Here is a 72,089-nt window from a genome sequence, read left to right on the forward strand (position 1 = left end):
CAAAAGTCAAGTAGTACCAGAATAATGCAACAGACAGTTGTGATGTTTCGGTTTAACATACGCTGACCAGACTTTCAATTCCTGCTTCCTCCTGCAGCTACATTTTTCGGCCAGTGTTATTTGATCAGTTTTCTTAAATATTACCATCACAAATTTAATCAATGCCAAATTGATGTTGATTGATTCCCCTTCATCCAAAATTTGCCACCACTCGTCGGTGTCTCTGGACTGATACTTTCTCAAGTTCTCTCTGAGAAATAGGTCTCTTTCTGTTCTCAGTTCCGGGCATATTAATGTCAGATGTTTTAAAGATTCCCTTGAATCAAGCTGATGACACAATCTGCAGGTGGAGATTCTGATTTGGGTTCTCCTCCTGTAAAACTTTTCACTTGTGGGTAAGACGTTAAAGTGAAACCGTATGTATAATGATCGAAAGTACCAGTTCAGGAAGAGTCTCAAGTAGCTTGGTAGGTCATTTCGTTTTCGGGGACCGGACCAGGACTCTTCATAGTTTTTGTACTTGTAGATTTCTACCTGAGTTTCTATCGAATCTCTTGTGTACAGTTTTTTTTTGATGTTGCTGGGATTGGATAGTAGATCCTCTTCTGACTCATTTAGTTCCTCTAAAATGGCCTTACACATTTTTTGCCAAACTATAAAAGTGGAAGCTTAGTAGAAGTGATTGGTGATTTGGTGAAAATCGGGCCAACTGTGATTCCAAGACAACACTTGCTTTAAGTAACACACTCTGGACAAAGGAGGCTCGCACCTCTAACCAGAACCTAGGTGCTCTTATGAAAATTTCACACTCTTCATGTATGAGACAAAGATGTGGATAAGGAGCCTTTGTCAAAAGCTTATTAAACACACAACACGGGTTAATTTCAAGACTGAAACATGCCTGGTCTGTAGAGCACATGGCGGGGTGCTTCGAAATAATGCTGCCCTTCACACATAGTTAATTATTATTTTAGATAGGCCTGACAAGATGGCAGCAATATTTTGGTAACAGCTGTTGCAAAATGTCCCTGAATGTGCCTCCATATAAAGTCCTTGTGACAGGAGGCAATAACATTCCTCTGTGGGGGTGAGGGTGGATAAATCCACCCGCAATGCACATACATAGACAATGTTACAAATAAGCACTGGGAAAGCAAACATTTTGCGATCAGTTTTTGCCATGCAGACATAGACCACATCCTAGACCAGGCTCGTAGCCTGAACGACCAAACAAGTTACAACACGTGTGGTTCAAGGGTACTTTTAGAATGCTTGTATGCATTCAAGCTTCTTCTTGAAGCAGAGTTTACATTTGCTATGGCCTTGGAAACAAACTGCATATGGTAGGTGTGAAGAGAGAGTGTGGATTGGCTTAAGTGCCAGGATTGAGTGCAGGACAGGGCAGATCTCAGGGGTTTTCGTGGTCTAGGGTTGTGGAGGACATATCCTTCAGTTTAATAACTCCTCCATTTTGAAGCTGTGACACTGTGTGGAATGCTCAAAGTCTGCTTTGTGAAGCCATAAACCATATACTGCGTTCGTTGAGTGCGGTTTTTGCAGTGGCGAGTTGTATGGCTGTAAAATTAAGTTCCTGCTGCTCATTTTTCACAACATATATAAGTTGTCTTTCAACAGTTAAAAATGTTTCGCATGAAAGTTAAGTTGTTATATGTGATTTTACTTTAATGGGTGTTTTCTTTTTGTGTTACTTGCGTGCTTCTACTTGTATTTTCTTGATATGAAAAGCCCTTTGGGCTGAAAGTATTTTAAAAAATCAATCACAGGCAAATTAATGCATTTGTTTCACTGGACCGTCCACAACAATATCCCATCATGTTCTCTCAATTATGTTAATTTCTAACCAACTTTCCTCTTCATCTCTTTCCACCTTACCCTAGCATATGACAGCAGTCTATTGTCAAATTCCACATTAAACTTCACAGAGCAATGACACTGCTCACATCTTCAATCCCTGCCAATGACTAACCTGTCTCTCAGCGCTGGCTGTTGTAGCTGAATCTTGGATGGCTGAATCTTCTATGATAAGCAAGGGGGAGGTGTTGTAGCTGAATAGAATGTGGAATGTTTGGTGGGTAGAACTTGGGAAGGAATGGAATGGAGAGGAGTCGGTTATGATATGGGAATAAAGGAGTTCAGACATGTAGGCTTACTCCTGTCATTATTTGATGAAGATATAATAATTAAAGTGATGTCCATGAGGCACACAACAATTGGCAGTGAGGTAGTGATTGACCCACTGAAACACTGATGAGCTATAGAGATGGTCAAGAGAAAGCATCCTGTGAAACTATTCGAAAAAATACAGTGGAAGTGGCTAATGAGAAGACAGAAATAAAGATAAAGGAAACAGCAGCCAAAGGAAGGAAAGAGTAAGAACAGAGGAGCAACGCTGTGTGGAATTGACTGGTATGACTTGCTAATATGGCATACATAAATAGATGAAGGAGAAGATTGCCAACGGGCTGTTGTGCAGGATAGGCATTTTTCGAAAAAAAGAGAAAAAGGAGAAACTGGAACTGTGATATTCACAGGTGTGCGAGGTCTAAGATTGTTGGAGGTGTCAGAGTCACTGGCTGGGACTCTATGAAGCAAAACTAAAGGAAGGCATTGAAAGGAAAGTGATGTAGTGCGAGTGCAACCAAATGAAGGACATTGAGCAATGAATAAAATGCTGTCATCTCATGAGTGATTGCACAAAGAGTGTCAAATAAGGAACATAATATCGAGACACTAACAAAATAAAACAAACAGTGAAATAAACTAAAATGTGTCATGAGTGCAAAATGGAAACTATGAAAGTTCAATTAAATCAAAGTGTGGAATAAAGAGCACAGTGGTGAGGCATAGACTACAACAACAACACAAGAAGTTCCCACATTTGGAAATTGTTTTCCATACTGCCTGCAGAACGGAAAATATAACACACAATTAAGGTGGCAAAGAAAGATACCAGTGAACAGACCACACCACAGCAGGTGAATCTGGGAATCTGGATGAAAGTGAACAAGTGGAATGCTACACGTATGAGCTAGTGGCACAAGGTCTGCTATCTCCCTGTATATAATCACAATTGTGCTGCTCTAGGACCTTGAACAGTACATTTCACAGGGGAACCAGCAAGGGATTGGCATTAAAAAATAGAGTATTTTAAGTGTTGCTAAATTGTAAGGTGCGCCTCATTTGCACTCACATACGGGTGCATAGAGCAACCTTATATTGTAACGGCCTGCGCAACTTTATACTGTAACACTGTTCAGAAAGAGATTATCATTTCATTTATGGTTATCCTGGTGTGAGAGCAACAAAACAAGAGACAACTGGACAAATGAAAGTTGCACAGATGAAATAATATTGACCAATAAAGGAAATAACATTATGCAATCAAGCAACAAAGGCAACTGCTGATGAAAGAAAGAGCGAAGCAACTGGGCCAGAAGTGAGTAACCATGTTCCTGAATATCACAAGTGTGAATACAAGATCATTCCAGAATGAGGGGATTCTGGTGAACTATCTACATTGCCTGAACCTATTTATACTTGGGACACAGGTGGGATACAAGATCATTCCAGAATGAGGGGATTCCGGTGAACTATCTGCATTGCCCGGACCTATTTATACTTGGGACACAGGTGGGAATACAAGATCAGTCCAGAATGAGGGGATTCTGGTGAACTATCTACATTGCCCGGATCCATTTATACTTGGGACACAGGAAAGACAGGGGCATCGATGGCAGGAATGGATGGAGGAGTTCAATGGCTTCTTGAGAGCAGCAGGGAATCAGGATGCCTCAAACAAAATGGACATATTTGTTAATTTGGTAGGAAAGGAGGTGAGAAATGTAGTAATGAGCATTCCAGCTCAGGAAAGAACAACATATCAACAATTGGTCGCTGCAATTGGTGAACGTTTGGTTGTCCCTCCCAATCGGGACTATGAACGATATGCATTTAATCAATGCACACAGAATCCACATGAAACAATTGACCAATTTGTATTACGATTAAAGAGAAGGGCAGAATTGTGAATTCGTAAGCTTTAGCGATAATGAGGCGATTAGGCTGAGAATCATTGAAGGGTGTACATCATCACAACTTCGAAGACATCTTCTAAGAGTGCCTCTCTCATTAAAAGAAGTCCTGGAGTTGGCACGAGTGTATGAAAGAACTGAAAGGCAGGCAGCCAAGATGGAAAACAGAAGTGAGTTAAATACCATTAACGGTATCAGAGATAACAGACATAGGCTATCTCAATGTTCAAACCTGTTCACCTGGCAAAGTGCATGGTATGGCACAGAAAGGAGTCAGCTGAAGAAGAAGTGCTATAGATGTGGATTGCATTTTCCTCATAGAGGTAGATGTCCAGCTTTTGGTCAGATATGCATGAGATGTGGGCAAATGAATCATTTCTGGATCATGTGCAAAGAGACCCCAATATCGGCAACAATGAGATCTAACAAACAATTGCTACCAAGGAGGAGGCGTGGCATGGTGAGATTTCCTGATAAGGAGAGCGTACAACCTAGTGTGAATGGATACGTAAAAATGTGTCAGTCCCAGCTGAGATGTGCCAAAGCAGTAACACCAAACCAAAGGAAAGATCTGGACATGAAGCATTTTGGAAATGGGAGGGGGACATAGACATGGTCATGGAAGAAAGAAGACTGCAGGCCAATGTGGATTGGATGAATCGCAAGAGGAGAATGGAAGAAGATCAGATGTCAGTGAATGAAGGTGAATTTATACTGAGTAGGCAAAAACAACAAAGCAAGGTGGGATTGAGTCGTGACCCAGATTCAGTAACAGTCATGGCTGTCAAAAGACGCATAGCAACTGTTGTGAGAGAGAATGGTGTAGTAACTGGGAAGATAGAAGATGCTTCACTCTTTCATGCAATGTTCCAGGAGGAGTTGGAAGAAGAAACAGGGAGAAATGGGGAACCTGTAAGGCTTATGTCACAGGATGTCTCAAATGTAGAAATGTATGGGGAAAGGAGGAGTGAAGAACCTGTTAGTCTCCTGTCCCTTAAAGACTCTGGACATTCGCCACCTTATTTAACCGGCAGTGGGCGCCCTCAATGGACTATACGTAAGCCTGTGCGTCTCACTGAACAAATGTAGAGGTGACCCTGTAAGACTGACGGCGAGAGTGAACTTCTATGATAAGCAAGGGAAAGTTGTTGTAGCTGAATCTTGGCTGGCTGAATCTTCTATGATAAGCAAGAGGAAGGTGTTTTAGATTAATAGAATGTGGAATGTTTGGTGGGAAGGAATGGAATGGAGAGGAGTGAGTTATGATATGGGAATAAAGGATATGAGGCATGCAGGCTGACTCCTGTCATTATTTGATGAAGGTATAATAATTAAAGTGATGCCCATGAGGAACACAACACTGGCCCTCAATTGATTGATATTGGGATCTCCCCTCCGAATGACCAGATGAAATGTGTACTCCAGAGTCCCCACCACAATCAATCTGGCCATCAGGATTGCTCATCTGCATGCACTAGCATCTCAGGGATGTGCCTCTGCCTCCTCGTTTATCATACTAACCACTTAACCCCACTTCTTTTTGCAGATCCACTCGCAGCCAGGCTTGCAAAGAGGCACATGTGCGCTAAACCAGACTTCTGTTCATTACATGACTATTTAGGTTATGTCCTACAGAAATCTATTCTGCTTACATTGTAATACAGGCACCTCACAAGCCCTGGATCTTTATAAAACAGCTCTGAGCTTGTGGAACTCACATAGTTGCTTTATAATTATATGTACATGCCTAAGCCCAAACATGCAATGTGCTTTATTCAGAAAATCAGGACTAGATGACAATGTGACCGTAATGGCTACATGGCAACCATGCGTTGAACCCATTTACTGTTGAATTAATCATTACCATCATCAGCTCCCAAAGAGTGATCTGCAACTGTTTGGTGTTGGTGTTTATTTGTATTCCTGTTAGTATTGATGCAAAGAACATCTGTGTCCTTCTAAATAGTCGGTGTTTTGCTGGTACTTCATCCAATGGTGCTTATGATTTTTATGAGAAGTAATTCCCACTCTTCTCACTCTGCTCAATTCTTTTGACTTCTCCTTCTGTGTCTCGGCTGTTGATGCTACTTGACTGATCTCTTCTTTTTCCTATTGTTGTCCATCCTTGGGAAGTCATCGAGCTTCACGTCCTTTCTGGGTACCACAAACAAAGGCATGTTGATGTGTACCAAGGAGCACACTCCTCCTCATTCAGGTGGCAGATTTTTATCAGCTTTTGATCCACATGCCCAGTAATGGTCCATCAGCAGTGCCGTGCCTGCTCTCATAGCCGGAAGCTGTTTGGCTCCTGCATCCCACTTTCTCTCCAACTTCCACATCGCCACTGTTCTGGACGCACCATGCTGGGGTCTTCAAGGGAATTAGTGCCACTGTTTCAGCTTCGTTATGCACCCATGTCAGCAGATTTGCACTCTTCTCCGATTCTTTCAGGCAGCTGTCATTTTCTTCCTGCACCTTGTTCACTGCTGACTGTGCTAAGGTCAGTGCTTTGCTTCCTACCACTCCATCTCCCCAACCATCATTCATGTACACTCGCCCATAAATTAGTATCTGTGGTCGTTCTCAACATCTTGGTTCTTCTCCTGTTTCCTTTACTCTTATCAAGGGACATGTTAGCTCCTTCAGTGTGATACGCTTTGTCTCTCCCTTCTCAGGTCTGTCAGTGATGTATTGCAATCCTTCATCTAGCTGCCAGTAATTGTTCAACATGTCTAGTGTCTTTATGTAATTCTCTTCGTAGGGGAAGGTCGACTTTGACATCCATCTTAATGTTGCTGTTTTCCCTTGGAATCTTCCTCGCGTTTGGACCATTGTGACATACATCAGGCAGTGTGCTCTTGCTGCAGATATTTCAGTTGCTATGAATGTTGTAGAAGTACTCATTGCGTAGGGGATCAAAAAGCAGATGTAACAGCTCTCCCTGGTGGTTTCCTTACCTGCTTTGAACATGTGTTTATACCACGTTGTTTGATATCTGTACTGTGTCTGTGAGATATGTGTCAACTCCCTTCATGTATGTGTCAACACTGCGCTTACCTCTACTTACATTATTAGCAGGGTCTTCTCGTCCACCTGACCGGTTGTTTCTCCAGCTTGGGTCAGGGTTCTGTTAGAAGGGGGTACAGCGATAATGCTTAACATTACATAGAGCTGCCACAAATCCACCCCAGTATGCCACTGCCAATCAATAAAAACACCATGACAAGGGTATTCTTTATTATCTCTGCCATGACCACCTACGCTGCTGGATCCTTGCAGCTGAAGAGATGATAGAGCTGCCCACCTGAATCTCAAAAAGAAAAGCGTTAGTGTCTTAATATGTGTCAGTATTCTCAAGCTTCACGAACTAAATAATCGCTAATCGCAAAGATAGAAATCTCCTCGCAAACTTTTCTTACTGTGGGGTAACTGAGCATGGGTTGAACTCAGAAAGCGCTGTGTTTAAGATCTGGGAATGCTTGTGCTTGGTATTCAGTAAAGATAAGGAAGCATACTTCAGGGGATCGTGCAAGATCGTCTGGATCTTCTGATGTAGTGTATATACTGATTAGAGAAACGTTCAGGGTGTTCAATGGGAGGTAACATCAGAGCAATAACTTACACAACCCTCTCTACATTCACGTAGACCTCTATGTGCGAAAAGGAAAAATAACAAACAGACAGTGCTTCAGCCGTCAATTTCTACAAGGGTGTCAGATGGCACTTCTGCTGCTTGGGATCGTCGGACCAGAGGATGGCCTGGTTTCCCTAATTCTGTTATATCTGCACAAACTTGTAGTTCATCGAGATCCTCAACATTGGCCCTGTCGATTACTGTTACTTTGTTGCCAGCTGAGGCCACAGCTTTGTAGGGCTTGACATTGTGCAGGTAGTTCCAGATGGTTTTCCCCTCGAGACGTACAGCTCTGTCCGTGACGGCTTCAACCACGTGGGGTTCTGAGAATCTGGGTGAGTTGCAGCAGCGGAGGAAATTCTTGAGGAGGAACAGGTTCCCCACCTTCAGTAAATGTTTTTGTTCAGTATTTACTGCTGTGTCAACAGAGTCTGTCTCTTCATTGTCTTCAGGCCTGCCCTGGGTCCTCTGTATCTGGTGATATATAAAGGAAGTGCTAGAAACCAATGCATACATTTTTAGTCCTAAGACATCTGCACTACCCTCACAATCCTTAAATGTCGTAGTGGGAGGAGCCAAGGGTAGATGCATGTGCTGTCCTGTCACCACCTTGTGGGGCATCAAGTGGTGGTCAGACCCTGGTTTGTTGCGCAATTCAAAGTGTACCAGAGGCAATCAGTGAAGCCAGTTCTTCTTGGTGCTCTGCTGAGTGTTGGCAATGCACTCCTTAGGAGTCCATTGAGGCATTTGCAAATTCCATTTGCTTGCGGGTGGTATGCACAGGCAAATTTGCGTTTGATGCCTAGCAATGTTGTAATGTGCTAAAACAGTTAATTGTTGAAAGTGAGGGCCATTGTCAGACCACAGGAACACACACATGCCCCATCTTGGGAAAACTTCCCGGACCAGAAATTTGGCTGCCCTGAAGGTGTCAGCATGTGAACAGGTCCCAGTCTCTATCTACCTTGAGAATGGGCAGACAACTACTATCATGTAGCGGTATCCTTGACACACTCGTATTATGTCCACATAGTCCACATGGATATGCAAAAATGGGCCTATGGGTCTTGGTATGGCTCCCCCTCACAACTCTCAAGGTATGTCCTGCTGTGAACTGCTGACATGTCAATCGGTTGCTAATGAAATTGGTTACATGTTAATATAAATTTGGGCAAAACCACATTGCTCCAATGCGTGTAGCAATGTCCTCCTTCGCTGTGTGTGTAGGATCATGCTGCTGTGCCAGTGCTGCTTTCAATAAGGCTAGTGGCATGACCACCTTCCCTTTGTTGTTCTGTCACCATAAGGCATCTGTTGGGGACATGGAGCATCCTCTTTTCACCCATAGCTCCCTCTCCTCCCGTGGTACCACTCCCTGCAATTCCATAATCTGTGTTTCGGGTATTGTGTTGTAACCTTCCCTCATCACTATGTTTCTCCCCCCTCCCTGTGCCTTTGGTCTCTCTTCTAGCTCCCACAGTTGTCCAAAATATACTGCACATTTTGCCTCATAGTATGCTACCTCATTCCCCCTTGAGATTGGGTCCTCCCTCCTGGTGTGGTCCTGGCACTTCACCAAGGACAACTCTCTGGGATATGCAATTACTTCAATCAATTTGCCTAGCAAGAGCGCATGCTGTACTGGGGTTCCATCTGCCCTTTTGAACCCTCTCCTGAGCCATCACGCCAGCCCTGAATGTACTGTTGATGTAACGTAAGCACTTTCAGAAAATGTCATCATGCTTTTGTCTATGCAGTGTTCTAGTATTAATATGAGAGCAACTACTTCTGCTGCTTGTGCTGAATAATGAGATGGTAATTGTGCACTCACAACCACCTCACTTGTCCAGTACTCCTTCAGTCTAACTACAGCAGTTCCAGTCCTCCTGATTCAATCTGTCTGGTTAACAGTTGATGAACCGTCAATGTACAGCACGTCTCCCCCACAAGGGCTTCTTCCTCCACTTTACGTGTGTTACTGAATAGTTCTATTTTCCTTGTGCAGTCGTGGGCATAGTCTCCTGGTTGGTAGACATCTGCAAAGGATGGTGCTTGGTTAACTGTCCTAACTGTCCTACATCTCACTATCTTCAGTCCCACATTTAGTAGGATTACTTCTTACCCTGATGCTCTCTCTGTAGTCAATGTGCTCTTTGGCTTGTGCAGTATTGCAAAAGAGGGTGTGTTCCACGTAGAGAGTGGAGGTACACCCCATTGTTACTGCTGATGATCGTTCCACTGCGAAGGCCGCTGCAGCCAATGATTGTTCACATGGATAATGTCCTCTCATCACTGGGTCAAGCTGTCCACTGTAGTAGGCAATTGGCTTATAGCTCATGCTCGTTTTCTGTGTCAGTACTGCCTTCATCACTACAGTCAATGTGTGAGAACAAGAAGAACTCCTTTTTATAGTCTGGGGTCCCTAACACTGGAGCTGTATCTATTGCCTGCTTCAATTCTTCAAAAGCGTCAGTCATCTCTCTCCTCCATGTCAGTGTTATGGTTCCCCTTTCAGTGCAGTCAATGGTGGTCTTGTGTATGTACAGTAGTCAAAGTCCCATGCCCTGCAATAATTGCACAACCCCAGGAACTGCTGCATTTCCCTTACTGTCTTGGGCTGTGGAGTGTTGAGTATTGTCTGTGCTCTCTTTGGGGCAATGTGTGGACCATCCTTAGATATCATCTGTCCAATGTAGATTACCTCCTTCTGACAGTACTGGAGTTTGGCCTTGACCACCTTGTACCCCTTGTCTGCTAACACTGTCAACATGTGCACTGAGTCTCTTCTGCATTCGTCTTCTGTCTCACTGCAAATCAAAATGTCATCTACATACTGTAAAATTGAGCTCTTGGTCTCTATGCTTCCTAGATCCATCAGGATCACCTTGTTAAAGATGGAAAGTGACTCAAAGTACTGTAATGGCAAACACGTATGTTTCCACTTCTGGCTGCGGTACATAAAGATGGTTCAGTCTTGTGATTCTGGGTGTAGGCACTGAAAATAATCAGTTTTTTAGATCAATAACTGTGAAGCATGTGGCTTCTCTTGGAATGCACACAGAATTGTTGCAGGATTTGCTGCTACTGGCTACTCTGCTTCTACAGTGTGGTTCAGAGGTCTTAAATCCTGAATGAAACGCCATGACCTCCCATTGGCCTAGCGCACGAGGTACACTGCCGTGTTGCATGGAGATTCTGATAATACCAGAATGCCTCTCTCAATGAGGACGTTGATTGTTTCATAAATGCCCTCATCTGCCACCTTGGTCAGAGGACACTGTTTTACTCTTGGCAGAATTGCTCCTGGTTTCAATTTGATCTTCACTCCCCCTATGCTTTTTATGCAGCCCACATCATAAGGACGGGTGGTCTACAACTTCTTAGGTATCTTGACTGTGTCCCCCTCCTAGAATGTGGGTGGCGCCTCCAGCGCCATCGCCATTCTCTGTGGAACCCCTCTGTAATGAATCAGTAACCAGAATGTTACGCTCATTTCGAACACCATTTCCAACTCCAGTCTTTCTTGTCTAAATAGTTCATCATCTGTTACTGTTATCAGCCTGCACCCTCTGCAACTGCAATGATTGTTCTCCATGCCCTCCTAGTATCATCTGTTGCATGTACTGCAATACAATCCTCTATTGCCAGCACTGCATGAATCTCAATGGACACTATAGTCCCCTGTGGCTCACCCAATGGTGTCTCTGGGCTGAACAAATATTCACTGGGCACCCGCCATACCATCCCTGCAATGCCTGGCATCCATGCAATAGCAATGTCTATCCCACAATATGCCTGAACAATCTGCTTTACATTTAACATGTGTCTGCCTGGGGTTGAGCATTTTATTCCTTTGTCTGTGAATGAAATGGTCATGATTAGTCTGCTCATGATATCACGTCCCAAAATGTTTACAGGTGCCTTTCAAGAATAAAGTAGAGGTAGTAATAAGTCGTGATCTCCTATAGATAAGGAAATGTTCTCAGTAAAAGGAAACACTTACCGAGCCCCAGAGAATCCTTGAGTGCCCATGGCATCACCTGATAATACAAATGTCCCTTCCCAAATAAATTACCCAGTTGCCCATGTGTCAACAAGAAAGGAAAATGTTTTGTCAACTATCACCACCAGTATGCAAGGTTCCTCCACAGGGTTGGGTGTGAGCGACAGAATGGGACACATCAAGTTCATCTGCGGGCTGTCCTATTGAGGGCACATAGATGATCCGTTCCCTGTAAAGGGGTTGTATCCCACCATGGTGACTCCTCCCATACCTCTGACCGGTACTGTCGCCACTGTGTCCATGTGTTCCCCTGTGTCTTCATCCTGTGTTTGTATTAGCTGTTGCGTGCTTCCCCTGATCTGGTATGCTTGCAAATACTGTAGCAATGGTGCTGCCATCGGAGGTACCTCTGCTGTGCCGGTTCCTGCATTTTTGCTGGTGGCAACTGCTGATATGTACTGGACATTCGCCACCTTATTTAACCGGCAGTGGGCGCCCTCAATGGACTATACGTAAGCCTGTGCGTCTCACTGAACAAATGTAGAGGTGACCCTGTAAGACTGACGGCGAGAGTGAACTTCTATGATAAGCAAGAGAAAGTTGTTGTAGCTGAATCTTGGCTGGCTGAATCTTCTATGATAAGCAAGAGGAAGGTGTTTTAGATTAATAGAATGTGGAATGTTTGGTGGGTAGAACTTGGGAAAGAATGGAATGGAGAGGAGTGAGTTATGATATGGGAATAAAGGATATGAGGCATGAGAGGTTGACTCCTGTCATTATTTGATGAAGATATAATAATTAAAGTGATGCCCATGAGGAACACAACACTGGCCCTCAATTGATTGATATTGGGATCTCCCCTCCGAATGACCAGATGAAATGTGTACTCCAGAGTCCCCACCACAATCAATCTGGCCATCAGGATTGCTCATCTGCATGCACTAGCATCTCAGGGATGTGCCTCTGCCTCCTCGTTTATCATACTAACCACTTAACCCCACTTCTTTTTGCAGATCCACTCGCAGCCAGGCTTTCAAAGAGGCACATGTGCGCTAAACCAGACTTCTGTTCATTACATGACTATTTAGGGTATGTCCTACAGAAATCTATTCTGCTTACATTGTAATACAGGCACCTCACAAGCCCTGGCTCTTTATAAAACAGCTCTGAGCTTGTGGAACTCACATAGTTGCTTTATAATTATATGTACATGCCTAAGCCCAAACATGCAATGTGCTTTATTCAGAAAATCAGGACTAGATGACAATGTGACCGTAATGGCTACATGGCAACCATGCGTTGAACCCATTTACTGTTGAATTAATCATTACCATCATCAGCTCCCAAAGAGTGATCTGCAACTGTTTGGTGTTGGTGTTTATTTGTATTCCTGTTAGTATTGATGCAAAGAACATCTGTGTCCTTCTAAATAGTCGGTGTTTTGCTGGTACTTCATCCATTGGTGCTTATGATTTTTATGAGAAGTAATTCCCACTCTTCTCACTCTGCTCAATTCTTTTGACTTCTCCTTCTGTGTCTCGGCTGTTGATGCTACTTGACTGATCTCTTCTTTTTCCTATTGTTGTCCATCCTTGGGAAGTCATCGAGCTTCACGTCCTTTCTGGGTACCACAAACAAAGGCATGTTGATGTGTACCAAGGAGCACACTCCTCCTCATTCAGGTGGCAGATTTTTATCAGCTTTTGATCCACATGCCCAGTAATGGTCCATCAGCAGTGCCGTGCCTGCTCTCATAGCCGGAAGCTGTTTGGCTCCTGCATCCCACTTTCTCTCCAACTTCCACATCGCCACTGTTCTGGACGCACCATGTTTGGGTCTTCAAGGGAATTAGTGCCATTGTTTCAGCTTCGTTATGCACCCATGTCAGCAGATTTGCACTCTTCTCTGATTCTTTCAGGCAGCTGTCATTTTCTTCCTGCACCTTGTTCACTGCTGACTGTGCTAAGGTCAGTGCTTTGCTTCCTACCACTCCATCTCCCCAACCATCATTCATGTACACTCGCCCATAAATTAGTATCTGTGGTCGTTCTCAACATCCTGGTTCTTCTCCTGTTTCCTTTACTCTTGTCAAGGGACATGTTAGCTCCTTCAGTGTGATACGCTTTGTCTCTCCCTTCTCAGGTCTGTCAGTGATGTATTGCAATCCTTCATCTAGCTGCCAGTAATTGTTCAACATGTCTAGTGTCTTTATGTAATTCTCTTCGTAGGGGAAGGTCGACTTGGACATCCATCTTAATGTTGCTGTTTTCCCTTGGAATCTTCCTCGCGTTTGGACCATTGTGACATACATCAGGCAGTGTGCTCTTGCTGCAGATATTTCAGTTGCTATGAATGTTGTAGAAGTACTCATTGCGTAGGGGATCAAAAAGCAGATGTAACAGCTCTCCCTGGTGGTTTCCTTACCTGCTTTGAACATGTGTTTATACCACGTTGTTTGATATCTGTACTGTGTCTGTGAGATATGTGTCAACTCCCTTCATGTATGTGTCAACACTGCGCTTACCTCTACTTACATTATTAGCAGGGTCTTCTCGTCCACCTGACCGGTTGTTTCTCCAGCTTGGGTCAGGGTTCTGTTAGAAGGGGGTACAGCGATAATGCTTAACATTACATAGAGCTGCCACAAATCCACCCCAGTATGCCACTGCCAATCAATAAAAACACCATGACAAGGGTATTCTTTATTATCTCTGCCATGACCACCTACGCTGCTGGATCCTTGCAGCTGAAGAGATGATAGAGCTGCCCACCTGAATCTCAAAAAGAAAAGCGTTAGTGTCTTAATATGTGTCAGTATTCTCAAGCTTCACGAACTAAATAATCGCTAATCGCAAAGATAGAAATCTCCTCGCAAACTTTTCTTACTGTGGGGTAACTGAGCATGGGTTGAACTCAGAAAGTGCTGTGTTTAAGATCTGGGAATGCTTGTGCTTGGTATTCAGTAAAGATAAGGAAGCATACTTCAGGGGATCGTGCAAGATCGTCTGGATCTTCTGATGTAGTGTATATACTGATTAGAGAAACGTTCAGGGTGTTCAATGGGAGGTAACATCAGAGCAATAACTTACACAACCCTCTCTACATTCACGTAGACCTCTATGTGCGAAAAGGAAAAATAACAAACAGACAGTGCTTCAGCCGTCAATTTCTACAAGGGTGTCAGATGGCACTTCTGCTGCTTGGGATCGTCGGACCAGAGGATGGCCTGGTTTCCCTAATTCTGTTATATCTGCACAAACTTGTAGTTCATCGAGATCCTCAACATTGGCCCTGTCGATTACTGTTACTTTGTTGCCAGCTGAGGCCACAGCTTTGTAGGGCTTGACATTGTGCAGGTAGTTCCAGATGGTTTTCCCCTCGAGACGTACAGCTCTGTCCGTGACGGCTTCAACCACGTGGGGTTCTGAGAATCTGGGTGAGTTGCAGCAGCGGAGGAAATTCTTGAGGAGGAACAGGTTCCCCACCTTCAGTAAATGTTTTTGTTCAGTATTTACTGCTGTGTCAACAGAGTCTGTCTCTTCATTGTCTTCAGGCCTGCCCTGGGTCCTCTGTATCTGGTGATATATAAAGGAAGTGCTAGAAACCAATGCATACATTTTTAGTCCTAAGACATCTGCACTACCCTCACAATCCTTAAATGTCGTAGTGGGAGGAGCCAAGGGTAGATGCATGTGCTGTCCTGTCACCACCTTGTGGGGCATCAAGTGGTGGTCAGACCCTGGTTTGTTGCGCAATTCAAAGTGTACCAGAGGCAATCAGTGAAGCCAGTTCTTCTTGGTGCTCTGCTGAGTGTTGGCAATGCACTCCTTTAGGAGTCCATTGAGGCATTTGCAAATTCCATTTGCTTGCGGGTGGTATGCACAGGCAAATTTGCGTTTGATGCCTAGCAATGTTGTAATGTGCTAAAACAGTTAATTGTTGAAAGTGAGGGCCATTGTCAGACCACAGGAACACACACATGCCCCATCTTGGGAAAACTTCCCAGACCAGAAATGTGGCTGCCCTGAAGGTGTCAGCATGTGAACAGGTCCCAGTCTCTATCTACCTTGAGAATGGGCAGACAACTACTATCATGTAGCGGTATCCTTGACACACTCGTATTATGTCCACATAGTCCACATGGATATGCAAAAATGGGCCTATGGGTCTTGGTATGGCTCCCCCTCACAACTCTCAAGGTATGTCCTGCTGTGAACTGCTGACATGTCAATCGGTTGCTAATGAAATTGGTTACATGTTCATATAAATTTGGGCAAAACCACATTGCTCCAATGCGTGTAGCAATGTCCTCCTTCGCTGTGTGTGTAGGATCATGCTGCTGTGCCAGTGCTGCTTTCAATAAGGCTAGTGGCATGACCACCTTCCCTGTGTTGTTCTGTCACCATAAGGCATCTGTTGGGGACATGGAGCATCCTCTTTTCACCCATAGCTCCCTCTCCTCCCGTGGTACCACTCCCTGCAATTCCATAATCTGTGTTTCGGGTATTGTGTTGTAACCTTCCCTCATCACTATGTTTCTCCCCCCTCCCTGTGCCTTTGGTCTCTCTTCTAGCTCCCACAGTTGTCCAAAATATACTGCACATTTTGCCTCATAGTATGCTACCTCATTCCCCCTTGAGATTGGGTCCTCCCTCCTGGTGTGGTCCTGGCACTTCACCAAGGACAGCTCTCTGGGATATGCAATTACTTCAATCAATTTGCCTAGCAAGAGCGCATGCTGTACTGGGGTTCCATCTGCCCTTCTGAACCCTCTCCTGAGCCATCACGCCAGCCCTGAATGTACTGTTGATGTAACGTAAGCACTGTCAGAAAATGTCATCATGCTTTTGTCTATGCAGTGTTCTAGTATTAATATGAGAGCAACTACTTCTGCTGCTTGTGCTGAATAATGAGATGGTAATTGTGCACTCACAACCACCTCACTTGTCCAGTACTCCTTCAGTCTAACTACAGCAGTTCCAGTCCTCCTGATTCAATCTGTCTGGTTAACAGTTGATGAACCGTCAATGTACAGCACGTCTCCCCCACAAGGGCTTCTTCCTCCACTTTACGTGTGTTACTGAATAGTTCTATTTTCCTTGTGCAGTCGTGGGCATAGTCTCCTGGTTGGTAGACATCTGCAAAGGATGGTGCTTGGTTAACTGTCCTAACTGTCCTACATCTCACTATCTTCAGTCCCACATTTAGTAGGATTACTTCTTACCCTGATGCTCTCTCTGTAGTCAATGTGCTCTTTGGCTTGTGCAGTATTGCAAAAGAGGGTGTGTTCCACGTAGAGAGTGGAGGTACACCCCATTGTTACTGCTGATGATCGTTCCACTGCGAAGGCACCTGCAGCCAATGATTGTTCACATGGATAATGTCCTCTCATCACTGGGTCAAGCTGTCCACTGTAGTAGGCAATTGGCTTATAGCTCATGCTCGTTTTCTGTGTCAGTACTGCCTTCATCACTACAGTCAATGTGTGAGAACAAGAAGAACTCCTTTTTATAGTCTGGGGTCCCTAACACTGGAGCTGTATCTATTGCCTGCTTCAATTCTTCAAAAGCGTCAGTCATCTCTCTCCTCCATGTCAGTGTTATGGTTCCCCTTTCAGTGCAGTCAATGGTGGTCTTGTGTATGTACAGTAGTCAAAGTCCCATGCCCTGCAATAATTGCACAACCCCAGGAACTGCTGCATTTCCCTTACTGTCTTGGGCTGTGGAGTGTTGAGTATTGTCTGTGCTCTCTTTGGGGCAATGTGTGGACCATCCTTAGATATCATCTGTCCAATGTAGATTACCTCCTTCTGACAGTACTGGAGTTTGGCCTTGTCCACCTTGTACCCCTTGTCTGCTAACACTGTCAACATGTGCACTGAGTCTCTTCTGCATTCGTCTTCTGTCTCACTGCAAATCAAAATGTCATCTACATACTGTAAACTTGAGCTCTTGGTCTCTATGCTTCCTAGATCCATCAGGATCACCTTGTTAAAGATGGAAAGTGACTCAAAGTACTGTAATGGCAAACACGTATGTTTCCACTTCTGGCTGCGGTACATAAAGATGGTTCAGTCTTGTGATTCTGGGTGTAGGCACTGAAAATAATCAGTTTTTTAGATCAATAACTGTGAAGCATGTGGCTTCTCTTGGAATGCACACAGAATTGTTGCAGGATTTGCTGCTACTGGCTACTCTGCTTCTACAGTGTGGTTCAGAGGTCTTAAATCCTGAATGAAACGCCATGACCTCCCATTGGCCTAGCGCACGAGGTACACTGCCGTGTTGCATGGAGATTCTGATAATACCAGAATGCCTCTCTCAATGAGGACGTTGATTGTTTCATAAATGCCCTCATCTGCCACCTTGGTCAGAGGACACTGTTTTACTCTTGGCAGAATTGCTCCTGGTTTCAATTTGATCTTCACTCCCCCTATGCTTTTTATGCAGCCCACATCATAAGGACGGGTGGTCTACAACTTCTTAGGTATCTTGACCGTGTCCCCCTCCTAGAATGTGGGTGGCGCCTCCAGCGCCATCGCCATTCTCTGTGGAACCCCTCTGTAATGAATCAGTAACCAGAATGTTACGCTCATTTCGAACACCATTTCCAACTCCAGTCTTTCTTGTCTAAATAGTTCATCATCTGTTACTGTTATCAGCCTGCACCCTCTGCAACTGCAATGATTGTTCTCCATGCCCTCCTAGTATCATCTGTTGCATGTACTGCAATACAATCCTCTATTGCCAGCACTGCATGAATCTCAATGGACACTATAGTCCCCTGTGGCTCACCCAATGGTGTCTCTGGGCTGAACAAATATTCACTGGGCACCCGCCATACCATCCCTGCAATGCCTGGCATCCATGCAATAGCAATGTCTATCCCACAATATGCCTGAACAATCTGCTTTACATTTAACATGTGTCTGCCTGGGGTTGAGCATTTTATTCCTTTGTCTGTGAATGAAATGGTCATGATTAGTCTGCTCATGATATCACGTCCCAAAATGTTTACAGGTGCCTTTCAAGAATAAAGTAGAGGTAGTAATAAGTCGTGATCTCCTATAGATAAGGAAATGTTCTCAGTAAAAGGAAACACTTACCGAGCCCCAGAGAATCCTTGAGTGCCCATGGCATCACCTGATAATACAAATGTCCCTTCCCAAATAAATTACCCAGTTGCCCATGTGTCAACAAGAAAGGAAAATGTTTTGTCAACTATCACCACCAGTATGCAAGGTTCCTCCACAGGGTTGGGTGTGAGCGACAGAATGGGACACATCAAGTTCATCTGCGGGCTGTCCTATTGAGGGCACATAGATGAACCGTTCCCTGTAAAGGGGTTGTATCCCACCATGGTGACTCCTCCCATACCTCTGACCGGTACTGTCGCCACTGTGTCCATGTGTTCCCCTGTGTCTTCATCCTGTGTTTGTATTAGCTGTTGCGTGCTTCCCCTGATCTGGTATGCTTGCAAATACTGTAGCAATGGTGCTGCCATCTGAGGTACCTCTGCTGTGCCGGTTCCTGCATTTTTGCTGGTGGCAACTGCTGATATGTACTCTGTATCTGGCCCTTTGGCTGTTGGTTTGATGCATAATAATCGCTGTGTCCTCCTTGATACTGCTGCTTGTCTTGCCCTACTCAATTGTGCTGTGCCCCTCTAACCCGGCATGCTCGCAAGACATGCCCTAGCAGTCTGAATGTCAAGCACTGTGGTGGTTCCCTTCCTTGTCCTGGGAAGCCCCCTTGGATGTCTCGTGGCCCTTGCTGCATCAGTCGTCCTATTCCAAAAACCCCCCTTAGTTATTAGGCCTCTGTGACCCAAAGCCAGACCCCCTTTGAAATCCTCCCCTTCCTTTGAACCCCTGCTGGAAACCACCCCGCCCCATGGATACTCCTCCCATGGGTGGAGCAAACTGTTGTGGTTGCTGGTACTGCTGCAGTGCTTGTGTCTGTGCCTGTGGGGTGAGGCTGGGCATGACTGCCCCTTCCATTGCATACTTGGATAGATTCCTTTACACTAATTTGGCTTCTTCTGCCTTCCTCTCTTCTACCTTCTGTTTAGCCTTCTCCTGCCACAATCTGCAATATGTACTATTGCGAGCTCTATTTCTGGCCACATCTTTGCTTCCATCCCCACCAATTTCTTCAGGCTTTTTTGCACTGGTTATGGTAGTCCCTGCACTAAAATATGATAAAAGTTTGCTATTGTTTTGTCCCATGGCTCTCAAGTTTCAAGGCGCCAAAGCTCTTGAATCTCCTGAATATATTGAACAGGATCTTCGTCCTCCCTCATCTTGCGTGATGTAATCGCCCCAAGGTGATTGGGTACTGTGTTCATTATGCTTGCCAAACTGTGGCTCTGCAATTTTCAAATGGTGACCCATTGTGCACCATATTCTGTATTGTCACCCCTGGGAATCCCGCCCTCTTCCATATGTCATTAGCTGCATCAGCCAGTATCGAAACTAACAATCGATTTACATCAACCACTGCTAACCGGTCACCCGCTGTCAGTTTTTCCATCTCATTAATCCATTTCAATGCTCCCGCACTCAATGATGGTAACCTGTACTTTACATCCTCCTTGTCTGTGTGTTTATGAGGCACATACTGAGGTCTTGCCCCTCCCCTTTCAACCAGGGGCATCTGTGAATATGCTGCCCTTTCCTCTGGTGTCCGGCGATATATCCTGATTTGTCTGGGCCCCCTCTTGTCCTCAATGTCTGTACACATTTCAACTGGCTCTCATATGGGTACTCGTTTGTTTTCGTCAAAGGCTCTGGATAATCTTCCTCTTGAACATGCTAGCAATGCCTCCTCTTTCCTGCACCCTGGGAGGTCCCTAGGCCTGTAAGCATATGTTTTGTGGGTGGTGCACCAGTCGTTCCCCTGCTGTGCTTGTTCTTCAGTCTCGGGCCCTCCTTCTCTCGGGCCGTGGGACCTAAACTCCCAGGTGGCCCACTCTTCTGTCGCCAAGGATTGGGCCCGCCTTGCACTCCCCTCTTGTCACCACTGTGTCTGTCGTCATTGTCGGATCCCTTGTCAATGTTGCTGCAAAAGTCATCTGAAAAACGTACTCTAATTGATGTCAAGTCTGTGTTGGGCTTCATGCCAAAATCGATGTCAAGCAAATTACCCCTGTTGCCTCCCGTCCATGTTCCTAAGCCTATACCATTGCCTACTGCCGTGCAAAGTATGTGGGGCTGGACAAATCATTTCATCTCACTGTGCCTTACCTGCCAAAATTGGGTGCGCCTAGGAGTGATTCAGTTTCCAGTATACACTGTTCCAGAAAATGCCTCACTCCAGGTTTGAAAAATGAGTGTTGCTCCTTAAATCTTAAATAATAAAAGTGACCCTTCATATTAACCATACTAAGCAGCAAATGTTGTTTCCAAATGTGCATGTTGCCCAGAGGTTATTGGTTACATTTCCAAATGATGTTGCATCCTGGCTCTCTCTCCAGTAAACTAGCACTCCTTCAAATCTTCAACTTAATTGGAAATGTGCTTCAAGCATGCTGCACTAGGACAATTTTGTGCTTGGAAATTTCATTTATTAAGCAAGAAAATGCCTCATTCCGTGCTGCAGTATTCTGGTAGGTCTCTTTTTCGTAACAAGATGCCTTAACTGGAGTCCTTCATCCATTATCGTCTGGGAGTAGCCACAGTTTTCAGGGACATATTGTAGGAGTGCACTGAAGCTGAGAGTGAATAAGAGTTGGCCACATAGTTGCTCACTCGTAGCAGTGAAGATGAGGCATCATCCTCCGTTCTCCCGAGCCATGCAACAAAGACATGGTGGGGGATGCACCGGAGTGGTGGTAAATGGGAATGGTGGTAAGAAGGAGTGGATGAAAGGTGACAGTGTTTGAAATTTGAAGGGAGAGAGAAGATTGGACGAATGATTGATATTTCCACACTACCACACTACTTATCTTGCTTTTCTTTTGCAATGGGTGTGTACTTTCTTTTTGTCTAGCTCAGTGTATAAATATATCTTGAATAAAAGATACACAACGTTTCTTCTTAGGTGATGATTAAGTAGGATTCACCTCACAGGCTCTTGTTGGGTGTGTGCAGAGTATAGTTTTCATTTGTCTTTTTGTAGCAAAATCAATTTTCCTTTTCTGCAAAGGGAGAGTGGATGAAAATATACTTAGAGGAGTTGATTGAAGGTGCAAGGGATGTGGACAGATGGTAGATGTGGATGAAGAAATTAGAAAATCTAAGGTGAAATGAGTGGGGGAGCTTGTAAAAGGAGACTGCTGTGTAGAAGGAAGAGGAGAGCAGAGTATTTTGTCGGGGATACAGGAGAGCATATGATTTTGGAAGGGACAAGTAGTTGGAAAGTCGGAGTAGATTTTTCACTTGAACACATTGGGCCTCATTACGACCCAGGCGCTAATGGGTTAACGGCGCCGTAAAAGGCTGCGGCGCCGTTAACCTGTTAGCGCCTAATTACAAGGTCCCTTTGCGGGACCCGACCTTAACGGCTGGTGTAGACCAGCCGTTAAAGTAGGGTGCCGCAAAGGGACCTCGGTGCCTTAACTTAGCGCCTTCCCCATTCCCATTGAGCCCTATGGGGCATAATTGGGAATGGGGAAGGGCCATGGCGGCATGGGGAATTACTGCCCCGCAAACCTCGGAATGGGGTGGTAATTCCCCATTCCGCCATGGCGGACACCGGCATGGACCATGGTGCTAAAAGCACCATTGTCCTCCGCCTGGGTCGTAATGAGGCCCATTGTGAGATTGCCAACAAATCATTTTATGTCAGAAAGACCAGGTGAGGTGAGCAGGCTGTTTCCAGCTCATCATGCCCCTATGCACACAACTTGAGTAGTAGAAAAGGGAAATTATAATACATGTAACATGTGTCTTTGAGGTTCATTAATGCTACACTTGTGACAGTCATTGGGCCTCATTAGGAATTACCACCCCATTCCGAGGTTGGTGGGGCGGTAATACCCCATACCGCCATGGCCCTCCCCCTTTCCCATTTTTGGCCCATAGGGCTCAATGGGAATGGAGAAGGTGGCAATTACGGTACCGCAAATTCTAAAAGCAGGTGTTAAAAGCACCATGGCGCTAGGGGAACTCGTAATTGGCGGTAAGGGGTCGGCGCAGCTAACGCTGGCGTTAACCCCTTACCGCCAGGGTCGTAATGAGGCCCTTTGTAGGTTAAGGTGTTTGCGTTAGGCAATGGTTCTGGTAAAGTATGCTTAAATACTCATTGATCTATCAGTTCCATCTGGAGCCACAGTTTAAACTCAATTCTTGGACATTTTATGGTAAAATAGTATCTATTTAGGAAGTACCACACGCATGTTGTATGGATGGGAGTGAATTGTGGTCAGTAAAAATTGATGCTGCTGATGGCACAGGACTGTCTGGAGATAGTAAAGGGGGTGTCTGGTGGTGCAAGAGTGTCAGGAGGGTTTATAGTGATAATACCGAATAAAAACATCTCGAAACCAAAAATCTCGAAAACAAAAGGCCGAAAAAAAAAATATCGAATTGTTTTTTATGACGTTTTTTTCTCGAAATGGGGGGGTTCCCCCCCAACCCCCCTTTTTTCTATTTTTTTTTTATTTTAACCCTTTTTTTTACTTACCTGACCCCAAAAACACATATAAATAAATAAATAAATAAATAATTCGATATTTTTGTTTTTCGAGATTTTGTATTTGAGATTTTTGCAGTTCGAGATTTTATTTTCGGTATTTTGACCGACCACCGTCAGGAGACACACATTGATGTTTCTAAAACTGCTGTAAGTGCTTGGAAACACAGATGGTTGGGTATTGTAGTCTGGGAGTCTCTTTAGAGACGAACAGGGTTGTCTACTGGCTAGTTAAGTGTTTGGAGATACAAATGGGTGTGTATGGTGACTCGTGAAATGTCTAGAGTCACATTGGTGTATATGGTGACACTGTAAGTGTCACAGGACACAAATGGGTGTGTCGGGTGACATGTCGGGTGGCACAATTGGATGCATCTCACGTCACAGTGTCTACTGACACAGGATCTCAAGAGTTATGGGTGTATATAGTCGGACCATCATATGCATGTGAGATGTGCTTGTTGTCTAGCATATGGTGGGTAGTGAGTGGAGGCACTGCTTACATGTAGTTGTTAGTGGTTGGGTAGTTTTGGTGTTTCCCTGTGTGTGGCATCACTCCCTGTAGGGGTGGTTGCATAACTTTGTGTTCGTTTGTAGGATAGTGGAAGACTGTTCATGAAACACTCCTTGCATTGGACTGGAGACAAAGGTTCCACATCATTCAGGGGAAGGTAGTATTATTTGAGCACAGGGCAACCTTGCATGAGATGGATGGCTCTGCAACTTATAGATGGTTGCAAGCAATCCCTGAAACTGTGAAGACCTATGGTTCAATGTCAGTAGTACCTGAAATGCTTGGAACATACTTCTGCAATGACTGTTCAAATATTGAGATGGTCATTGAAACACTTGTGTACAGGCGCGTTATAAATGACTTATCATATCCTTGTCCACCTTTGCTCCTGATTTTGTGTGTGCCTGATTTTGTGTGTGTGTGTCATCAATGTGACTGAACTAAGTGTCAGGTAGGGAGATGTGCCTGGTTTCAATGCAGGTCGTCATATGGTTGGGTTGTTGCCTGTAAGGAAGGGAGATGTTGTGAATGGGAACATTTTGCATTGTCCTGCTCAGTATAATGTGCGCTAAAGGAATGTTCATACATGAGTATGATTGACAGCTCAGGAGAATGGTGCAGGTGTGTGTGTGTGTGTGTGTGTGTGTGTGTGTGTGTGTGTGTGTGTGTGTGTGTGTGTGTGTGTGTGTGTGTGTGTGTGTGTGTGTGTGTGTGTGTGTGTGTGTGTGTGTGTGTGTGTGTGTGTGTGTGTGTGTGTGTGTGTGTGTGTGTGTGTGTGTGTGTGTGTGTGTGTGTGTGTGTGTGTGTGTGTGTGTGTGTGTGTGTGTGTGTGTGTGTGTGTGTGTGTGTGTGTGTGTGTGTGTGTGTTTTTTCTAAATGTGTCAGTTGTGGAGCCTGTGCTGAGGTGAGTTTTGGTGGCCGGTGGGTGGTCTCTTATGTATATACTACAAGAGTAACTACAATCCTGATGACATGTAAATATGCAAATTAAAGCTACACACAAAGAGGCTTATAGCTGGTATGCATGCATGGATGTCCTTAACTCTTTATTACACTCTCGCATGAGACTAATTAATGCTGGTCAGTAGGCTCCTACCAGCCACCAAATAAATGAGGTGTGGAAGGGCAGGCCAGGAAGTCAAGCAGCAGGTGCTCTTCTTCCACAGCCATACAAGTTTTTCTTTTGTGCGTCAGTTGTTTTTCTGGCAAGCAGGTGGGGCTTGTGTGCAGGTGAAACATCAGACAATGCTATCCAATTATTGTTTTGGGCCTGGATGGCCTGGAACTTATCTGGTTCACCCAGTTCAAGGTGCGGGAGCATAAAAACACAGCTGATGCTCCTTAAATTAGATTTATGTAAAGAGTGTATATGAAAGATGCGTCAGCCGTGTTATCTGTTGCTTATGTCTGATACTCGCAACTGGAAAGCATGACCATCGCCCATATTCAAGCATAATTGGGTGAAGTATGCCAAGAAAAGCAATTGCATGGGAGGTTTCTCATTAAATAGCTTCGAGTGCATGCTAAGGATGAGTCAGCGGAAGAGCAGAGCTGCGTCCCACAAGGGCTGTGTGATTAAAGGAGATTACATCGTTTTAGATACTAAAAATACTAAAACAGGGACAAAACTAATGACCAGCGAGTGAGAGAAGCATGTGGTGAACCATTTAAGCGGAATGAATGCTACTTTAAGTTAACTTTCACTGAGAAACCTATATAAGTTACAACCCTTCTAGAAACTGATTGAATTGAAATACCATATATATTTGATGCTTGAAATAGATCACATTATCCATTTTTGTTGTTGCTTTAATCATCTCCATGCGAAAGAGGAAACTGTTATTTTTTTATTTTTTATTTATACGGCTCAACACGGTTTACAAAATCAAAAACCTTTAGCCAATTGCTTAGCTTGCAATTAAAACAATAACAACATTTACTGCGCCATAGGTCATAGATTAGAATACACACATCTGTTGTAGTAGTTCAACAAGAGTTTAATTGTGGCCCTTTGTGATGACACATGTTTCAACACTACTGTGCCCTTTTCAAATCAGGGCATATCTGTAGATGTATTCATCCGACAAAAAACGTATCCGAAGTACAAGAAATCTAAATAACAGATAGAAAATATAGTAAAGGGTATTAATAATAATAAAAAATAATAAACAAAATACCATTAAAATTTAACCACAATTCATAGATATTCCCAATTGGGTGTGTTGTCACATGTGAAATGATAAATAAATCACAGCAAGTTAAAGAAAACATAAATCGAGCACCCAATAATAGTAAGTAGAAAAACCACAGAGAAATAGAAGTGTTTTTCTTTAGTGAGTCTATTCTCTTCAAGCATAATATCTCTAATATGTGTAAAGCGGAATGCCATATGTGACGACATCTATATGATACGAACAGAATGCATAATATGGTGTTTTTTCTCCAAAAGTTTTTTTCTCCAATACTTTCTCCTAATATATGCAAAACGAAATGCTTTATATGATCATATCTATCAGATACAGTTAAAATGTATGCAATGAGTATAGTACCAGAGAATGTCAGCAATATTACATTTCTAAAGTGAAGCCTTCTCAGGCCCTACGCTCCGTACTAACTGAAAATCTCACAATTTTCTCTGTATTTTTTTCAATACTCATAACACACCTATGTAGCCAGTTACAGGGAACACCTATCTTAACTTACAATTTGCAAATGTCAACAACACTATTCAGTTTCAATTATAGAAGACCCAAAGGGTTCCCAAAATGTAGCCGCCAAGTTTCCAGTTAGTGGAAAACAAGGTAGGACAAGTCCGTCTCCTGGGAGACACTTTTGAAAAGAAACAAACAGTGGTGCTGGTCCTAGTAACCAACGTGAGACGTGCTACAAGGCATCTCTTTCAGATAAGATCCCTGCCAATGCAGGGAGTTTAGATAATACGACCGCTCCCATTACTGTAAGGAGAGCGCACACCATGTCGATTTGCAGAGTCATTTGCTATTTTATAAAAGTGGAACAAGATCGCATCTAAAGACGCATACGGCAAAACGCCAGCAAGATCATTAACATTACAAGTGATTAGTGTCAATCGGATCAAGGATGATTCTGAATTCATTGAAGTTCCTAACCAGGAAAGACGCTGTTATACTGCAATTACAGCTCTGCTGTTATGCAATTATATTCAATACACCAAATGCACAGACTCTGTAGGCAATTTAAAGCTATGTGAGATAATATATTTTATCAAGCACATTCAAATATAGACTGTGCACAGCGATCATGCTTTATGATTAAACAACAGACATTGTCTATTTAACCATAGGTTTGATTTAACCCATGGATTAGCAACAAAGCAACATGAACCTAATTGGATAGAGATAAGATAATATTGGATATAGATAACGGTAAGTTTCTTTACTATAGTGGTAAAACATCTGTTAATATTACTATTATCTATCTATTATAACTACTTAAGGGTTACTCATGCCCTATAGCTAACACATCAGTTTAAACTGGAATGCCTAATCAGAATAGGGTAGGCACGCTTGTATTTTACCATTGGCACTTACAGAAAGAATAACATGTAACTTACAAACACTTTGGTTGAAACTATAATATTGTAGAAAATACCATATTGCGGAATGGTAACAACCATCTTTAACAACTTTTCTTTCATTTATCTTCTTTCTCCGTATGTGTTTCGCAACCCCAATGATCCTCCCTGATTCCCCACCCATTCTCTGTGGTTTTTCTACTTACTATTATTGGGTGCTCGATTTATGTTTTCTTTAACTTGCTGTGATTTATTTATCATTTCACATGTGACAACATACCTAATTGGGTCTGTCTATGAATTGCGGTTATATTGTTATTTTGTTTATTATTTTCTATCATTTTTAATACCCATTACTATATTGTTTATCTGTTATTTTGATTTCTTGCACTTTGGATACATTTTTTGTCAGATGAACAAATCTACAGATATGCCCTGATTTGAAAAGGACACAGAAGTGTCGTAACACGCGTCATCACACAGGGCCACGATTAAACTCTTGTTGAACCACTACAAAAGACATGTGTATTCTAATCTATCACCTATGGCGCAGTTTATGGTGTGTTAGAAACTTATGTTAACCAATCATTTGCAAAGGAGTCGAGGAACTCTATGTCTCCGTAGCTTCCCACACCAATGCAACATTTTCTCAACAGAAACAAAACATAAATCCTGTCGTGGGGGATCTCGAGTTGATATCCTTAAAAAGTTCCTCACTGTATGCCAGTTTTTGTAAAACAATAAAAATTTTCATTAAAGAGAAAGAACCTTCACAGCCATCAAAAATCAAGTAGTACCAGAATAATGCAAAAGACAGTTGTGATTTTTTGGTTTAGCATACGCTGACCAGACATTCAATTCCTGCTTTCTCCTGCAGCTACATTTTTGGCCAGTGTTATTTCATCAATTTTCTTAAATATTACCATCACAAGTTTAATCAATGCCAAATTGATGTTGATTGATTCCCCTTCATCCAAAATTTGCCACCACTCGTCGGCGTCTCTGGACTGATACTTTCTCAAGTTCTCTCCGAGAAATAGGTCTCTTTCTGTTCTCAGTTCCGGGCATATTAAAGTCAGATGTTTTGAAGATTAGCTTGAATCGAGCTGATGACACAATCTGCAGATGGAGATTCTGATTTGTTTTCTCCTCCTGTAAAACCTTTCACTTGTGTGTAAGATGTTAAAGCGAAACCGTATTTATAATGATCGAAAGTACCTGTTCAGGAAGAGTCTCAAGTAGCTTGGAAGCTCATTTAGTTTTCGGGGACCGGACCAGAACTCTTCATAGTTTTTGTACTTGCAGATTTCTTCCTGAGTTTCTATCGAATCTCTTGTGGACAGTTTTTTTGGTGTTGCTGGGATTGGGTAGTGGGTCCTCTTCTGACTCATTTAGTTCCTCTAAAATGGCCTTACACATTTTGTATAAGGAGCCTTTGTCAAAAGCTTATTATACATGCAACACGGGTTAATGTCAAGACTGAAACATGCCTGGTCAGTAGAGCACATGGCGGGGTGCTTTGAAATAATTCTACCCTTCACACATAGTTAATTAAATATTTTAGATAGGCCAGACAAGATGGCTGCAATATTTTTGTAACAGTTGTTGCAACATGTCCCTGAATGTGCCTCCATATAAAGTCCTCGTGACAGGAGGCAATAACATTCCTCTGTGGGGGGTAGGGGGGATAAATCCACCCGCAATGCGCGTACATAGACAATGTTACAAATAAGCACTGGGAAAGCAAACATTTTGCGGTCAGTTTATGCCATGCAGACATAGACCACATCCTAGACCAGGCTTTTGGCCTGAACGACCAAACAAGTTACAACACGTGTGGTTCAAGGGTACTTTTAGAATGCTTGTATGCGTTTGATCTTCTTCTTGAAGCAGAGTTTACATTTGCTATGGCCTTGGAAACAAACTGCATATGGTAGGTGTGAAGAGAGAGTTTGGATGGGCTTAAGTGCCAGGATTGAGTGCGGGACAGGGCAGATTTCAGGGGTTTCATGGTCTAGGGTTGTGGAGGACACATCCTTCAGTTTAACAACTCCTCCATTTTGAAGCTGTGATACTGTGTGGAATGTTAAAAGTCTGCTTTTTTAATCCATCAACCATATACTGCATTCCGTTGAGTGTGGTTTTTGCAGTAGTGAGTTGTATGGCTGTAAAATTAAGTTCCTGCTGCTCATATTTCACAACATATATAAGTTGTCTTTAAACAGTTAAAAATATTTTTCATGAAAGTTCAGTTGTTATATGTGATTTTACTTTAATGGTTGTTTTCTTTTTGTGTTACTTGCATGTTTCTACTTGTATTTGCTTGATATGAAAAACCCTTTGGGCCAAAAGTATTTTAAAAAATCAATCACATGCAAGTTAATGCATTTGTTTCACTGGACCCTCCACAACAACATCCCATCATGTTCGCTTAATTATGTTAATTTCTAACCAACTTGCCTCTTCATCTGTTTCCACCTTACCCTGGCATATGAGAGAAGTCTATTGACAAATTCCACATTAAAATTCACAGAGCAATGACACTGCTCACATCTTCAACTCCCTGCCAATGACTAACCCGTCTCTCAGCGCTGGCTATTGTAGCTGAATCTTGGATGGCTGAATCTTCTATGATATGCAAGGGAGAGGTGTTGTAGCTGAATAGAATGTGGAATGTTTGGTGTTTAGAACTTCGGAAGGAATGGAATGGAGCGGAGTCAGTTATGATATGGGAATAAAGGAGTTCAGACTTGCAGGCTTACGCCTGTCATTATTTTATGAAGATATAATAATTAAAGTGATGTCCATGAGGCACACAACAATTGGCGACGAGGTAGTGATTGACCCACTGAAACACTGATGAGCTATAGAGATGGTCAAGAGAAAGCATCCTGTGAAACTATTTGAAAAAATACAGTGGAAGTGGCTAATGAGAAGACAGAAATAAACATAAAGTAAACAGCAGCCAAAGGAAGGAAAGAGTAAGAACAGAGGAGCAACGCTGTGTGGAGTTGACTGGTATGACTTGCTAATATGGCATCCATAAATACATGAGGGAGAAGATTGCCAACGGGCTGTTGTGCAAGATAGGCATTTTTCGAAAAAAAGAGAAAAAGTAGAAACTGTAACTGTGATATTCACGGGTGTGCAAGGTCTAAGATTGTTGGAGGTTTCAGAGTCACTGGCTGGGACTCTATGAAGCAAAACTAAAGGAAGGCACTGAAAGGAAAGTGATGTGGTGCGAGTGCAACCAAATGAAGGACATTGAGCAATGAATAAAATGCTGTCATCTCATGAGTGATTGGACGAAGAGTGCCAAATAAGGAACAGAATATCGAGAAACTAACTAAATAAAACAAACAGTGAAATGAACTAAAATGTGTCATGAGTGCAAAATGGAAACTATGAAAGTTCAATGAAATCAAAGTGTGTAATAAAGAGCAGAGTGGTGAGGCATAGACTGCAATAACAACACAAGAAGTGTCAATATTTGGAAATTGTTTTCCATACTGGCTGCAGAACGGAAAATATAACACACAATTAAGGTGGCAAAGAAATATACCAGTGAACAGCCCACACCACAGAAGGTGAATCTGGGAATCTGGATGAAAGTGAACAAGTGGAATTCTATACGTATGAGCTAGTGGCACAAGGTCTGCTATCTCCCTGTATATAATCACAATTGTGATGCTGTAGGACCTTGAACAGTACACTTCATAGGGGAACCAGCAAGGGATTGGCATAAAAAATAAATAGAGTATTTAAAGTGGTGTGAAATTGTAAGGTGCGCCTCATTTGCACTCACACACGGGTGCATAGAGCAACCTTATACTGTAACGGCCTGAGCAACTTTATACTGTAACACTGTTCAGAAAGAGATCATCATTTCATTTATGGTTATCCTGGTGCGAGAGCAACAAAACAAGATAGAACTGGACAAATGAAAGTTGCACAGATGAAATAATATTGACAAATAAAGGAAATAACATTATTCAATCAAGCAACAAAGGTAACTACTGCTGATGAGAGAAAGAGCGAAGCAACTGGGCCAGAAGTGAGTAACCATGTTCCTGAATATCACAAGTGTGAATACAAGATCATTCCAGAATGAGGGGATTCTGGTGAACTATCTACATTGCCCAGACCTATTTATACTTGGGACACAGGTGGGAATCCAAGATCATTCCAGAATGAGGGGATTCTGGTGAACTATCTACATTGCCCGGACCTATTTATGCTTGGGACACAGGTGGGAATTCAAGATCAGTCCAGAATGAGGGGATTCTGGTGAACTATCTACATTGCCGGGACACATTTATACTTGGGACACAGGAAAGACAGGGGCATCGATGGCAGGAATGGATGGAGGAGTTTGAGGGCTTCTTGAGAGCAGCAGGGAATCAGGATGCCTCAAACAAAATGGACATATCTGTTAATTTGGTAGGAAAGGAGGTGAGAAATGTGGTAATGAGCATTCCGGCTCAGGAAAGAAAAACATATCAACAATTGGTCGCTGCAATTGGTGAACGTTTGGTTGTCCCTCCCAATCGGGACTATGAACGATATGCATTTAATCAGTGCACACAGAATCCATATGAAACAATTGACCAATTTGTATTACAATTAAAGAGAAGGGCAGAATATTGTGAATTCGTAAGCTTTAGCGATAATGAGGCGATTAGGCTGAGAATCATTGAAGGGTGTACATCATCACAACTTCGAAGACATCTTCTAAGAGTGCCTCTCTCATTAAAGGAAGTCCTGGAGTTGGCACGAGTATATGAAAGAACTGAAAGGCAGGTTGCCAAGATGGACAACAGAAGTGAGTTAAATACCATTAACGGTATTGGAGTTAACAGACAGAGGCAATCTCAATGTTCAAACCTGTTTACCCGGCAAAGTGCATGGTATGGCACAGACAGGAGTCAGCTGGAGAATAAGTGCTATAGATGTGGATTGCATTTTCCTCACAGAGGTAGATGTCCAGCTATGTCGGATATGCATGAGATGTGGGTAAATGAATCATTTCTGGATCATGTGCAAAGAGACCCCAGTATTGGCAACAATGAGATCTATCACACAATTGCTACCAAGAAGGAGGCGTGGCATGGTGAGATTTCCTGATAAGGAGAGCATACAACCTAGTGTGAATGGATATGTAAAAATGTGTCAGTCCCAGCTGATATGTGCCAAAGCAGTAACATCAAACCAAAGGAAAAATCTGGACATGAAGCATTTTGGAAATGGGAGGGGGACATAGACATGGTCATGGAAGAAAGAAGACTGCAGGCCAATGTGGATTGGATGAATCGCAAGAGGAGAATGGAAGAAGATCAGATGTCAGTAAATGAAGGTGAATTTATACTGAGTAGACAAAAACAACAAAGCAAGGTGGGATCGAGTCGTGATCCAGATTCAGGAACAGTCATGGCTGTCAAAAGGCCCATAGCAACTGTCGTGAGAGAGAATGGTGTAGTAACCGGGAAGATAGAAGATGCTTCACTCTTTCATGCAATGTTCCAGAAGGAGTTAGAAGAAGAAACAGGGAGAAATCGGGAACCTGTTAGGCTTATGTCACAGGATGTCTCAAATGTAGAAATGTATGGGGAAAGGAGGAGTGAAGAACCTGTTAGTCTCCTGTCCCTTAAAGACTCTGGACATTCACCACCTTATTTGACCGGCAGTGGGCACCCTCAATGGACTATACGTAAGCCTGTGCCTCATTGAACAAATGTAGAGATGACCCTGTCAGACTGATGGCGAGAGTGAACGTCTATGATAAGCAAGGGGGAGGTGTTGAAGCTGAATCTTGGATGGCTGCATCTTCTATGATAAGCAAGAGGAAGGTGTTTTAGATTAATAGAATGTGGAACGTTTGGTGGGTAGAACTTGGGAAGGAATGGAATGGAAAGGAGTCAGTTATGATATGGGAATAAAGGAGTTCAGGTATGCAGGCTGACTCCTGTCATTATTTGATGAAGATATAATAATTAAAGTGATGTCCATGAGGAACAAAACACTGGCCCTCAATTGACTGATATTGGGGACTCCCCTCTGGATGACCAGATGAAATGTGCACTTCAGAGTCCCCACCCCAATCAATCTGGCCATCTGGATTGCCCGTCTGCATGCACTAGCATCTCAGGGATGTGCCTCTGCCTCCTTGTTTATCATACTAAGCACTTAACCCCACTTCTTTTTGCAGAGCCACTCGCAGCCAGGCTCGAAAATAGGCACATGTGTGCTAATCCAGACTGCTGTACATTACATGACTATTTAGGGTATGTCCTACAGAAACCTATTCTGTTTACATTGTTATACAGGCACCTCACAAGCCCTGGGTCTTTATAAAACAACTATGAACTTGTGGAACTCACATAGTTGCTTTATAATTATATGTACATGCCTACAAAGCCCAAACATGCAATGTGCTTTATTCAGAAAATCAGGACTAGATGACAATGTGACCGTAATGGCTACATGGCAACCAGGCGTTGAACCCATTTACTGTTAAATTAATTATTACCATCAGCTCCCAAAGAGTGATCGGCAACTGTTTGGTGTTGGTGTTTATTTGTATTCCAGGGATTATTGATGCAAAGAACATCTGTGTCCTTCTAAATAGTCAGTGTTTTGCTGGTACTTCATCCAATGGCGCTTATGATTTTTATGAGAAGTAATTCCCCCTCTTCTCACTCTGCTCAATTCGTTTGACTTCTCCTTCTGTGTCTCGGCTGTTGATGCTACTTGACTGATCTCTTCTTTTTCCCATTGTTGTTCATCCTTGGGAAGTCATTGAGCTTCACGTCCTTTCTGGGTACCACAAACAAAGGAATGTTGATGTGTACCAAGGAGCACACTCCTCCTCATTCAGGTGGCAGATTTTTATCATCTTTTGATCCGCATGCCCAGTAATGGTTCATCAGCACTGCCGTGCCTGCTCTCACAGCCGGAAGCTGTTTGGCTCCTGCATCCCACTTTCTCTCCAACTTCCACATCGCCACTGTTCTGGAAGCTCCATGCTGGGGTCTTCAAGGGAATTAGTGCCATTGTTTCAGCTTTGTTAAGCACCCATGTCAGCATGTTTGCACTCGTGTCCAATTCTTTCAGGCACTTGTCATTTTCTTCCTGCACCTTGTTCACTGCTGACTGTGCTAAGGTCAGCGCTTTGCTTCCTACCACTCCATCTCCCCAACCGTCATTCATGTACACTCGCCCATAAATTAGTATCCGTGGTCTTTCTCAACATCTTGATTCTCCTCCTGTTTCCTTTACTCTTGTCCAGGGACATGGTAGCTCCTTCAGTGTGATAGTCTTTATCTCTCCATTCACAGGTCTGTCAGTGATGTACTACAATCCTTCATCTAGCTGCCAGTAATTGTTCAACATGTCTAGTGTCTTTATGTAATTATCTTCGTAGGGGAAGGTTGCCTTGGACATCCATCTTAATGTTGCTGTTTTCCCTTGGAATCTTCCTCGCGTTTGGACCATTGTGAGATACATCAGGCAGTTTGCTCTTGCTGTGGATATGTCAGTTGCTATGAATGTTCTAGAAGCACTCATTGTGTAGGGGACCAAAGAGCAGATGTAACAGCTCTCCCCGGTCGTTTCCTTACCTACTTTGAACATGTGTTTATACCACGTTGTTTGATATCTGTACTGTGTCTGTGAGATATGTGTCAACTCCCTTCATGTCTGTGTCAACACTACGCTTACCTCTACTTACCTTATCAACAGGGTCTTCTCGTCCACCTGACCGGTTGTTCCTCCTGCTTGGGTCAGGGTTCTGTTAGTAGTGGGTACAGCGATAATGCTTAACATTACATAGAGCTGCCACAAAACTAACCCCAGTATGCCACTGCCAATCAATAAAAACAACATTACAAGGGTATTCTTTATTATCTCTGCCATGACCACCTATGCTGCTGGATCCTTGCAGCTGAAGATATGATAGAGCTGCCCACCTGAATCTCACAAAGAAAAGCGTTAGTGTCTAAATATGTGTCAGTATTCTCAAGCTCCACAAACTAAATAATCGCTAATCGCAAAGATAGAAATCTCCTCACAAACTTTTCTTACTGTGGGGTAACTGAGCGTGGGTTGAACTCAGAAAGCACTGTTTTTAAGATATGGGAATGCTTGTGCTTGGTATTCAGTAAAGACAAGGAAGGATACTTCAGGGAATCGTGCACAATCGTCTGGATCTTCTGATGTAGTGTATACACTGATTAGAGAAATGTTCAGGGTGTTCAATGGGAGGTAACATCAGAGCAATAACTTACACAACCCTCTCTACATTCACGTAGACCGGTATGTGTGAAAAGGAAAAATAACAAACAGTGCTTCCGCCGTCAATTTCTACAAGGATGTCAGATGGCACTTCTGCTGCTTGGGATCATCGGACCATAGGATGGCCTGCTTTCCCTAATTCTGTGATATTTGCACAAACTTGTAGTTCATCGAGATCTTCAACATTGGCCCTGTCGATTACTGTTACTTTGATGCCAGCTGAGGCCACAGCTTTGTAGGGATTGATGTTGTGCAGGTGGTTCCAGGTGGTTTTCCCCTCGAGACGCACAGTTCTGTCCGTGACGGCTTCGACCACGTGGGGTTCTGAGAATCTGGGTGAGTTCCAGCGGCGGAGGAAATTCTTGAGGAGGAACATGTTCCCCACCTTCAGTAAATGTTTATGTTCAGTATTTAGTGCTGTGTCAACAGAGTCTGTCTCTTCATTGTCTTCAGGCCTGCCCTGGGTCCTCTGTATCTGGCGATAGATAAAGGAAGTGCTAGAAACCAAGGCAGTGACATATGCATACATTTTTAGTCCTAAGACATCTGCACTAGTCTCACAATCCTTAAATGCCGTAGTGGGAGGAGCCAAGGGTAGATGCATGTGCTGTCCTGTCACCACCTTGTGGGGCATCAAGTGGTGGTCGGACCCTGGCTTGTTGCGTAATTCAAAGTGTACCAGAGGAAAATAGTGAAGCCAGTTCTTCTTGGTGCTCTGCTGAGTGTTGGCAATGCACTCCTTTAGGAGTCCTTTGAGGCATTTGCACATCCCATTTGCTTGCGGGTGGTACTCACAGGCATATTTGCGTTTGATGCCTAGCAATGTTGCAATGTGCTAAAACAGTTAATTGCCGAAAGTGAGGGCCATTGTCAGACCACAGGAACTCACACATGCCCCATCTTGGGAAAACTTCCTGGACCAGAAATTTGGCTGCCCTGAAGGTGTCAGCATGTGAACAGGTCCAAGATTCTATCTACCTTGAGAATGGGCAGACAACCACTATCATGTAGCGTTATCCTTGATACACTCGTATCATGTCCACATAGTCCACATGGAGATGCAAAAATGGGCCTATGGGTCTTGCTATGGCACCCCCTCACAACTCTCAAGGTATGTCCTGCTGTGAACTGCTGACAAGTCAATCAGTTGCTAATGAAATTGTTTACATGTTGATACAAATTTGGGCAAAACCACATTGCTCCAACGCGTGTAGCAATGTCCTCCTTCCTGTGTGTGTAGGATCATGCTGCTGTGCCAGTGCTGCTTTCAATAAGGCTTGTGGCATGACCACCTTCCCTGTGTTGTTCTGTCACCATAAGGCGTCTGTTGGGGACATGGAGCATCCTCTTTTCACCCATAGCTCCCTCTCCTCCTGTGGTACCACTCCCTGCAATTCCATAATCTGTGTTTCGGGTATTGTGTTGTAACCTTCCCTCATCACTATGTTTCTCCCCCCTTCCTGGGCCTTTGGTCTCTCTTCTAGCTCCCACAGTTGTCCAAAATGCACTACACATTTTGCCTCATAGTATGCTGCCTCATTCCCCCTTGAGATTGGGTCCTCCCTCCTGGTGTGGTCCTGGCACTTCACCAAGGACAGCTCTCTGGGATATGCAATTACTTCAATTTGCCTAGCAAGAGCGCATGCTGTACTGGGGTCCCATCTGCCCTATTGAACCCTCTCCTGAGCCATCACGCCAGCCCTGAATGTACTGATGATGTAATGTAAGCACTGTCAGAAAATGTCATCACGCTTTTGTCTATGCAGTGTTCTAGTATTAATATGAGAGCAACTACTTCTGCTGCTTGTGCTGAATAATGAGATGGTAATTGTGCACTCACAACCACCTCACTTGTCCAGTCCTCCTTCAGTCTAACTACAGCAGTTCCACTCCTCCTGATTCAATCTGTCTGGTCAATAGTTGATGAACCGTCAATGTATAGCATGTCTCCCCCCCAAGGGCTTCTTCCTCCACTTTACCTGTGTTACTGAATAGTTCTATTTTCCTTGTGCAGTCGTGGGCATAGTCTCCTGGTTGGTAGACATCTGCCAAGGATGGTGCTGGGTTAACTGTCCTAATTGTCCTACATCTCACTATCTTCAGTCCCACATTTGATAGGATTACTTCTTACCTTGATGCTCTCTCTGTAGTCAATGAGCTCTTTGGCTTGTGCAGTATTGCAAAGAGGGTGTGCTCCACGTAGAGAGTGGAGGTGCACCCCATTGTTACTGCTGATGATCTTTCCACTGCGAAGGCCGCTGCAGCCAATGATTGTTTGCATGGATAATGTCCTCTCATCACTGGGTCAAGTTGTCCACTGTAGTAGACAATTGGCTTATAGCTCATGCTCGTTTTCTGTGTCAGTACTGCCTTCATCACTACAGTCAATGTGTGAGAACAAGAAGAACTCCTATTTATAGTCTGGGGTCCCTAACACTGGAGCTGTATCTATTGCCTGCTTCAATTCTTCAAAAGCGTCAGTCGTCTCTCTTGTCCATATCAGTGTTATGGTTCCCCTTTCAGTGCAGTCAATAGTGGCCTTGTGTATGTACAGTAGTGAAAGTCCCATGCCCTCCAATAATTGCACAACCCCAGGAACTGCTGCATTTCCCTTACTGTCTTGGGCTGTGGTGTGTTGAGTATTGTCTGTGCTCTCTTTGGGGCAATGTGTGGACCATCCTTAGATATCATCTGTCCAATGTAGAGTACCTCCTTCTGACAGTACTGGAGTTTGGCCTTGACCACCTTGTACCCCTTGTCTGCTAATACTGTCAACATGTGCACTGAGTCTTTCCTGCATTTGTCCTCTGTCTCACTGCAAATCAAAATGCTACATACTGTAAAATTTAGCTCTCGGCCTCTATGTTTCCTAGATCCATCAGGATCACCTTGTTAAAGATGGAAAGTGACTCAAAGTACCCTTATGGCAAACACGTATGTTTCCACTTCTGGCTGTGGTACATAAAGATGGTTCTGTCTTGTGATTCTGGGTGTAGGCACTGAAAATAATCCGTTTTTTATATCAATAACTGTGAAGCATGTGGCTTCTGCTGGAATGCACACAGAATTGTTGCAGGATTTACTGCTACTGGCTACTCTGCTTCTACAGTGTAGTTCAGAGGTCTTAAATCCTGAATGAAACGCCATGACCCCCATTGGCCTTGCGCACGAGGTACACTGCCGTGTTGCATGGAGATTCTGATAATACCAGAATGCCTCTCTCAATGAGGATGTTGATTGTTTCTTAAATGCCCTCATCTGCCACCTTGGTCAGAGGACACTGTTTTGCTCTTGGCAGAATTGCTCCTCGTTTCAATTTGATCTTCACTCCCCCTATGCTTTTTATTCAGCCCACGTCATAAGGACAAGTGGTCCACAACTTCTTAGGTATCTTGACCATGTCCCCCTCCTAGAATGTGGGTGGCGCCTCCAGCGCCATCGCCATTCTCTGTGGAACCCCTCTGTAATGCATCTGAAACCAGAATGTTACGCTCATTTCGAACACCATTTCCAACTCCAGTCTTTCTTGTCCAAATAGTTCATCATCTGTTACTGTTGTCAGCCTGCACCCTTCTGCAACTGCAATGATTGTTCTCCATGCCCTCCTAGTATCATCTGTTGCATGTACTGCAATCCAATCCTCTCTTGCCAGCACTGCCTGAATGTCAATGGACACTATTGTCCCCTCTGGCACACCCTATGGTGTCTCCGGTCTGAACAAATATTCACTGGGCACCCGCCATACCTTCCCAGCAATGCCTGGCATCCATGCAATAGCAATGTCTATCCCACAATATGCCTGAACAATCTGCTTTACATTTAACATATGTCTGCCTGGGGTTGAGCATGTTATTCCTTTGTCTGTGAATGTAATGGTCATGTTTACTCTGTTCATGATGTCAAGTCCCAAAATGTTTACAGGTGCCTTTCAAGAGTAAAGTAGCGGTAGTAATAAGTCGTGATTTCCTATAGATAAGAAAATGTTCTCAGTAAAAGGAACCCCTTCCCGAGCCCCAGAGAATCCTTGAGTGTCCATGGCATCACCTGACAATACAAATGTCTCTTCCCAAATAAATTAGCCAGTTGCCCATGTGTCAACAAGAAAGGAAAATGTTTTGTCAACTATCACCACCAGTATGCAAGGTTCCTCCACAGGGTTGGAAGTGAGCGACAGAATGGGACACATCAAGTTCATCTGTGGTCTATCCTATTGAGGGTACATAGATGATCCGTTCCCTGTAAAGGGGTTGTTTCCCACCATGGTGACTCCTCCCAGTCCTCTGACCAGTACTGTCACTACTGTGTCCATGTGTTCCCCTGTGTCTTCATCCTGTATTTGTAGTAGCTGTTGCTTGCTTCCCCTGATCTGTGATGCTTGCAAATACTGTAGCAATGGTGCTGCCATCTGAGGTGCCTGTGTCTGGATCTGTTGCTGTGCCAGTGCCTGCGTTTGTGCTGGTGGCAACTGTTGATATGTACCCTGTATCTGGCCGTTTGGCTGTTGGTTTGATGCATAATAATCGCCTTGTCCTCCTTGATACTGCTGCTTGTCTTGCCCTACTCAATTTTGCTGTGCCTCTCTAAACTGCCATGCTCTCAAGATATGCCCTAGCTGTCTGAATGTCCAGCACTGTGGTGGTTCCCTTCCTTGTCCTGGGAAGCCCCCTTGTATGTCGCGTGGCCCTTGCTGCATCAGTCGTCTTATTCAGAAAACCTCCCTTAGTTATTATGCCTCTATGGCCCAAAGCCACACCCCCTTTGAAATCCTCTCCTTCCTCTGAGCCGCTGCTGGAAACCACCCCGCCCCATGGATACTCCTCCCATGGGTGGTGCAAAATGTTGTGGTTGCTGGTTCTGCTGCAGTGCTTGTGTCTGTGCCTGTGGGGTGAGGCTGGGGATGACGGCCCCTTCCATTGCATACTTGGATAGATTCCTTTGCACTAATTTGGCTTCTTCTGCCTTCCTCTCTTCTACCTTCTGTTTAGCCTTCTCCTGACACAATCTGCAATATGTACTATTGTTGGCTCTATTTCTGGCCACATCTTTGCTTCCATCCCCACCAATTTCTTCAGGCTTTTTTTTCACTGGTTCTGGTAGTCCCTGCACTAAGATATGATAAAAGTTTGCTATCGGTTGTCCCATGGCTCTCGAGTTTCAAGGCGCCAAAGCTCTAGAATCTCCTGAAGATATTGAACAGGATCTTCGTCCTCTCTCATCTTGCGTGATGTAATTGCCCCAAGGTCTGACGTGTCTGGGTACTGTGTTCGTAATGCTTGCCAAACTGTGGCTCTGCAATGTTCAAATGGTGACCCATTGTACACCATATTCTGTATTGTCACCCCTGGGAACCCCCTCCCTCTTCCATATGTCATCAGCTGCATCAGCCAGTATCGAAACTAACAATCAATTTACATCACCCACTGCTAACCAGTGACCCACTGTCAGTTTTTCCATCTCATTAATCCATTTCAAAGCTCCCGCACTCAATGATGGTAATCTGTACTTTACATCCTCCTTGTCTGAGTGTTTACAAGGCACATACTGAGGTCTTGCCCCTCCCCTTTCTATCAGGGGCATCTGTGAATAGGCTGCCCTTCCCTCTGGTGTCCGGCGATATATCCTGATTTGTCTGGGCTCCCTCTTGTCCTCAATGTCTGTACACATTTCAACTGGCTCTCATATGGGTACTCGTTTGTTTTCGTCAAAGGCTCCGGATAATCTTCCTCTTGAACATGCTATCACTGCCTCCTCTTTCCTGCACCCTGGGAGGTCTCTAAGCCTGTAACCATATGTTTTGTGGGTGGTGCACTGGTCGTTCCCTTGCTGTGCTTGTTCTTCTGTCTCGGGCCCTCCTTCTCTCTGCCCGTGGGACCTAAACTCCCAGGTGGCCCTCTCTTCTGTCCCCAAGGATTGGGACCCGCCTTGCACTCCCCTCTTGTCACCACTGTGTCTGTAATCATTGTAGGATCCCGTGTCCATGTTGCTGCAAAAGTCATCTGAAAAAGTTACTCTAATTGATGTCAAGTCTGTGTTGGGCTTCATGCCAAGATCGATGTCAACCAAATTACCCGTTGCCTCCTGTCCATGTTCCTAAGCCTATACCATTGCCTACTGCCGTGCAAAGTGTGTGGGGCTGGACAAATCATTTAATCTCACTTTGCCTTACCTGCCAAAATTGGGTGCACCTCGGAGTGATTCAGTTTACAGTGCCCACTGTTCCAGAAAATGCCTCATTCCAGGTTTGAAAAACGAGTGTTGCTCCTTAAATCTTAAATAATAAAAGTGATCCTTCATATTAACCATACTAAGTAGCAAATGTTGTTTCCAAATGTGCATGTTGCCCAGAGGATTTTGGTTACATTTCCAAATGCTGTTGCATCCTGGCTCTCTCTCCAGCAAACTAGCACTCCTTCAAATCTTCAACTTAATAGGAAATGTGCTTCAAGCATGCTGCAATAGGACAATTTTGTGCTTCAAAATGTCATTTATTAAGCAAGAAAATGCCTCATTCCGTGCTGCAGTATTCTGGTAGGTCTCTTTTTCGTAACAAGATGCCTTAACTGGAGTCCTTCATCCATTATCGTCTGGGAGTAGCCACAGTTTTCAGGGACATATTGTAGGAGTGCACTGAAGCTGAGAGTGAATAAGAGTTGGCCACATAGTTGCTCACTCATTGCAGAGAAGATGAGGCATCATCCTCCGTTCTCCCGAGCCAGGCCACAAAGACATGGTGGGGGGTGCACCGGAGTGGTGGTAAATGGGAATGGTGGTAAGGAGGAGTGGGTGAAAGATGACAGTGCGTGAAATTTGAAGGGAGAGAGCAGATTGGACGAATGATTGATTGATATTTCCACACTACCACACTACTTACCTTGCTTTTCTTTTGCAATGGGTGTGTACTTTCTTTTTGTCTAGCTCAGTGTATACATATATCTTGAATAAAAGATACACAACATTTCTTCTTAGGTGATGATTAAGTAGGATTCACCTCACAGGATCTTGTTAGGTGAGTGCAGAGTATAGTTTCCATATTTCTTTCTGTAGCAAAATCAATTTTCCTTTTCTGGGGGAGAGTGGATGAAAATATACTTAGAGGAGTTGATTGAAGGTGCAACGGATGGGGACAGATGGAAGATGTAGATGAAGAAAGCGGAAGTGAAAGGAGTGGGGAGCTTGTAAAAGGAGACTATTGTGTAGAAGGAAGAGGAGAGCAGAGTATTTTGTCAGGGATACAGGAGAGCATGTGATTTTGGAAGGGACGAGTAGTTGGAAAGTCAGAGCAGATTTTACACTTGAACACATTGTGAGATTGCCGACAAATCATTTTATGTCAGAAAGATCTGGTGCGGTGAGCAGTCTGTTTCCAGCTCATCATGCCCCTATGCATACAACTTGATTAGTAGAAAAGGGAAATTATAATACATGTAACATGTGTCTTTGAGATTCATTAATGCTACACTTGTGACAGTCATTGGGCCTCATTAGGACTCCGGCGCTAAACCATGGTGCTTTTAGCACCATGGTCCATGCCGGAGTCCGCCATGGCGGAATGGGGAATTACCACCCCATTCCAAGATTGGCGGGGCGGTAATTCCCCATGCCGCCATCGCCCTTCCCCATTCCCATTTTTGCCCCATAGGGCTCAATGGGAATGGGGAAGGCGGCAATTACGGTACCGCAAATTGAGGTACCGTAATTGCCATCAAGGTCCCTTTGCGGGTCCCTACTTTAACGGCTGGTCTAGACCAGCGTTAAGGTCGGTCGCGCAAAGAGACCTCGTAATTAGGCGCTAAGTGTTTAACGGTGCCGCAGCCTTTTACGGCGCCGTTAAACACTTAGCGCCTGGGTCATAACTCCTCCCACAATAAGCTCGGCCTACTTAGGGCACTCTATCCATCTTGCTCGCACGGCCCTTTGCCTAAAATCTACCACTAGACACAGTACAGCGCAGACCTGGGAATCCCTCCTTAGCTGCATCTTTGGGACTCTGCCGTTTAGCTCAGAGCCTTTAAATTTAGGTCAAGAACAGGCATGCAGGGCTAAAGTGTGAGTGGTGCCTCAGGTGTTAGTTTAAGGTTCACCCATGAGTTTGTTCCCACTGTTACAAGGTAGTTTGGGAGGGTGATGGTAGCCACACTCTTCCTCACGCCGGTTTTACATTTGAGGCTGTTGTCTCATTTAAAAGTGAGCAGTATGTTAAATGTTGGAGGCTTATAGGAATTCCCCTTAAGGTAGGGACTTTTTATGCTATAGATTTAGTTCACCCCAGAGTGTAAGTGTAGGTTTAAGTTCATTGTACGTTTAGGTGTTTGCGTTAGGCAATGGTTCTGGTAACGTATGCTTAAATACTCATTGATCTATCAGTTCCATCTGGAGCCACAGTTTAAACTCAATTCTTGGACATTTTATGGTAAAATAGTATCTATTTAGGAAGTACCACACGCATGTTGTATGGATGGGAGTGAATAGTGGTCAGTAAAAATTGATGCGGCTGATGGCACAGGACTGTCTGGAGATAGTAAAGGGGGTGTCTGGTGGTGCAAGAGTGTCTGGAGACACACATTGATGTTTGTAAAACTGCTGTAAGTGCCTGGAAACACAGATGGTTGGGTATTGTAGTCTGGAAGTCTCTGTAGACATGAAGGGGGTTGTATACTGGCTAGTTAAGTGTTTGGAGATACAAATGGGTGTATATGGTGACTTGTGAAATGTCTAGAGTCACATTGGTGTATATGGTGACACTTTAAGTGTCACAGGACACAAATGGGTATGTCGGGTGACACAATTGGATGCATCTCACGTCACAGTGTCTACCGACACAGGATCTCAAGAGTTATGGGTGTATATAGTCGGACCATCATATGCATGTGAGATGTGCTTGTTGTCTAGCATATGGTGGGTAGTGAGTGGAGGCACTGCTTACATGTAGTTGTTAGTGGTTGGGTAGTTTTGGTGTTTCCCTGAGTGTGGCATCATACTCTGCAGGGGTGGTTACATAACTTTGTGTTCGTTTGTAGGATAGTGGAAGACTGTTCATGAAACACTCCTTGCATTGGACTGGAGACAAAGGTTCCACATCATTCCGGGGAATGGAGTATTATTTGAGCACAGGGCCACCGTGTATGACATGGATGGCTCTGCAACTTATGGTTGCAAGCAATCCCTGATACAGTGAAGAACTATGGTTCTATGTCAGTAGTACCTGAAATGCTTGGAGCATACTTCTGCAATGACTGTTCAAATATTGAGATGATTGTGGAAACACTTGTGTACAGGCGCGTTATAAATGACTTATCATATCCTTGTCCACCTTTGCTCCTGATTTTGTGCGTGCATGTGTGCCTTATTTTGTGTGTGTGTGTGTCATCAATGTGACTGGACTAAGTGTCAGGTAGGGAGATGTGCCTGGTTCAATGCAGGTTGTCATATGGTTGGGTTGTTGCCTGTAAGGTAGGGAGATGTTGTGAATGTTAACATTTTGCAATGTCCTGCTCACTATAATGTGTGCTAAAGGAATGCTCATAAATGTGTGTGATTGACAGATTAGGAAAATGGTGCAGAGTGGTGTGTGTGTGTGTGTGTGTTCTAAATGTGTCAGTTGGGGAGCCTGAGCTGAGGTGAGTTTCGGTGGCCTGTGGGTGGTCTCTTATGTATATACTACAAGAGTAACTACAATCCTGATGACATGTAAATATGCAAATTAAAGCTACACACAAAGAGGCTTATAGCTGGTATGCATGCAGGGATGTCCTTAACTCTTTATTACACTCTCGCATGAGACTAATTAATGCTGGTCAGTAGGCTCCTACCAGCCACCAAATAAGTGAGGTGTGGAAGGGCAGGCCAGGAAGTCAAGCAGCAGGTGCTCTTCTTCCACAGTGAGACAAGTTTTTCTTTTGTGCGTCAGTGGTTTTTCTGGCAAGCAGGTGGGGCTTGTGTGCAAGTGAAACATCAGACAATGCTATCCAATTATTGCTTTCGGCCTGGATGGCCTGGAACTTATCTGGTTCACCCAGTTCAAGGTGCGGGAGCATAAAAACATAGCCGATTCTCCTTAAATTAGATTTAAGTAAAGAGTTTATATGAAAGATGTGTCAGCCTTGTTATCTGCTGCTTACGTCTGATACTCGCAACTGGAAAGCATGACCATCGCCCATATTCAAGCATAATTGGATGAAGTATGCCAAGAAAAGCAACTGCATGGGTGGTTTCTCATTAAATAGCTTCTAGTGCATGCTAAGGATGAGTCAGCGGAAGAGCAGAGCTGCGTCCCACAAGGGCTGTGTGATTAAAGGAGATTACATCGTTTTAGATACTAAAAATACTAAAACAGGGACAAAACTAATGGCCAGCGACTGAGAGAAGCATGTGGTGAACCATTTAAGCGGAATGAATGCTACTTTAAGTTAACTTTCACTGAGAAACCTATGATCAAGTAGGAGGTATGTGAGATTACCTTCAGGCAGAATATCATTATAAGTTACAACCCTTCTAGAAACTGATTGAATTGAAATGCCATATATATTTGATGCTTGAAATAGATCACATTATACATTTTTGTTGTTGCTTTAATAATCTCCATGCGAAAGAGGAAACTATTATTTTTTTATTTTTTATTTATACGGCTCAACACGGTTTACAAAATCAAAAACCTTTAGCCAATTCCTTAGCTTGCAATTAAAACAATAACAACATTTACTGCGCCATAGGTCATAGATTAGAATACACACATCTGTTGTAGTAGTTCAACAAGAGTTTAATCGTGGCCCTTTGTGATGACACGTGATACAACACTACTGTGCCCTTTTCAAATCAGGGCATATCTGTAGATGTATTCATCCAACAGAAAATATTTATCCGAAGTACAAGAAATGTAAATAACAGATAGAAAATATAGTAAAAGGGTATTAATAATAATAAAAAATAATAAACAAAATACCATTAAAATGTAACCACAATTCATAGACAGACCCAATTGGGTATGTTGTCACATGTGAAATGATAAATAAATCACAGCAAGTTAAAGAAAACATGAATCGAGCGCTCAATAATAGTAAGTAGAAAAACCACAGAGAAATAGAAGTGTTTTTCGTTAATGAGTCTATTCTCTTCATGCATAATTTCTCTAATATGTGTAAAGCGGAATGCCATATGTGACGACATCTATATGATACGAACAGAATGCATAGTATGGTGTTTTTTCTGGAACGTTTTTTTTCTCCAATGTTTTTCCTCTCCAATGCTTTCTCCTAATATATGCAAAACGAAATGCTTTATATGATCATATCTATGAGATACAGCCAAAATGTATGCAATGAGTATACTATTCTCCAACAAATTTGAACCAGAGAATGTCAGCAATATTACATTTCTAAAGTGAAGCCTTCTCAGGCCCTACACTGCAGCGCCACAAAGTACTAACTGAAAATCACACAATTTTCTCTGTATTTTTTCAATAATCATCTCACACCTATATCGCCAGTTACAGGGAACACCTATCTTAACTTACAATTTGCAAATGTCAACAACACTATTCCGTTTCAATTATAGAAGACCCAGAGGGTTCCCAAAATATGGCCGCCAAGTTTCCAGTTAGTGGAAACCAAGGAAGGACAAGTCCGTCTCCTGGGAGACACTTTTGAACAGAAACAAACAGTGGTGCTGGTCCTAGTAACCAACTTGAGACGTGATACAAGGCATCTCTTTCAGATAAGATCCCTGCCAGTGCAGGTCGTTTAGATAATACGACCGCTCCCATTACTGTAAGGAGAGCGTGCACCATGTCGATATGCAGAGTCATTTGCTATTTTATAAACGTGGAACAATATTGCATCTAAAGACGCGTACAGCAAAACGCCAGCAAGATCATTAACATTACAAGTGATTTGTGTCAATCGGATCAAGGATGATTCTGAACTCATTGAAGTTCCTAACCAGGAAAGACGCAGTTATACTGCAATTACAGCTCTGCTGTCATGCAATTATATTCAATACACGAAATGCACAGACTCTGTATGCAATTTAAAGCTATGTGAGCTAATATATTATATCAAGCACATTCAAATATAGACTTTGATTTAACCCATGGATTAGCAACAAAACAACATGAACCTACTTGGATAGAGATAAGATAAGATTAGATAGAGATAACAGTAAGATCCTTTACTATTGTGGTAAAACATCTATTATTATTATTACTATTATCTATCTATTATAACTACTTAAGGGTTACTCATGCCCTATAGCAAATGCACCAGTTTAAACTGGAACGCCTAATCAGAATAGGGCAGGCAGGCTTGTATTTTACCATTCGGCACTTACAGAAAGAATTAACTGTAATTTACAAACACTTTGGTAGAAACTGTAATATTGTAGAAAATACCATATTGTGGAATGGTAACAACCATCTTTAACAACTTTTCTTTCATTTCTCTTCTTTCTCTGTATGTGTTTCGCAACCCCAATGACCCTCCCTGATTCCCCACCCCATTCTCTGTGGTTTTTCTACTTACTATTATCGGGCGCTCGATTTATGTTTTCTTTAACTTGCTGTGAATTATTTATCATTCACATGTGATAACATAACCAATTGGGTCTGTCTATGAATTGCGGTGATATTGGTATTTTGTTTATTAGTTTTTATTATTTTTAATACCCATTACTATATTTTTTATCTGTTATTTTGATTTCTTGCACTTTGGATACATTTTTTGTCAGATGAATAAATCTACAGATATGCCCTGATTTGAAAAGGACACAGAAGTGTCGTAACACGTGTCATCACAAAGGGCCACGATTAAACTCTTGTTGAACCACTACAAAAAACGTGTTTTCTATTCTATGATCTATGGCGCAGTAAATGGTGTGTAAGAAACTTATGTTAATCAATCGTTTGCAACGAAGTCGAGGAACTCTATGTCTCGTAGCTTCCCACACCAATACAACATTTTCTCATCAGAAACAAAACATAAATCCGGTCGTGGTGGTTCTCGAGTTGATATCCTTAAAATGTTCCTCACTGTATACCAGTTTTCGTAAAACAATAACAATTTTCATTAAAGAGAAAGAAGGTTCACAGCCGTCAAAAGTCAACGAGTACCAGAATAATGCAACAGACAGTTGTGATTTTTCGGTTTATCATACGCTGCCCAGACTTTCAATTCCTGTTTTCTCCTGCAGCTACATTTTCGGCCAGTGTTATTTCATTGATTTTCTTAAATATTACCATCACAAGTTTAATCAATGACAAATTGATGTTGATTGATTCCCCTTCAACCAAAATTTGCCACCACTCGTCGGCATCATTGGACTGATACTTTCTCAAGTTCTCTCAGAGAAATTGGTCTCTTTCTGTTCTCAGTTCCGGGCATATTAAAGTTAGATGTTTAACAATTCCCTTGAATCGAGCTGATGACACAAACTGCAGGTGGAGATTCTGATTTGGTTTCTCCTCCTGTAAAACTTTTCACTTGTGGGTAAGATGTTAAAGCGAAACCGTATGTATAATGAACAAAAGTACAAGTTCGGGAAGAGTCTCAAGTAGCTTGGAAGCTCATTTCGTTTTCGGGGACCGGACCAGAACTCTTGATAGTTTTTGTACTTGCAGATTTCTTCCCGAGTTTCTATCCAATCTCTTGTGTACAGTTTTGTTTGGTGTTGCTGGGATTGGATAGTAGATGATCTTCTGACTCATTTAGTTCCTTTAAAACGGCCTCACACATTTGTTGCCAAACTATGAAACTGAAAGCTTAGTAGAAGTGATTGGTGATTTGGTGAAAATCGGACCAACAGTGATTCCAAGATAACACTTGCTTTAAGTAACACACTCTTGACAATGGAGGCTCGTGCCTCTACCCAGAACCTACGTGCTCTTACGAAAATTGCAAATGCTTCATGTGTGAGACAAAGAGGTGGATAAGGGGCCTTTGACAAAAGCTTATTAAACATGCAACACGGGTTAATGTCAAGACTGAAACATGCCTGGTCTTTAGAGCACATGGCGGGGTGCTTCAAAATAATGCTGCCCTTCACACATAGTTAATTATTATTTCCGATAGGCCCGACAAGATCGCTTTGATATTTTGGTAACAGCTGTTGCAAACTTGTCCCTGAATGTGCCTCCATATATAGTCCTCATGACAGGAGGCAATAACATTCGTCTGGGGGAAAATAAACAGACATTGTTACAAATAAGCAATGGGAAAGCAAATCGTGTTGCGGTTAGTTTACGCCATGCAGACGTAGCCCACGTCCAAGACCAGAGTCGTGGCCTGAAGGACCAAACAAGTTACAACACGTGTGGTTCAAGGGTACTTTTAGAATGCTTGTATGCGTTCATGCTTCTTCTTGAAGCAGAGTTTACATTTGCTATGACCTTGGAAACAAACTGCACATGGTAGGTGTGAAGAGAGAGTTTGGATGGGCTTAAGTGCCAGGATTGAGTGTGGGGCAGGGCAGATCTCAGGGGTTTCGTGGTCTAGGGTTGTGGAGGACACATCCTTCAGTTTAACAACTCCTCCATTTTGAAACTGTGATAGTGTGTGGAATGCTATAAATCTGCTTTGTGAAGCCATCACCCATATACTGCGTTCACTTGAGTGTGGTCTTTGCATTGGCACATTATATGGCTGTAAAATTAAAGTTCCTGCTGCTCGTTTTTCATTAGTTCAAACATCTTCTCATGCAAGTTACATTTTTATATTGGATTGCACTTTGATGGTTGTTTTCCTTTTGTGTTATCTGCGTGCTACTATTTTTATTTGCTTGATCTGAAAGGCCCTTTGGGCCGAAAGTATTTTAAAAAATCAATCACATGCAACTAAATGCATTTTAATCCACTGGACCACTTGACTGTCCACAACATATCCCATTCTGTTCGCTGATTTATATTAATCTCTAAAAACTTGCCTCTTCACCTCTTTCCACCTTACCGTAGCATATGGCAGCAGTATACTGACGAATTCCACATTAAACACTGCTCACAAATCCCTGCCAGGGGCTAACCTGATCTCTCAGCGCTGGACCTCAATGGATTGATATTGGGAACTCCCCTCTGGGTGACCAGATTGAACGTGCAACTCTGAGTCTCCACCACAATCAATCTGGCCATCAGGACTGCCGGCCTGCATGCACCAACATCTCAGGGATGTGTATCTGCCTCCTCGTCTATCATACTAACAACGTAACCCCACTCGCAACCAGGCCAGCAAAGCGGGCTTTCATGCAAAAATGTCCCTGAAGAAATGTCGACTGGCAAAAAAGTCACAGTTTTTGTGGAGACATTATTACACTCAACATGAGGGGAACACCCCCGCGACCCCTGTTTTAAAAAAAAATATTTAATGGGAGCAGGGGACACCCCCACAACCCGTCTATATAATGTTGCCAATGGCTTTTTCCGGCGACATTATGTATGGGGACATTATGTATGGGGACATTATTACCTCATACCACTATAAAGCAACCATGTTCCATAAGTTTAGAGTTGTTTTATAAAGGCTCGGGGCTTGTGAGGGGACTGTATAACAATGTAAACAGACAGGTTTCTGTAAGATGTACACTAAATAGTCATGTAATGTACAGTAGTCAGGTTTAGCGCACATGTGCCGCTTTGGGTATCAGGTAATAATGTCCCCATGCATAATGTCCCCATACATAATGTCGCTCGGAAATGCCATTGGCAACATTATATATGGTGACATTATGTACGCGGATGGGTTGTGGGGGTGTCCCCTGCTCCCCTTGTTAAAAAGAAAGAAATCAGGGGCTGCAGGGGTGTCGCCTGCATGTTCAATGTAATAATGTCTCCGCACAAAACGGTGACATTTTTGTCAGGAGACATTTTTGCAGGGACATTATTACATGGAACCGACCAAGTCAGGGCTTAACTGTGTGGGAGGGTAAACAGTGTTATGAAAGAGAAGGATGGTGAGTTATCTGCTTGGGCTAATAGGAGTTACATATCCAGTGGCACATAGCATGACCCTGGAGGTGGGTGGTCAAGGGTGATGACATCATATACATCCTCACTACTCATTAGATACTGCTTGTCCACTCAACACTCTGCATTCCTCTAGTTTTCTCAGCACTACTTGCACGTCAGATTAGTCTCCTCATCACTTCCTGCACAGCACTATTTGTCTCATGAGTCCACAATATTAAGATCCCCAGGCATTCAACCTACATGTCTTCACTTCTCAGAACTCCTTGCACACCACTTCGTACTACACAGCAATCGCTGCGCATACTACGTGCCTCATTGTAACATCTCCCCAGTCTCATCAGCACATCACACATATTCCCTCACAGCTCACCCTCATGTTATCAATCTACTCAGAGCAACACATGCTTTAACTTCTTTCCATAACAGCGTCCACTGCATATTGTCAGTCCTTCCACACTCACTGTCTTATTTACCACACAATAGTGATGAGTTTATAACAGGAAAGGTGGTGGAGAAATATGATAGGTGTTGCCGGGATTGGTCGGCTGTTGACATGATAGGGAGGTGGTGAAGTGACAGGTGACCCAGTAGGTGCACTAAAGCAGGACAAAGAAAGGTTGGAAACCATGCAAGAAGGGCTTCAGGGGAGTTGGACCTTTAACAGTAGCATGTGGCAAGGATTACAGGACGGCTTTCCCCCAAATGGAGTGCCAGAGTTTTTTCACAGCAGGCTTTTTAGAGTTAATGATTTAATTGGAGCTGTAGACATACTACTGGTGCAATACAAAAAGCTTAACCAGCTCTGCCTTCAGCCACTCGATTTATAAGCACGATACATGTCCTTCACTGAAGTCCTGTTAAAAACCACCATCAGCAAAACGTTTTTTGAAATTTTATTTGAAAACCTTATTTTTTCAAAATGTGCACAGAAATACTTAACTTGTTAGTCCAGTATTAACATCACCCAACATCCAAATGTGTAAACCTTTTATTTAACTTATTGAAACTATTATGCACAATGATACAATACTTTAGCTTTTGAAGTGCCATTGGACTTCATAATATGGTGGTCAGAGTGAATGAGTAACAACAACCACAGTGGACATTTGAAGTTTAAACTTCGCTGGATGAAGCTGGAGCATGCGTGGAATCCAGACCTGGACGGCCACCTTATCTACAGAGGAATTGTCACAATGTAGCCGGGCCACACTTATGGCAGGGCTGGATATTACTGTGTAAGAAGGGACTCATTATTGATAAAAACTGTTGGCAGGTTTATGTCTGTGCTTTGGGTCAAAACATGTAACCACAAGCACTTTGTCTGAGGATGTTATCATGTTGCAGCCAATTCTGGCAGATGAACGAACAATCCAACCTGCATTAGAGGCCAACATCACACCTACACGGAGTAGAAGAAATCTAAATCTTGGCTCAGAGAGCAAGACCTAGCCGCCACCCGACTTTGATCGTAGATATCTGTTACGCTATGTTACTGCCTGCACTGACTAGACTTGTTTAGGCGGACAGCCCAAATACTTGTAATAATCGCATGTACTCATAAGTATACTCCTAAGTGTATATATTATGTTTCCAATAGTTATTGTAATATACTCAATATACGCCTGAATTCACATCTACTACCCCTGCCTGCTATCACGTACCTTCACCTCAAGAATCTGTAACTTTAGGCTGTCAACCTGCAACTTAACCTGTAACCTTATAAGAAATGCGCCCAGATGCCTCTGGGCAGGGTGCGCAATATAAATAAACAAAATACAAATACAAATAGTATTTCTAGGAATCTAAAAGATTTGCAACTTGGACCCACAGTCCACTGTCCTACCTGCAGTGGCAGGAAGTAAGAATCAGCGGCTGAAAGGGACGAGTACCAGTGGAAATGTGTTCAATCCTGTGGATTACCAGAGGCCAAAGGTCAAAGGACAGGCAATACTTCCAAGATCAGAGTGGGAGACTGGCAGGGCAAGCTCACTGGCTCACATATGTTAATGAGTACCCCCACTTGAGCATGATGGACTGCCACAAACTGTCTATGGGCAGCCTTTTTCAATGTTGGAGAACTGTCCAGCATTCTCCAAACGGCAATGTTGGTTCAGACAACAGTTTCATGCCTACTTTTACAATGTTTTTCTTCATTATTTGGAGGACTCGGGAAGCAGGATGACCGGATTCGCACAGGAAGGACGTTTTTTTGAGAGGTCTTAGTAAGCAGGTGCTGCGGCCTTGTTAAATGCCTTTACTGCAGCTGCTATTTTTAAACACCGGATGTCCAAGCTGCAGTTGGACGGACGCACATTTCACGGTTTCAAATGCAAGGTGGGAAAAGGGCAACTACAGACTGTCCCCTCAGCCCCCTTGGAGTATTTTTGTAGGATGGCCGGTGCTCTCTGGCGTGCAAATGGCACGTCTTCATCCTTTTACCTACGTGTGTGTATTTCATGGCAGCTGGGAACATGTGTGTGCTTGGAGCAGACTTGCCGTGTAGACCCTGTCTCTCTTCTCTGGCCAAGATCGTCCACTCACAGATTGCCAAACACACACTGCCCTTATGCTTGCAACTCGAGGCCATACCTTAGGAAGCAGGTTGGGCGGCCCTGAGTCTGAGGGATGCAAGTCCAATCTCGAAGCCTCTTAATGGGAGGTCACCTTAAGGTTTGCCTGTATTTCCAGGCATGATTTTAGAGATTACGGACGTTTCAGTTCTGTGAACCATCTTGAATTCTTTTTTTGCATAGCTGGCTGCAGTAATGTAGAACTGTAAACATGTAGTGATGAAAACAATGGTTTGTCAATGATGAAAAAAATACAGAACATGCAACATGTTGTCACTGCAAAAAAGAAACAAGCTACCAAAATGAAAATTACTTTATCTATTTGAAAGGTGCATGGTGTTTGTCAATACAAAAAAGCTTCCAAAATGCAAATTGCTTTAGCTATTTTAAAGATATTCAACGATGGCTGCTAGTTTTGCCTTGTTTACAGAGAGCTTCCTTAGAGACACGCATCCAAGATGACTGCCTCCACAGAAGTGCTCACAGCTCAAAGAATTCAGAGATGGGCAGGGATGGGTGGAATTAGTCATAGGGATTAGCATGGCTAGGGGCAAGGAATGGGAGAGATTCAATAACCAAACAACTGTTTATCCCTCCTCAAATGTCATCTCCATTGAAGAGCATGCATTATAGACCCTCATTCAAAGCCCATATGTGAAGTTCTTATGTCAAAGCTCTTATTTTAATGACAATATTTCAGCTTAAATGTAGCACTTTTAGTGCCACCTAATAGCCCAAACTAAAAAGAGGAACGAGGAATATACCCCTTCACTGTACCTGCCTCATCTTTATGTTTGGGATCACCCTTGCTTTGTCAAAGTGTGAGGGTTGAGTAGGCAGTACAGACACCACTTATCCTAATACTTCTTTTGGGCAGAAGACATTTTGTGACAGGAAGACATTTTGACAGTGCAACATGCTTAAATGTGCCACATTGGAATAGAACTAAGCAGCATGGCCACCAGTAACCTTTTAGCGTGAGGAATTGGTTATGTTGAGGCAGAGAGCTTAAACTCTCTCCTGTCCTCAGGTGATCAATTGAGATGACATGGAGATTATTATAATATTATTATTATTATTATTATTATTATTACAAGCACTTCATTTGTATATAAATTCGTGCTTGGTGCCAATTATGTGTAGCAAGACTGTGCCATGTCAGGGCTGCAGGTTGCCAGTCACCACTGCCCCCATTCACTGCTGCCCTCATTCACTGCTGCACCCAGTGTCAACATGTCTGGGGTTGAAGCTTCTATGTGTGCACCACCTATGGCAGAAGTGTGTTTTACAAATAACAGTCCAACTTTAGTAGTGGTGCCCTAACAGTAAGACATCGAATGGTGCTTCTTTAAACACATCACCCTCGTTAACAATTTCTTCTGATTCTGTAGGTAGCAAGTGGGACTTTTTAACCGTCTGTCTTCATGAAACAGAGCAAGAGTACTTTCTTCATACAGGAAAGTGATGGACAAATGCAGACAAAGTAATGACTAGCCCTTTAATGTGCCTGTCAAACACGTCATTAAGGTCTTCTATAGGTCGGTACTCTTCGTGATTCGACGTTTCCCTGACCTTGATACTCTGGTCGAGCAGATGGCTGGTGACTGTCCGGTTTGTCTCTCTGAGCAGAAGAGCCTTCTGCCCCTCTAATTGCCCTGGTGCCTGCCTGGCACTGATGGCAGTCAAGTCCAAGTGTGCATTTTAATACAGAGTGAGTTGGCAGCCTAGGTGATGCCTGCGCATTTGTGCGCCCGATGCAGGCTGCATACCAGATGAAAAGGGGAAAATGCCTAGCTGACCAAGGCCAGTCATGTGCCCACTGAGTACCCCCATCTGCAGAGGCACAGCAAAGGCACAATACCTGGGTACCCCCAGAGGCACAGCAAAGGCACAATCGTCGAGACACTGACATATACATATGTTCACGCCCATCTGCCTGCTGAACTATTATACTATAGCTGCTTGGCTGCCGCCTGCACCACATGCCTGAGCCACCCAACCTGCTGTGGCAGTACTGCCAGGCATCACAATAGTGGAGCAGCAGCAAAGTCATGTAGTTTGCTGAGAGCTTGCATGAACAGGAAAAGCACCCAACGCTGCCCCCTTCTGGCTGATTGTTTTTCATGGGACTGGATAATTAGCACAGCAGCACTGGCATGGTCCAGACTGCTGTTGCTTGTTGTGTGACTACAACAGACTTGTCAATAGTGACCTGAGCTCACAAGCTAGTTTGGGTAAGAACATGAGTTCAGCAAACCGATCAGAGCACCCCAACACTCAGGGAGATTCACTTGAATAGGTCCAGCTCACGTCTGTTTCTGTATGGGTTCATCGTGGCTGTTTGACAGAGGAGCAGGGGGGCTTCTAGTGTGCACTGATCAGGGGAGCTTGTTCTTTAGCCTTTTCAGATCATGCTGAAGTATCTTTCAAACATGGGATTCCTTCTTTGTTACATTCTATTGTTCATTGAGCTAGTCTGTGCAGTGTTTTTTATGTGCACTCTTCTTTTGAGAAATTATTCTTGAAACTCTTTGCGAAACTGGAGAATGGTGTCCTAGAACAGCACACCCCTTGCCCCTGCTCACCTTATTGCTGTCATAACAGCCACAGGTAATGAAATATTCCAATGAATATTTGCACAGTTTGAATAATAAATCTCTGGTAAAGCAATTCAAAACACACATTTGTTAGAGCGCTAAAGCTTCTTTAATTGTAGAGAACGATGCTCAGCACGTTTTGGGGGAACCCCCTTCTTCAGGAGTGAAACTGTAAATACAAGTAATGTCACATTAAGTATTGAAAACTAATCAACCATTCTCAGGCCATGATGGCAGGCACTTCCTTTTCACAAATGGAGGGTTACATGGAGATGAGGTTTATTGGCAGCCTCATCAAGCCGTTATGCTCACTGCTTATAGCCAATGCTCACAATGCTCCCTGTTCGTGCCCTGCCTATCAGGTAAGAATATACTCTCAAGAGGTGCATGAATGTGATCCAGTAGTAACGTATAACAGTACAAAATGAAGGGAATGTCCAATCAATGTTCAATGAAATACATATCTTATTTATTTACTGTTTACTTGTTAGGTCCTTATACAGCAAATGCATTCTGTTTCAAAGCACCCACAGGGCAACAGGGAGGGAACACAGGAATGAGGCACATTAAATACCTAAGAATATTAAATACAGTGGAGGGGAAAACAAACAGACCTACTACGCCTTGTCAGTATTCAGAACGTGCAAGTGCAGAAGGGAGGGGGAAGTGGGGGCAGGTGCTGGGATGCCCCTGTTCGTGGGTGAACAACAAATGAAGTGCAAGGTATGGTAAGTGCAAGCCTCCAGGACGGAGGGTGTGCGGAGGCAAGTGCTGAGGATAGACAGAAGCTGGTGGCAATTCAGTGTGGGAGGTCAAAGCCCAGAGGATGCATAAGGGCCACGGACACCAATTAACGCAATGCGAAATTAGCAGAGATGAGAAGGGGGAAGGAGGAGGTAAAGAGGAAAGTCTTAAGGAGCTTCTGGAATATAAGAAGATCCTACTCAAGACTCAAAGGCAGTGGGAGGCTGTTCCATAGAAGGGAATCAGCTGAGGAAAGTGATGAACCTCCTGCCCTCTGTTTAGCAAAACTCTTTACACACAAAGAATAGGTGCCAGAGAAACGCAGCGGTCTAGAGGGAGAATATTAAGATAATATGAAGAGAATATAAGAGAGAGAGCTGCAGATAGTGGTCCCCGGCCCCAGACAGCCTTGTGGATGATACAGAGGGATTTGAATTTAATACATGAAGCAATCGAGATCCAGTGAAGACTTTTTAGGGTAGGATAGATGCAATCCCTGGGCTTGAGGCCAAGGATAAGTCTTGATGCCCTATTCTTGATTAGTTGGAGGGGGGGCAAAGTGGAAGAAGGTAGAGCATAGGTTTTATTTAATTAAACGCACCATCTGCAAAAATAACCAAATAGAGGAACACTACACAAAACCCACCCAACAGAGAAAGTGCAAAGCTAGAAATATGCAGGATTGTGGATAGTAAAACAGGGTGAGAAAGCCAATAAATAACGTGAATGATATAAAAAGGGATTCATGGTAATCCTGCCAGTCTCTAGGGCCCCAAAGATGGACCAAGGATACAGTTAGCGGTACATAATACCTTTCCTGGCACTTGGACTTTCAACAAAAGGGAACCAAGTTTCTTGGCGTTGTTTGTGTGGTTCGCAGCAGGGTTGAATGCAGCAGTTGCGTTGTTCCAAATGGGGAGAGGTGTCACACAGGAGTCAAGCTCAGGTTCATTTCAGTTCTAAGCAATGCTTGAAGAAGGGTGTATTGTGAAGCCCACCAGGGTCGGTTTGACAGTTGGTTCGATGGTGAAAATGCTGATGAGTGAATGCACTGTTTGAGACAGTTGGTTTGAGGAGGTGCTCTATGAAGTGGGAATTGTGAGCGCTACCGGGGGTCAGTTTGATAGTTCGTCTTGTTAAGGATTTCAATTGGGCGACACACCTTGGTCTTAGCATACAATTGGAATGCTTTCTCTTTATTTTCTATAAATTCAATTTGAGATGGCACACAACCCGTCTCACAACCCCTTTTACAAATACCCTGGATCACAATGGACCATGAACCAGGCCGGTTAGTGGGAATGCAATATTTATTTAATTTAAAACACAAAGAAATCACACACATTTTAATATGGGGAAGCAGTCACCAATGGGGTGATAATTACAATTAAAACTACTGAAGTACACTTGGGAACATTCTACAAGAACACATCCAAAGCTCAATTGAATAGGAGCACTTTTTCAATTATGATAGATAGCACCAGAGTTAAGATTTCCCTATGCAATGTTCCCTCAACCCACAAATAATTGAATTCTGAGTGGTTAGAAAGAAGCAGCAGGTAGTCAGGGATATTAGGCAGCAAACAAAATAAGGCAAAAACAGATATTAAACCCTTTGCAATGGTCTAAAATGACACTCGGAAATTGACAAATAAATAATTAATGTGTGGTTAAATCTATGAGGCAAATATGATTTCTCACAATAGCCGTAATGTATAAACCCTAGCAATCAAAAGGCAAAGAGGGTAATGCATAGAATTAAGCGCAGAAGTGGCACATGCGGCTGGCACACAGAGGGAGCGTGCGCCAGTCTGTGCCAGCCGCAAGCGCCAAAACCCATTTTGATGCACAGCGTGTTTATGGATGCTAACATCCATAATCAGCCGTGGCACAGAGTGGCACAGCGACCCAGCAGCAGCGCCAGTTACGCCCCCAAACCCGCCCCGTTCGCCAAAAACATTGCACAAATCCAGTACATGGTGCAAAGGCCAGTGGACCAGCATACAGCCCCCCCAATGACGAAAATGCATGGAAAACTCCCTGTGCACCCCTCGAATACGCGTACCTGGCTCGCACCAGCGAAATCACGTGGAAAACAACCCGTGCACCTCTCGGAAATACTCGTACCTGCTCACGCCAGCAAAAACGTGTGGAAAACTCCCTGCGCACCCCTCTGAATATGCGTAACCCGCTCGCGGCAGCGAAATCGCATGTAAAACACCCCGCGCACCCCTCGGAATACACGTACCTCACTCACGCCCGCTAAATTGCGTGGAAAAAGACCCCCTGTGGTGTGGGCTGACTGAGGGGCATGCCCAGGGGTGATAGGCAGCCTGCGGGGCATGTCCAGGGGTGAAGGCCTGCCTACGGGGCATGGTCAGGGTGGATGGGCTGCCTGCGGGGCATGCCCAGGGGTGATGGACTGCCTGCGGGGCATGCCCAAGGGTGATGGTCTGCCTGTGAGGAATTCTCTGGGGTGATGGGCTGCCTGCGGGGCATGCCCAGTGGTGAAGGGCTGCCTGCGGGGCATGGTCAGGGTGGTTGGGCTGCCTGCGGGGCATGGGGAGGGTGGATGGTCTGCTTGTGTGTATACTGGGGGTGTGCGGGGAGTTTTACACACGATTTTGCTGGCACGAGCGGGGTACACGTATTCCGAGGGGTGCACAGGGAATTTTACACATGATTTTGCTGGCGTGAGCGGGGTACGCATATTCCGAGGGGTGCGTGGGGAGTTTTACATGCGATTTCACTGGCGCGAGCGGGGTACGCGTATTCCAAGGGGTGCGCGGGATGTTTTACACGGATTTTCACTGGCGCGAGCGGGGTACACATATTCCGAGGGGTGCGCGGGATGTTTTACATGGATTTTCACTGGCGCGAGCGGGGTACGCGTATTCCGAGGGGTGCGCGGGGAGTGTTACATGCGATTTCACTGGCGCGAGCGTGGTGTGCGTATTCCGAGGGGTCTGCGGGGAGTTATACACACAATTGGGCAGTGTGGGCCCTCCCGGGTGTCGCCCTCCCCCGCCCGCAGGCAGCCCATCCACCCTGTCCATGCCCTGCAGGCAGGCCACATGTCACCATGCACTTGGGAGGCCCAACTCATGCCCCCCCCATTGACAGGCACCTGCCAGCAGGCCCCGATTCATGTCCCCCACCCCCCCATTGATGGGCACCTGCCAGCAGGCCACGGCTCATGTCCCCCACCCCATGCACCCCCCATTGACGGGCACCTACAAGCGGGCCCCGACTCATGTCCCCCACCCACCCCCATTGATGGGCACCTGCCAGCAGGCCCCAACTCATGACCCCCCCATTGACGGCCGCCTGCCAGCAGGCCCTGACTCATGTCCCCCACCACCACCCACCCCCACATTGATGGGCACCTGCCAGCAGGCCCCGACTCCTGCCCCCCCATTCACTGGCACCTGCCAGCAGGCCCCGACTCATGTCCCCCACACCCACCCACCCCCATTGATGGGCACCTGCCAGCAGGCCTTGAATCCTGCCCCCCCATTCACGGGCACCTGCCAGCAGGCCCCGACTCATGTCCCCCACACCTACCCACCCCCATTGACGGGCAGCTCCCAGCAGGCCCGACTCATGTCCCCCAACCCCTCATTGACGGGCACCTGCCAGCAGGCTCTGACTCATGTTCCCCACCCCCACCCACCCCCCATTGACGGGCACCTGCCAGCAGGTCCCAACTCATGCCCCCTCCACCCCCATTGACGGGCACCTGCCAGCAGGCCCGACACATGGCCCACCAAACACCATGTCATAACAAAACAGACCCATGGCCCTAATGCCAACCCAAATCCCCCCCAACTCCAAGTACAAGCATGCAACCATCCACTGCACCCACTCCAAAATTACCCATACCATGAGAGTCTTAAATGAAAAAGCATGGCCATGCATAAATGTACAACAGAGCTACACAGTGGCAACACATGACTGAGGTAATACTCAGAGACATGCACAAAACCAATGAGCATACACAACACCAATAATGAAGATATATGAAATGTATTAAAAAACATAATAAAATACATAATGAAAATCACACTTGCAAATTAAGAAATAATGAAAGCAATACCAAAAACAAAAATATCCAATGAAAAAAAAACCATGACATGAAAACTGAAAAGTGGTCCATCGCCAAAGTCCATATAAAGAAAAAAAAAACACTCAAAAAACCATTGATCCATGGGGTGTTCAAATAACGAAAGTATGTATAAGTCAGGAATTATATACACTGCTAGTCCCAAGGGTCCACGATCCCCAAACAAAAGGAAACCTACAAAAAATCCTATAAAAAAAAATATGTACATAAAGTGGACCAAAGTCCATGAACTCCAAAAACAAATATAACACAAATGAAACCTAAGCCTAAAGAACTATGTACAAAGGTGGCGGGCTAGTACTACGGCTCACTCTTTGATGTTCCGGGCCAGGGCATCATCGTACTCCACATCGATGTTCTGGAAGCGGGACTCTTCCCTGGCCTCGAGGTCTAGCAGGGATGCAGCCATGGCCTCCTGCAACTCCCTGCAAGTTGCCTCGAGGCACTGAGCCTGCCTCAACGCCCGGCGCATGGAGTTCTCTGCCCTGACCATTGTGAGCCATGACTCCTCTGCCCGATGCTGCTCCGCATCTATCTGCTGGCCCAACCGCTGCCACACAGAAGAGACTCCCAATCCTGGGTCCTCCTGCCTGAAGGCCAATGCCTGCCCCTGGGATGTTGATGGCCCCGAGCCATGATCACTCCCATCCTGAGCCTGCTGCTGCCATGCATGTGCCCTGCCTGTTGATGCCTGAACGTCCTCCCCTGGACGGTGGGTGGCCACCCCTGCTGGACCTCCGACTCCCGACTGTGGCAGGGATGTGTCCTCAACCAGCCTGGCCGCTGGCTCAGGGCCAGCTCCACAAGGGGCTCAGGTGATACTTGGGCTGGAAGATGGCACAGAGGACAACTGACGCATAGGGGGTTCAGTTGAGGAGGGGGTCGCAAGGAGTTCCAGCACACGGATGAACCCAGTGCCGACGACCTGTCCTAGTAGGTCGATGCGGCCAAAGAGGGATCCGAAATGATGTGCATTGTCCAGACGAGAACCCTGCACGTCATCCCGAATCCCACATTGGTGCAACACCACCCCAGCTAGGAAAGGCTCAATACGGTCACGGATTGCAACGTCCGGAGGGAGAGGAAGGCCAGTTGTTGTATGCACATCCCCTCCCTGAAAACAGGTCTGGACGGAGGCATCCCTGCTGGTGCCGGATGATGCAGTCACAGGATCAGGGACAGGATTACACACAGGCACCTCTGCGGCGGCCTGTGCTGCCTCCTGTCCCTGCCCCTGGACTGCACCACTAGCACCAGTGGAATCCCCCCTCCAGGCCCCGTGCGTGGACCTTCCGTGGCCTCCTCCTCAACCGATCCCCCCACCGACCTGGATGACTCAGTGCCATCTTCCTCCATAGGCCCCTTTGGGGGCTCAGCTGCCCCTACTACTGCCGAGGAGTCCACCTCCAAAAACCGCCTCTTGGACCTTCCCTCAGCAGCTGAGGTCATGGACGCGGCACCAGACTCCTCACTCTCCGAAGAGATGACTTCCTTGGAGGGGAGCTGGGCCCTGCATCTCTCGCTGGTGGTGGGATCCCTGCCGCTGTGCTCCACAGCAAAGTCTCCGCCCTCTTCATCAGTTGACGCTGCAGACAGGGAGAGAAAGAACACAGGCATCAGGGCAATGTACAATCTTCATATACACACATGACAGTTGCACATGAGTGGCAGTGTCAAACTTCACAGAAATTAACAGGAATGGTGCATCAGGCAGCAGCATCCATATACATACAACAGCATGAACATCCAAAGGTCAGCCTGACGTCACAAGCAACATGGCGAGTGCCAAACACATGCAAACACGCCACCAGACAGACATGCATCTGTACATCTCCACCACCTGTCACAGTGCAATCACCGGCAACTATGTCACATCTGCCAATCGGCTCACTACTTGTCTGTGTCACATGTATCCATGGCGTATCACAGTTGCACACATGTCAAACACACACACACACGCACATGTACACCGTGCACGTACATGAAGGTGGAACCAGCATCCATGTGTCACACCCCAACCATGGCATAGTACATACACAGAAATGCTAACATGTGTGTGTCTCCACATGCATTTGTGCATCATGCTTTGGAACACATACACCATTGATGTGCATCACACATGACTGGACTCACATGCCTCAGGCTCATGTCCTTGCATATACACATCCATACATGGGCCTTTCCAGACATATGTCCATGCTGCACACTCCAGGCACACCTCAACATGCACTGCGTCCAATCAGTACACATGGACACTTACCGCTCGACTCCAGACGGGTCTGCCTCTCAAGGACCTGGAGGTGAAGCGCTGGGCGTATGCGTTCCAGGACCCTCATCTGGTCGTTGGTAAGGCGGACCCGGCACCCTCTGCATCTGCTGCATCCAAGAGGTGCCGGTCCTGGACCTGGAGTCCTTCCAGTGCTTGTGGACGTGTGGTAGGTCGCGGGTTGCCACCCCCTCTGCGTTGTCCATCCAGATTCTTCTCCGTCCATCCTTGTCGACGCGTGTTCTTCCGAAAGAGGGCATCATAATGCACAAGGACTTGCTCCACCAGGATGCCAACCTCTCCTGCTGTGAAGCTTGCAGCCCTCTGCCTCTCTGGCTGGGGGTTGCCAGTGGTCTCAGATGTTGTTTCCCCCGACATGGCAACCCCAGAGGCAGGTGTGGGTGGGCAACTGGGTCCTGGTGCTGGGCTGTGGAGTGACAGAACTGCAGTCAGGAGTCTTCTGATCCAGCAACTGGACCCCTGCAGATGGCTGACGTGCAGGCACCAAATAGCAGGGCACGTGGCCATCAGGCAGGCAGCAGCAGATGGCTGGTGGGAGTCGGCTCAGAGCTCTGGGGGGCAGGAAAATGGCCTTCTGAGCAGAAGCGTGGTCTACCGTGTGTTGTCTCGTGGCCAGCTTGATATGGAGTGATTTTGCACATGAAAAAACAGCACATCAGCATTTAATCCGAGGAAAGGCCCTTAGCGTGTAAGTGTGTATGTGACGTAAAATGCGCAGGTGTTTTCTTCTGCACGTGTAAATTGTCCGCGCGGGTCTGAAGCATGCTGTATGTGCTTTCAGTGGAGACCGACGTGTGTGTTTTTACTACTTTGGGGTTCACATGCTATTACTTCACATCGGTTACAGTGCCTACGCGTATTTATTTTCCACGCAGACGGTGAGTCGCGCACGCTATTATTCCCACTGCGGGTGCCCCTGTTTGTCGCGTATCCCATTTATTGACGTCATCGCAGCCCGAGTGTTAATCGCGAGTGTTCCTGGGTGCCACAGCGTACTGCGTGAGTTTTTTTTTACACGCACATGGGCTACAGGGGCTGCGTATACATTTTTCTTGTATTTTTGGGGTGCCTGAGTGTTGCGTGAGCGTCATTTATCCCCAGGGTCGACAGGCAGCCTTGCAGGAGCACAGGGGTGCATCTACCATCCCGTACCCTGCCCCCTTTACCCCAATTGACCAGGACAATTGTTCAGTGCACCTCCCATTGGCAGTAGTACATCCGTGCCATGGTTGGGAGGCCACCAAAGGTTATGGGGGGCTCCGCTGGGTGTCCTGCCAGTGTTGGGAGTGGTTGGGCAAGTGGCCGGGGTGACCAGGGAGTACGTGGAGTCCAGGGTGGCCAGGGTGGCCATAGGGCGCGAAGAGGCAGGGGTGCACCACAGGGGCAGGATGTCCAGCCACATGCTGGTGCAGCCATGCCACCACCCCCTGCGGCATCAGGTGATGCTGCTGTTTATCAGACCTTGGCACCCTTGTGACCCAACAGTAAGTAACGTGCTGGCACAGGCCCACCAGTAGTGGTAGCTGCAGGTGCAGCTTTGGCGACCACCACCCAGCCCACCACCCACCAGGGTGACTCGTAATATGGCGGTACGGTATGGACGGTGCCAGTGACATACCAGCACCGTCTATGGTCTACCACCATACTCATAATGACCCCCTTTGTATGTGTCGTAGATTTTTGCCAAGTGAGTTCATCAGGTCCCATTTCAGGTGTGAATGTCTCATGCCGGTTTACATTTCTCACGTTGCACTTAATGACGGTTGTGTCATGTGTTGTGCATTTGGTTGGCTGTTCAGCTGTTGCATGCCATGGCATGGAATGAAGACAGGGGTCATGGGTGTTGGGAGGGTTTGGCTTACATAGCAGTGATTTACATGGCCTGTTTTGCAGGGGGGTGGTGTGATATTCACCTTGCATGTGTTCCTTTTGGTTATGTTTAAGTAGCTGGGGATGCACACAATGTAGCACTTCCATGGCAACATTCTCAGGGTGATAAGGTTGTGACAGTTGACTGTCTCTTTGTCATCATCGATTGTCACCTGGTATGTGCCAGGCCTGTGTTCACTCCATAGGGGTGGGAGTTTAGGTGTAAAATGTGGCCACAAGCTGGGTCTGGGCTGCCTCGCCACGTACCCTTTCCCCTCCCATGAGCAGCGCCTGTGCATGCGGTTGGGGATGTGTAGGAACCACCATGTCCACCGGTACGCCCTGCCGTGTTGCGACGTTGTGCAGGGCACATGCTGCCACAATGATCCTGCACACTACTGGGGGTGCATATCGTAGCTGGCCGCCAGAGCAGTCAAGGGAGCATAGGTGTGCCTTGAGCACTCTGAATGTGCGCTCCACTGTGGCCCTGGTTGCAATATGGGCTGCGTTGTATCTTACCTGGGGCGGTGTGGTGGGGTTCCGTATTGGCGTCATCATGTGGGTGCTGAGAGGGTAGGCACTGTCCCCTGGGGAGGTCATGATGGATGTCATTAGTTGGGTTTGTGTATTTGTCTGTGTGTGACATGCATGCATGTGCACAGGCATTTGTACTAACCTATGAGCCATGTGTCGCCATGCGTCCCAGGTTCCAGGGCCCGTATCAGGGCAGACAATCTGTATATGAAACTGTCATGGGTGGACCCTGGATAGTTTGCATGGACTGAGGTGATGATTCCCATGGCATCACATAGAACCTGCACGTTCATGGAATGCCAGTGCTTGTGGTTTCGGTAGATGTTTTCAGTGGGCCTGGGTGGACATAGGGCCACATGGGTGCAATCTATGGCACCGAGCACTTTGGAGAAGTGTGCCACCCTGTAGAAGTCCAGGACCATGGCCTGCCTTTCTGCGAGTGTTCTGGGCATGTATATGTGCCTGCGGACTGAGGGGCGCGCAGTCATGATTGCCAACACCCCACTATGGCAGTTGTCCGCTGAAATGACCTAGTGGCCAAAAAATGCAGTACATGGAGCACCTTCTCTAAGGGGTTCAATGCTTCGGAGCACAGGGTGGGTGATGTGAGTTCATCCTCCAACTCCCTGATCAGCTCTAGGATGATTTGAGGTGGTAACCTATACCTGCAATAGACCTGGTCATCAGGCATCCCAAAAAGGCTGCTCCTGGGCAAGAAAATGTGGAGCCTGGCTATTCTCCTCCTCCTGCGGTGTCCCACGATCACTGCTGCGAGGAATGGGACATTCATTGTAGCTGTATATGCTTTTTTTGTTGTTTGTGTGCACTTTTATGCTGCGCGGGGGCACTTCTGCCTGCTTTCGTGTGGCGGACGTGATTGTGCTTGTGCGTGTGTTTTGACGTGCACAGGTTTTGCCTATTTGAATCCATGAATATGTGTTGTTCACTTGCGTGTGGCCGTTGCATGTGTTTCCCAGCAGTACTTCCCACGTTACGCCTACATTTTCACACGTTGTTCCCCATTCACCGTGTTCCGCCCCATTTTTAGGTGTGTGCGCGAGAAGTTGTGCGCGGAGGCGTTTTGAAAGTTGCAGTGACGTGTGCGGTAAGTGCAGATTTGGCGCACATCCCGGATAAAACACGCACAGGGCCTTCCATGAATTGCACGCGTGCAATTTGCACGCATGCGCCGGCTTTTTCACGCTTGCACCACAAATTTCGGCGCACATTTATTCCATGAATTACCCCCAAAGTATCAACAAAGGCATACAATTCAAAAACAAGTTGAAAGTAGGAACACAATGCAGCCGAAATCACACGTTGGAAAGTTGTATTTTTTTCTCAATTGCAGTTTTAAATGTCAGGCAGTTTTTATGAAAAACAGGTGAAATACTCAGATTTGGAATGCGGTTTTTGGACTGGGGATAGATTCACATCACAGGAACAATATAGAAGTAATAGGATGGCTATAGCTAAAGTACTGATTAAGATTTGCAAGATAAAAGGAGGTTTGTTTTTGATAAAATGAAGAAAGAGAGGAAATTGGTTTGGAAAGAAAGACAAGTTTTACTTAAACTGGATTATCAAGACTGGATAGTTAAAGAAAGACACGGTACAATCCAAGATTGATTTGCGACGTCAACCTTGTCACCCCCGTGTTCATCTTTATGTGGGAATTAGTTTAAATTATTCCAAATATCGCTAAGGAGTTACAAGATTGGATGAATGAAAGAACTGTGCTAACACTAGAAAAAGAAGGACAGGGTACACAGAGAATTCGAACAGTTTTAAACAAGTTGCCAGGGTATGGATAGGGTTACTGGGAGAGTGGAACAAGACATAGGAGCAAGATGGGTAGGCTATGTGTTTCTATGGGATTGGGAGATACTCACAATCCACGCTTGAGCTTGGGAATTTTGAACAGTCAACCGGGTTCTGGTCACTGCACGATGGGCGCCGGATAGCGGCAGACTCTCCTGGCAGAACCACAGCTGGGTCTGTCTGGTCATTGGATGGCAAAGGTACAGCAGGCATGCGGCTAGCGGGCAAATAGCTGGTCTGGTCTCAGGATACTCCCCAAAAAGTATACCACAGCTTTTCCTTTTTTTAGTGGGATTTTTAGTTCAAGGCCTTGCTGGGATAGAGTCAGCTATGCTTTGGCCTTGGAGTGGAATCTGGAAACTGGCAAGATGAATATAGAATATCAGGAACACAGCCTCTGGACATTCAGGAGAGAGTCTCTGTGTGTGAGCTCCCACCCTTTATATAAAAGCAGGTGACATCATAGAATTATATGGTAGGGCAGGCTTAGGCTGGGTACGCCTAACAACTGCATTGGACAGGGGTGATTGTTACCGCCCTCCTATCAGCTGATTGGACTTTTAGAGACATGACATCAGCTTTATGATGTGTGTTTATTATGTCCAGAACCTCCCACGGTCAATTTTTCCACAACCCAGTTTTGACATAAATGGCCCATTTTTACATTTCTGTCATATTAACAAATTACATAGGCAGATTACATATTTTACGCAGAGCGTGCCTGTCCAACTCTCCAGTTTGTAAGACTTTGTTTTGTCCGCTTAACAATTTTTCATCATTTTCAGTAAGAAATATTCAGCCTAAAATTCTATAACTTTATACAAGTGTATAGATTATTATTAGGCATATCAGTATTGAATTGCAAAGTGGCATCATGTACACCTTCCTTAGAATATGCAATTCTCTGCCATTTCTGTTCCCAATATGGCAGTGAAGGCTACGTCATAAATTAAAAACCACAAAATTATACTTACACTGTTAACTTTGTAAGTTCCTGCGAAGTCCTGTTGCAAAGATAAAAGTCTTAAAAGTTTCTTAATCAAAATAGTCTTTTGAAGCAAATGGGGCTGGCCTTTGTCCTTCACTTGCCCCATTTTCCTTCAAGCTACCCCCCAAATGTCATTTTAGCCCAGGGTCACCATGGGGGGTTCCCAGTTTGATTGAATGTTTATTGCCACTTCCTTGCTTCACTGGTTCGTGTCCCAGAACCTACTGTCTCAGCCTGGAGCACAGACAAAAATCTGATTAGTATGTGATATGCGGCCTTCTGGTCCTATTCAAATTTTTCCAAGCTAGCAATTCTCACCTATGTGTCCCAGATGTTTATAGTGGCTCCCTTTGGGGGAAGGCCTCAATTTAGCCAGCAGAAAGACCTGTTCTGGAGCTTGCAAAATCCAGCCAATGCATTTTAATTCCTTTATGTGCTTTTATTTAGTTCTGAATCAGAAACAAGCCTGTTGATTAAGACATCCCATATATGTAACCCAGCAAAAACCCCTTTACATTGCTAGGCAGGGACACATTTTTATTCAACATTGTACTTTTAAAACAGGCATTTTCTTTTGGTTTTGCAAAAGCCCATTCTGACACATGGTGAAAGCTGCTAGGATGTCTCTTTTAAATTTGTTTTTTCTCTCTTCCACCATGATGGAACAAACCCTACTTTTCCAATGTCATGCCAGAAGTGTTGCCAGTTCGAACACTTGTGACATGAAATACATGCTATTCAGCTCCAAAATTCTTCTTCCTCTCTCATCCCTTCTCTGTGGCAATGCTTCTTCAACATATGTTGGCACCAAGTCCAACCACAATGATCCAAAACCAAAAATAAACCAAATAGTAAAGCAAACAAAATAGTAATAAAGCAGAGGTTGAGGTGGTGGCCTCTGGATAAGCATTCTATCAGTTTTATACAAATTTCGTAACAAGAGTTCATTCAGGCCATTGATTGTTTCCAGAAAGCATATCTTCTGTGTACAAAATATGTAGGATTCATATTCGTCAGCGATAGATAAATATCACATAGCATCTCCCCTCTTCAATTAGGCCATTTTACACAGTGTCAATATTAGCTGCAATATCCAGTGCACCTGTCCGGTTGTTTTCATTGTGCGTGATATATACACCAACTCACCCTTAGTGTTGTTAATAGGATGCAGTTCCTAATGTTTCCAAATGTACAACTACTATAGCTATAGGACATACATGTTGGTATTTGAGTGAATGACTAAATGAGGAACTGAAACGTATTTGATAGACCTGCAAATGAATGGAAGTGAATGCATGTTTGGTCATATGAGCATATGTGTAGCTTGTTTACGTTAGTGAGTGAATTTATAGAAAGGCTGCGCGAGTGCACAAGTGAATGAGATTGAGTGAGCTGGGAAACTTGTATCCAAATATATTTCATGTTGAATTTCCCCCTGGTGTCATCCTGCCTGCTAAAGCCACATTTAGAACAGCACAGCTCACATACTTTGTTTGCAGTGATTCCAACTACCACAGTTAGCTAATGGTCCACTCTGAATGAATTATGTTGCAATAGCCCACAAATGGACATGATGCTCTCTAACACGCAGATTGGTTATAATTCAAGAACTCCCATCCTGCTGTAGTGCAAAGCATGAGAGGTGAAGAAGGAGCATGTTTTTTCGACAAATCAGTAATCAAGTCAAGATCAGCTATATTATCTTCAGTGCTGTAAATAATATGGCCAAAATACCTGTTAATGTGGCTTTCATTTGACCAATTCAGCAGACAGACAACTTAAAGTTGGTTCATGGGCCTGCAAAGACTGAGATAGGTCTTCACTGCCTGCCACTAACATTTAAGTGTGACAAATCCTGAACTCAAACGCTTTCCCCATCCCTATCACAAGAGTTTCTGCGGTTGGCACAGGTACTGAATACACAGGAACAAAGGGGGAGGGGAAAAGTACCCTTTGTTCATTGCAGTAAGGGCAGCCACCTCACTTCGTGTTGGGGAGAATTTTCATTTATGTGTCAATTCCATTTAACCTTAGAGACCCCCAGCTATTTTGCTGGAATCAGGCCTTTTTAATTTTAACTCCTGAGTGAGTCGGACTTGATTCTCACTCTCGCATGTGTTTTTTCTGACTAGGATTTTTGTGTTTCTTATTTTTCAATGGGGTCTGGTTAACTCCATAGGCATCTGCCTTTTGCGTTGTGACACAATGGACCTTGTGAGCAGTGACACTGAGATGTCCATTGGACTTCTCTTAATGTTTAACTACATTTTCTTGGGTGAACTACTCTTCCCAAGAATAGAAAGATGACCTTCAACTTACTTACCTTTTCTTTTGTGGGCCCAGCACACACCATCGTACGTGGAGTGCTGGGGGGTTACCTAGTAACTCCTTTATCCCACTCCTCATGTAACATTCTGTTACACTAACTCACTTGGATGGCTGTTGGCAGTAGCTTCCTTTTTACTACTGTGTGCCATGCATCTCCAGGCTCAATCCTCAGCTGCAGTACAGCACCCAAGGGTGACCATTTTCCCAAAATGTCCCCGGCCTTCTTTTTTCACCATTTCTTTTCAGTTCATTCCTTCTGGGCATTTATTCTGTTGTTTGAATCAGGTTTGAGTCCTTTATGTATTTTGTCTTTGGCGGGCTTCAGCCATGAAAGCCGTCCAGGCTCCAGTGTGTCTGGAAAGGCAGGAAGTGAGGGAGGGTCCCGAATCATAGCTCTCCTTTGTCTCTAGGTGTGCCTGAGTGAAACCAGTTCTGATTGGATGGCTGGCTGTCCTGCCGGGTGATTGACGGCCTAGTGTTGTGAAGGAATGGCAAGTTGCTTAAAAGGCAAGGTTTTTGAGGCACAGTCGACCACTGGAGAACAACAACTAACAAAGAAGATGTGAAAGAGATGCCATAAGCACCCTCCTGGACCACAAAGAGCCCG

This window comes from Ambystoma mexicanum, chromosome 6p, assembly GCF_040938575.1.
Source record: "Ambystoma mexicanum isolate Mex_15411 chromosome 6p, UKY_AmexF1_1, whole genome shotgun sequence".
Lineage (NCBI taxonomy): Eukaryota > Metazoa > Chordata > Amphibia > Caudata > Ambystomatidae > Ambystoma > Ambystoma mexicanum.